Source organism: Malaclemys terrapin, chromosome 12, assembly GCF_027887155.1.
Source record: "Malaclemys terrapin pileata isolate rMalTer1 chromosome 12, rMalTer1.hap1, whole genome shotgun sequence".
Lineage (NCBI taxonomy): Eukaryota > Metazoa > Chordata > Testudines > Emydidae > Malaclemys > Malaclemys terrapin.
The window spans coordinates 12,675,953-12,748,041 of record NC_071516.1 but is presented as its reverse complement, the minus strand read 5'-3'; the positions used below and the strand labels follow the sequence as shown (position 1 = coordinate 12,748,041).

Genomic DNA, 72,089 nt, shown 5'->3' with positions numbered 1-72,089 from the left:
TTTAACAGTTTATTTTTAATACATATTAAAACTACTCTAATTGGCAACACATTCTGAGCTGCCAACTTTTTGTGCAGTGTGGGGTTAGAGAGCTAAAGAGGTGTAATGTGCATTTTTGACTCTGATCCTGTCTCTAAAAAAATCTCTTTCTATATATAATGATTTCTATAAAAGTCTGTGAACTGATGTGGAAGGAGATTGAAGCTGAGAATTCATTTGACTTGCCAAAGCTCTGGCCACAAAAATCCCCTCCAGAATTACACAAACAATTACACTTTGGGACCAATTCTCCATGGTTTAAGGAACGTTCCAGCTCCCTGTCTGATTGAGGAAGGGGGTTTGCCACATTGCAAGTGCCTGCATCAAGCAATCTCCTAGAGTTTCAGCAGCAGAAAACCATTAACAACCAGGCTTATGCTGGAGGCTTTTAAAATAAAGTTAAGGGGCCAGATCTACCACTGATGTAAATTGGCATATTTCCTTTCAAGTAAATGAGTTGCACTGATTTATACCAGCTGAGGATCTAACCTAAGGTATCTACTTATCAAAATACAGAAGCAGACTATCTTACTATTAGAGTAATATCTTACAAAGTGTGTGCCTTTTAGGGGATGCTGCAATCATAAATGCAGAAAAATAATCACATACAGTCATGAGATCAAAGCTATAGTTACTGGTGGGGATTTTCCTGCAGATTTTTTCGTAGGAAACATTTGTGATAGCTAAATGGTGTTCAGCATGCACTCGGTTTGCACTGTAAATTATCTCTTTTCAGCAGTCATCCAGAATCTCTTTTACAATTGTCTGAACCCCATAGGCAAATATATATTGTTAGACAATTAAGATAATTTTTCAGTTAAGATGTCAAACTGCAAGGAGAACAATGGAAACAAACCCCCTTTTGTTCTGACTAAACGGTTCCTAATGATTCCCTCTATAAACAGTGGCACCAGCGGAGGTTTCAACAAGGCACCTCATTGAGACCCCTTTCAAAAGGACAAGCAGAGCAGAACATGGGGCTGAAACTCTCAGAGAGTCAGTGCACTTCACTCTGCTTTGGTGGTTTGACCACAAGAGAGAATCTGTTGTTTTTGTTTATTGTTTAAGGTACCCCAAAAACATATAAAAGCATGAATTTCCTCAAACAGTATCCTGTAAAGAGTTCTAAATGTTTGGTATGTCAAGATGTTTGTTTGTTTATCTAGTTTAAACGGATGGACTGTAAAATAGATTCTGTATAAATTCTAAATAAGCAACGGGGGAGGTGTATGCAGCCCACCTGCCATGTTGATGCAAGTGTTAGGGCCAAGGGAGCGAAGATTTTGGAGACTCAGAAAGATCCTCACTTTTCCTTTTGGAATAAAAATCTCCCTTGGGGCATAATGTTCACAGTCCAATGAGCTGGGGGAAATTTTGCAACAGAGCTCCCAGGTTTCTGCTATTTAACAACTGAAGAAATTCAAGACCTGATGATGAACGTAACCACAAAAGGCCAAACACATATTCTTGTAGGATGTTCCATATGGATGTCAATTCCATAATCAGTGTGCTTTCACACAAGGGTTATGGAGGTTATAAATCACTTTGTGACGGGTCACTTCTCTATTTCGAAGTCCTGCATATGTCTGAACAATAGAACAGAAGATCTGCCGTTGAAACAAAAACCTATTTACAGAGCTTCTCGGGTTGTATGTAATTAGGAGGCGATGATAGGTCAGACAGTACAAGCCCATAATTTGGATGATTTTGGACTGACACTGATTAAATTTGCCAGTAGAGCTGCCAAGCTTTTCTGAAAGAGTCTGGAGTTTTGTGTACTCTATCATCTGATTTACTAGGGTAACTGCTAACTTATATAAATAAAACATGGGTATGTACATACATTAAGTATTCCTGGAAACAGCTAGTAAGAGACCATGAAAGAGGAAACAGCAATAGGCCTGGCCATTATATATATATATATATCTGAGACAGGAACTAAATAATTTCAACTCCAGGAGCTAATCCCTCCCACAAGATGTGGACCACCTTCAATTCCCACTGTGGTTAGTGAGAGCTGAGCGTGCTCAGAAGCTGGTAGGAAGTCCTTGGAAGCTCACAGGATTGGGTTGTCAGAGGATTGACAGTGCAATGATTGAGTAGTCATGGATCCACTGGCCACACCTCCTCTTATATAATGTTAGAATGGAAGGTTTGTGTGTGTATGTTTTGTGGAAGAGATGAGTCTTTAGGAGGGATTTGAATGAGGGGAGGATGAAGGCCTGGTATACTGGGTTTGGGAGTTTTTTCCACTTGGAGGGGGCAATGTGGAAGAAGACATAAAGACACTAGTGGTGAAAGGATGTAAAAGTGGCTGTAAATCTGGTATTGTTAGCAAAGCTAAGGGGATCAATGTGGACACAATATGAAATGAGCTCTGATATGTGGTTTGGGCTGAGTTGTGCAGGCCCTTGAAGGCAAAATCAAGAAATTGAACTTGATATGGTGAGCAAGGGAGAGCCACTGCAGGGATTTAAAGCAGTTAATGCTGTAGTAGAACTGACAGGCAATGGAAAATATTATTACGTGCTATATTTTGGAATATTATAGGGGAGTAGTATGGGAATCAGGAAAGCCAATTGGTTGCAAAGTCCTGTTTGCACCTAACTATTGTAAACTGCATTTTTGGACCATGACTGAAGAATACTAGAGTACTTTCATGTAAGGGATCATTTTGAAATAGAACATCATCGAACTGATTGGGCCTTTGATGCAAACTGCTGTTTTTCACTATTGTGATATATGCTAAATACTGTTGTGTTCCATTAATTTCATGTTTTACATGTGTGTGTGTGTGTGCGTGCACGCGCGCACAGTCTATATGGCTCCTGAGGGGTCTGGGTTTCAGGATGAAATATGCTAATTATGCATTGTATTAATACTACTGTATACTATTAAATTATGTCACGTTGTCTCTGTTTCTTCAAAAGTCTAAACTCAAAGTGTACTGTTTGCAGTGAAGTTTTCTGATAAATGGTTGACAACAACTGCCTGCAATTTGCTGGCTACAACTTCAAAGAGTTTCTGCTTGGGAATTCCAGACAGATAAATTGCTAAAACACCTTACTCTCTGAACCCACCTACAGCAGCTTGGGGGAATTAATTTATCCAGAACACAATGAACAGATGCTTTTGTAACTGTATTTAATGTCAGCTAAAATATATTTAATTTAATTATTTGATCATGTTTAGAGGCCACATGAAAATATAACTGACTATACTGTTTGGTTTTTTCAACATCTTTTCTTTTATCAAATACTTTCTAAATGTGTCATTTTTCTAGTTTTCCTGTGTATATTTTGTGTGGTGCAAGCCATGTATTAATTTTAATCCCTTAAACTAGGGAGTTCTTAAACAGACACACTATACAGCAGGGATGGGCAAACTTTTTGGCCCTAGGGCCACATCTGGGTATGGAAATTGTATGGCGGGCCATGAATGCTCACAAAATTGGGGGGAGGGAGGGCTCTGGCTGGTGGTGCAGGCTCTGAGGTGGGGCTGGGGGTGCAGGAGGGTACTCCTCTCGGGGATCAAGGGGTTCAGAGGGTGGGAGGGGGATCAGGGCTGGAGCAGGGCATTGGGGCATGGGAGGGGGTCAGGGGGTCAGGCTCTGGGCAGCGCTTACCTCAACCAGCTCCCAGAAACAGCGGCATGTCCCCCCTCTAGCTCCTACACAGAGGTGCGGCCAGGCGGTTCTGCGTGCTGCCCTGTCCGCAGGCGCCGCCCCTGCAGCTCCCATTGATGCTGAATGTGATACTGAGTTCCATGCCAAGTGTATTTACAGTGATCTAGGATGTTTTCACTTGTAAGTCACTCTTTAACTAATAGCGTTAGGAGGTGTTGTGCCCTTTGTGGTTCTGTATTTTAGATGAAATATAAAACCAAGGTTCTGATCACCCATGGCCATTAAATATCCCATAATGCTTTTCTTGTAAGTATACATATCATAGCTCTGGAATCCTGGGCAAATTTCAACTTAAATTCTAATATTTTGCATCCTTAAACTCCCACTATCAATTCAGCTGACTAGATGGTATTCTTCCTCACTGTTATGCCCTGAGACTCTGTGCTGTTATTTGACCTGAAAAGACTGTTTCTGATACCTTTATTTTATGTGTGTTTAATAAAGTTGTGGCCTTCTTAACCATAATTCATGACTGTCATTCTCTTTCTTCAATGGTGGAACCAGCAATCTGACATTCCGATGACACCAGTTCAAAGAGTAGGCTGCAAGACGCAAACAGATTCCTAAGCATTTTAAATTTTATTATACCTTTCCTTCAATGTTTCTCTGTTGGAAAGATAAGCGCTTTTGCTGAAAAAATGAAAAGTACAAAGCATCCATAGACCTTGTTATGTAAAATGTAAAAAGCGATGATCTTATCTACAGAAAGTGGGTGTTAGATTATATCAGCACACATTTAGCATAAAACATTTCCTATGGTAATGCCTCTCACTTTCCCAGACTTTTACAGGCACCAAGTGGCACACAGGCCGCAGACCTCTTTGTAATGTTAATGAATCATCTTAATGGACTGTTTTAGCAGAAACATTCATCACCTTTTGTACCATAATGATTTTTTTTTTGTTATACTTAAATAGTTAAGTAGGCAATAAATGCCTATCAGACCAACCACTATAGGCTAGTAATCCATCTAACTATAAATCATTGGTGGATTATTATTGTCCTGTTTAATTAACACTCTAAGGGATTCTGTCATTAGACAGACTTTAACCTTCCACTAAGGAGGCTTTGACATTTCAAATAAGAAAAAGTGTGTTTATGTGAAAAGTTAATTTGCGTGACCTGGAACTGGCAATGGTGTCAGGGGTGAGAGGGTGGGGGTGTCATGATGACTGCTCAGTCAGTTTTTCACAGGAAACTAAAAATCAGAAAGGACTAAGGGCCCAATCCATCTCCCATTGAAGTCACAGGGAATCTTTCTACTCATTTAAATGGCAGTGCAATCAAGCCCTAAATGAACTTGATATAGTTGCATATAGCAGTTTTGAAGTTTCTGGCCCCTAAATTGATAAGATGGCAGCTTAGTGAACTTTGTGTGTGTGTGTGTGTGTGTGTGTGTCTATGCTTGTCTGTTTTGTGTTTCAACCTGAAGTGTTCTAAGCAGAGCTTGTCATGGGCAAACCCTTTTATTTTCCCTCAACAAAGCGGGGGAAGGGAAGGCTAATCCCGTTGCCTCTCTGTGAACTCTTTTCACACTTCAAGAATCAGCCAAGCACCAAGAGCTTCTGGGAAAGGCCGGGAGTTCATAGGCTCATACAGTATAATTCTTCTGTAGAACCAGTTCTGTAGTCCTATTAAACAAAATTTCCGTAACTGAACTTATGTCTGGTGTAAGATGAGGTTTGACATTGTACAAAGGTGAAACATTTGTGTATTTGATGTACCTGGAAGTTGCTTTTTCGACCCATGGCAAAGTGGCAAGATGGTAGCTTCTTTTTTCTTTAGTAATGTTTATTTTATTTAATAATTGTTGCTCCCCGTTTCTTCAACCGGTAAATGCTACTTGTGAGAAAAATGGCTCACGTGAATACATTTATTTCCATCTATGAAATCAGATCTTTTTTTCTGGACCAACAATTTATTGTCTGGTTGAATAGTTGGTTGGTTTTTGGCGCAGTAGTATTGATAATACTAGCAGTGCACTTATAATCTTCTATATGTTTTGCAAATATTCAGTAATTAAAGCTCAGAACAGCCCTCCCAGATAAAGATTAATAAAAGTATTAATATCTCCATTTTATAGATGTAGAGGTTTGAACACAGAGACTAAGGCTATGTCTACACCAGTGGTTCTCAAACTAGGGCCGCCGCTTGTTCAGGGAAAGCCCCTGGCAGGCCAGGCCGGTTTGTTTACTTGCCATGTCTGCAGGTTCGGCCGATCATGGCTCCCACTGGCCATGGTTCGCCGCTCCAGGCCAATGGGGGCTGCAGGAAGGGCGGCCAGCACATCCCTCAGCCCGCGCCACTTCCTGCAAGCCCCCATTGGTCTGGAGCAGCGAACCGTGGCCAGTGGCAGCCGTGATCGGCCGAACCTGTGGACGCGGCAGGTAAACAAACTGGCCCGGCCTGCCAGCGGCCTTCCCTGAACAAGCGGTGACCCTAGTTTGAGAACCACTGGTCTACACTTCACACCTTTTAGCAACACAGCTGTGCTGCTACAGCCGGGCTGCTAAAAGGCAGGAAGTGTAGCCGCTGTTCGTCTGTGGGAGAGAGCTCTCTGAGCCATAGGTATACCTCAAGAGTGTTTGTTTTCTAGTTCTGTGCACAAACTTCTAGAATGCACTTTCCTCTCCTTTTTGTATTTGTATGTGGGGATCTTTTGCATTATTTTCCTAGTATGTGCCCAAGTCATCTTCTTATTTACTCTTGTAAAAAAAAAAGAACAAATAAAAAATTTACCTGGGAAAAAAATCCCCAATCTTCCCACTTAAAAGCTCTTGTGCAAGGGCAGCTCTTTTATTTTTTCATTAAGATTTTAAGATCTTATTGATTTAAAATTCTTTTGCCAGGTAAATGTCTGAAGATGTATCATCTCATTTTCTGACCCAGGACAAAAACAGCATTAGCATTTTAAATAACCATTTCAATTACAATTACACATTCATCTGCCAGTTTCTATCCTGTAATGATTCATAACCAAAAAATGTGGAAATACGTTTGCTTGAGTGAAACAGTACAAGACACCAAAACAAATATAATAAGATAAGAAATAAAAGTACAGTACTTCCGCAGAAATTATTGCCTGCATGAGTGAGTTTTTGCTGCAACAGTTTCTAAGAGAAGAGGTTTCTGCATTCCCTAGAGACCCATCCCATAAATTAAATTTGTCGTTGCCTGGCACAAAGCCCCAGGCTTCAAGCTTTTTTACAGCAAGCACTGTGCCAACCAACATTTTATCTTATACAAGATGGACAGCCAAACTTCATGTCTGTGAACATAGTAGGATTCCTAGGCAGGATTTCCCACAGATTTTCCCCATCCCAATCCGATATATTTTGGAGATTGGTTCCAATTTAATATTCAAGGTTTGAAATAAATAGATAACATTTCAATGGCCATTTCAGATTATTTTCTTGTGTACCAATGCTATATCCTTCATGAAGTGGAGGACTAAATTCTAATAAAGTCACTGCATCTCTCCTCCATGTAGCTGCCCATGAGACATTCCAGAAGAATGGGTTCTGAATGGCTTCTACAATCCAGCCAAGTTTTATCAGAGCAGGTCACCAACCAGTAGGCTGTGCAAATCTGTTCCATTGCTTCCCCTGTGATTAAATATCCAGAGAAATTTACATATAGCTCAAATTCTCTATGATCTGTTTCATCTTAATCATAATCATACCCAAGCTATTTTTTAAGCTGGGGCAAAAAGGTTCCAAAAAGTTTAAGTGAAATGATGAGACATCTACTTATTTATTTCTCTACTTTGTTTGAACATCCTAGGGGCCAAATTCTCACCTCAGATCCCATGCACTGAAGTTAATGGCATTGCACAGGAAGTAAATTAAGGTAAAATTTGGCCATATCTGTCCATATTTTAATGAATTTAAGAATCTGATTTCCAGTCTTGGTACAGAGGCAGAGCTGAACTGTGTGTGGATGGGGGAAAGACTTAGTTCCCTCCGCACAGCAACCTCTTCTTTTCCTCATATGGACTTCATTCTCAGCCCTCTATCCACTCTTATACTATAAAATTATGTCAACCTAAGTTATGTCGACATACAGCCATCCCAGTTATAAAATTGCTTGTGTGCACGCACACTTGGCTCCTTGTGTTGGCAGTGTGCAACCTCACCAGGAGCGATTGTATTGTTAGTGTGCGGCATTGTGGGACAGCTCCTGAAAGCCAGTCACAGTCGATGTAAGCAATGCTGTGTCTACGCTGACACGGCATCAATCTAATTACATCAGTTGTGACTCTACATTGCTCAGGAAGGTGGTGTTACCAAACCGGAGGAGAGAGGCATTTATGTCAGTGGGAGCCAGATTTAAGTGAAGAAACTTCCACAGCTAGGTCAACTCAAGGCAGCTTACATTGACATAACCCTGTGGTGTAGACCAGGCCTTACCCTCTACCTCAAAGAATAATCTTCCATGGATCCCAGGCAACAGATCCTCTTCTCCCTTGCCCTAGGCCCTTAAGCGGTCGTGCCCCTGCTCCTGTCTATCTCTCTGTGTGCCTCCTTTCTTGCTCACTGTTCTGGGATAGCAGTTGGCATGGAGAGCAATAAGAGGGGGGAAAAGGAAAACAAAAGACTACGAAGCCCCAGGTGGCCAGAGGGCAAACTGTAGGGATAAAAGTTATATTTTTTCTCTTATTCCTCTGTCTCAACAGAAACGTGTTTCTGAGTCCCATTGCCTTGCTGCCCTGAACAGTTAATACATAAACTCCTCTCTTCTAAGAAAGGCCACAGGAAACTCATCTCATTAAACCTTGTGCTTTAGGACCTACTATTAGAGTTCAGGGTGAGACTTAATGTGTGGGTGGGGGGGAGGGGTAGATTATCCCATGACTGCCCATTGCAGAGCTCTTATTCTTTACTCTGAAACATCTAGTACTGGCCAGCGTTGGAGACAGGACATTGGATTACATGGACCTCAGTTCTGACCCAATAGGGCTATACCTATGTTCTGATGTTCCTAACTCAGCTGGGGGACTGGCCCAGGTACAAAAAATAAGAGACAGAAAGGATGGTTTTGCAGGGCTCGACCCATACAGAGTGCCATTTTCCAGTGCATTTAATTTTTTGGAGGAATCCAGCCTCCTTTGTTGTTCCTGAATCTAATAGCAATGGAATAAGTACATTGGTCCAGATTCACAAACCAAGAGTCATCATTCTCTCCCTGGTCTGCCTGGGACAGTGCAGGTACATGCCTCCCCTTTTACACACCAGACTGTATTTACAATCTAGCCCTAAATTAGAAATGATACCAAAGAACACAAAGAAATGAGAGGTAGGCAAACACAGCAAATGTGTTGTTAAATTCTATATCATCTCTGTCTAGGGAATGTAGATACTTTATGCACTACCATGATGGCATATCAGTTTAGTTAACTGGCCTTTTGGGGTTTGATTAAAATTTTCAATCATGCCATCAGATTGTGAAATGTTATATTAGTCCTTTTAATGTTCCAACAAAGTACAGAGGTATTTCATTAGGTCAGACTGAAACTGATTACTTTAGTATCTGGAGATGAACTCCCAGGAATGCCATACCAGGAAAATAAATGTTCAAACATTAGGATGACGTCATAAAACATAGATCAATATACATATATCACGAAACAGTCCTTTTACGATGACTATCACATACTGCATGTAGAAGACAGCATGTCTAATGATTAGAGCAGAGCAAGACGAGCTCTGTCCTTCCTAGTCCAAATCTGTGAATCTGTGTCCAATTTTCATTGTGATTTTAGGCAATTTTATTTCCAGCCAATTATCCTCAATCTGGCTTTAAGGGTTTGGGGCCTGATTGAAAGCAATGGGTGTTTTGGTCCAAATAATGTTTGCAGGGTTGGATTCTATATTCATTACCAGAAAAGTTAAATAATATTTGATGCAATATTATTGTTAGATTTGGTTTTTTTTAAAATATTTTAAAGCCTTTGGGTAAATGAGAAATGAATGCAAATATATTTTCCTTCTGATGAGTTTAGCATATTTATTTTACCGGTGGCTAACATGCATGACATCAATGTATTGCTGAATATATTTATTACAAAGATATCAGATATCACATTTAAACAAACACCTATTTTCAAAGAACTCAAAGATTCCCCTTTGTTTAAATATTGATTTCAACATGACACTCCATGAGCTGCAAAGTAGGGGGAAAAAATAGAATTTTGTATTTAATTTCCCTGTCAGATGAATAGGAAAGGAAGGAGAATCAGAACATATGTTCTGCAAGTTCCTCTTTTACTGAGACAAGCACTACTTAATTTATGAAATGTGAAGTTTTCTTTCACATGGCAATAAAGGCTCAACTCTCCTGCCAATTTCATCCCCCCCATAAATATTGACTTTGGGCATCATTCAAATACTTGATTTTTTTTTTCAAATTACACAAAATCAGTGACCGAAACCATCTTATGGTCTCCGTTCTCTGGCCAACACTGGTAGGAACAGTATTAATTCCCTCCACCCCATGGAATTAAGTGAAGTGCAGATGTGGCAAGGGTCTCCCAAGAAAGACATGTTCCTAGAATAAAAGGAGGACTTGGAAAGCAATTTGAAAGCCCTGGAATCTTTGAGACATGGACTCCACTGATTTTCTTTCTTGCTTGCTCGCGTTCTTTCTTTCCAAAAATAAGACAAGAACAGAAAAAAGTAAAAAATGGGAAAGGAGGAGAAGAAAGGCATAGAGGGGAAAGGAGAGTGACATTTTTAAGGTTGTGTCCTCAGCCTAAAGTGGCTAGTTTAAAACACACATACACAAAGGCACATCACCATTTCCCCCCATACTCTGTCCAGCATAGGACACTCATTGCTCATTGTCCCTCCCACTCATTTCAACACTTCCCTTATTTCAGGCTTCCTGTCTTCTCTGTCTGCCAATCTCTAGACTTTGTCCTGCTACTTTGGTTTTTCTCCTGCTTCATTTTTTCACCTTCCCCTTTGCTCCTCACCCTCTTCTGATTCCCTCCAGCCTAGCAGTGACATGAAAGGACTTAGGCACTAATCCTGTAAGTGACTGTGCGTATGTGAAGCCCCATTTCTCCTCTCTCAGTACTCCTTGCCCCACCATTTCTCCCACAGAGTTTCTCTCCGTGAGGAGATCCCCAGAGTTTTCCTCTCCCTTAGCCCCTGCGACCATTAGTTTTATCCATGGGAGGGGGCAATCTGGCCCCATGATTCTATAAGCTCTAATGCCCGCAGACTAGTTCTTTACTGCCTTTTTGAAGAAACAGTTGTGTAGTGTTACTGGAGCGGAATTACTTTCACATTTCATGCCAGAGATGGCCGCATTTCAGTGGTGCATGAGTGATTCAAGTTTATAAAACACTTCAGAAACCTTCCAGATAAAAGATGTGGTATAATTTTCTTACTACTCAGAATTATTCTAATTATCATTTTATTTTATTATGTGTATGTGTAAATCTAACATTTACTTTTTTATAGTAACTACTAACATTGCTTTCAGTGTTTCAAAATGCTTTTAAAAACCATGTAAAATGCTCTTTCTCCCTCTCTCTCTTAGTTGCTCATTTATTTTCATTTATATGTATATTTTTCTTTTTATTTCACTGTTTAGCACCCAAAATCCTCTGAGCACATCACAATGTGCAGGTCTTTATGTAGTGTAGTTGTAGCCATGTTGTTCCCAGGATATTAGAGAGACAAGGTGGATGAGGTAATGAAGTTGCTAATAAAATATATTACCTCACCCACCTTGTCTTTCTGCAAGTCTTTATAACATTCTTAGCCATGCTTGCTTTGGGGGGGGGTGGGGTGGGGTATGATTAATCTATCTTCCAGCTTTCCTGTACATACCTGTAACTCAATACTGATGCTTTTGGGAGGTCTTCCTAACCAAGTCTAATCCTTCCTTCAGGTGTTCTGGAGAGGGATGGGTATTGGATCTTGACAGAAGGATACTCATTAAGTTCCGAAGTTGGGTGCAAACAAATTATGTAAAGACAAAGAAGTTGGTGTGCTGAACATATTGCCATTTTGATCCATGGCAGGAGATCAGAGAAGAGCATGGATAATGATTTGTGTCAACATGCAGGACACAGCCTTCTTACAAAGTTCACCAAATACAGTGTATATATATATATAGACGAGCACTGCAGTTTGGGAAGGCAGGCATATTTGTTTCAGAGAGGGAGCCTACACCAAAGAGGTTTTTTAAAAGAAATGCAGGCAGTTTTGAAAGACAGGGGATATACTGGAATATTATCCCTGCCTGGAAGGAAGAAATAAACTTTGTGCATATGCAGCAATTTCATATGTATGAAACTGTAAAAAAACAAGAATATGGGAATGTGTCGATTTCAAGAAAATTTTCACAGGAAAAGTTTCTAAATTATTCAAAATCAGTGTTTCAGTGTTTCCAAATACAAATATTTTGGAATTTCCATTCCATGAAATATTTCAAGATTTTGATTTTTCATCCTGATTTGGGACAAAAACAACTTTCAAAATGTCATAATTTTTCCCAGAATGGAAATTCCAGTTTCTGAGCAGCTCTATTAAAAATGTTCTTACCTTGGTTGCTAATCATGTAGACATTTAGGCATGGCCTGCACATAGTTTTGGTACCAGTATAACTATGTTGGTTAGGAGTGTGATTTTTTTTACACTATTTTTTAAACTATTTTTTTGAAATAGTTATAGTGTTATCACCCTAATGTAGAGATGGTTATGCCAGTTTAAAGGTGTTAATACCAGTATAGAATTTTCCCATAAAGTTATACCAGTATTAGACACCTTTATAGTGGTATAACTGCATCCACATTGACCCATTAAAGTCAATGGGGCTATTCACAGTAATAAAGTTAACCATGTACAAGTGTTTGCAGCCTTAATGTGGAAACTGGTGCTAATGTGTTGTAGAACATCAGGGGTTTCAACTTCAGAAAGGCACACAGAGATACTGCAGCAAGCCACTGTGAGCTGGATTCCAATTTAGGCCCTTCATCATACTTTTTTTAGTAAGAATTATGGAAAGCATCAAGATCTAGTGGACAGAGCACTGAACAAGGGAGTTGAGAGCTGGATTCTATTCTAGCTCTGAAATTGGCTCACTGAGTGACTTTGGAAAAGTTGTTATGAGAGTTGTTTTTATGTACTTCAAATGGCTTCCTGTGTGCAGCTCTTAGCACAAGTCACTTAGCTTCTCTGTGCCTCACTGTTACAGCGTGCTTAAAGATATTCAGATAAAAATACTATACAAATAGTATTTACATACATTTTGAATATAAATAAATTATATAAATTATTACACCATTATTAAACCATCATTCAAAATTCACCAATCTTCTAGAGCACTCTGCTTTAAATTTGTAACGTGTTGGAATCAGAAGTGCCTACTGAACACTTTCAGCAATGAGCTGTAGAATCATAATTTGTTTCCTACCTATATTGTTTAATGAGAATGAAGACCCATTAACTCAATTATGGAGAAGCATTTAGAAACCTAGTTTGAAGAACAACAAACTAATAACAAGTTTCAGAGTAACAGCCGTGTTAGTCTGTATCCGCAAAAAGAAGAACAGGAGTACTTGTGGCACCTTAGAGACTAACAAATTTATTAGAGCATAAGCTTTCGTGGACTACAGCCCACTTCTTCGGATGCATATAGAATGGAACATATAATGAGGAGATATATATACACACATACAGAGAGCATAAACAGGTGGGAGTTGTCTTACTAACTCTGAGAGGCCAATTAATTAAGAGAAAAAAAAAAAAAAAAAAAAACTTTTGAAGTGATAATCAAGCTAGCCGAGTACAGACGAGTACTCGGCTAGCTTGATTATCACTTCAAAAGTTTTTTTTTTTTTTTTTTTTTTTTTTTCTCTTAATTAATTGGCCTCTCAGAGTTAGTAAGACAACTCCCACCTGTTTATGCTCTCTGTATGTGTGTATATATATCTCCTCATTATATGTTCCATTCTATATGCATCCGAAGAAGTGGGCTGTAGTCCACGAAAGCTTATGCTCTAATAAATTTGTTAGTCTCTAAGGTGCCACAAGTACTCCTGTTCTTCTTTTAACAAACTAATAGTATGACTGCAACAGAAATCTAGAAAATCAACTGTATTTAAATTTAAATGAACTATTCCTTCCTGTTCCAATCTCATAAAACGGAACAACTTATGTAGTGTAATAATGACTGGTAGGCAACGGCTATTATTTGTTTTTGTTACATCACTAACATGAGGCAACCTGAAGTTAAAATGAGAGGGTTAGGAATTCGCTTCCCTGCTTCACTTCTGAGAGTTCTATAATTTTGCTGAGACCATGATCTCATCTCATCCAGCTCTCCACAGAGGGGAATCTGGATTGGCTGATGGGGATGTTTGTTATCCTTTTGGTGGGACATCAAACTTTATTAAGTGACTTGAAGAAAAGCTGCAGTCTGATTAGTTGGAGAGGGTGCTGAATATATGATTATCTAAGAACTAATGCACATAGTGGCATTATATAGCATTTTCACCAACCCCATCACTGCCCCAATTATTTCTGACTTCTCTTTGCTATGCCAGGGTCCCAGTCTGGCATTCCAAGCACACTCAGAACTTTCAGTGAAGGAATGATCCAGATTTGGAAACATTCCAGCACAAACAAATGAGGGAAGCTTTAAAGATACACAGAAGAATGTCTGCAGAAAACAAAGGGAATGACTTATAATAAATTAATGTGTGCTATCAGATTCTTAAGAAAGCATTCATGATGTGGGCACTAGAACCACCTACTGCTTATTGACTTTGCCTATGGCACAAATGAATATTCTTATACTGGAAGAGGTATTTTTGATGGCATATATCAATTTATTATAACACATTTTTGTTGCCAGCTTCTGGTTCATTTTCTGTAAGGCTACAAAGAACTGACTGACTCTGCCTGATTTTCCAAGCATCTGTCTGTTTACAAACTGTTAACTGTTGATAGTTATTCCAAAATAACTATAGACTGTATACAACACAGTACTACTTAGACCATGTGGTTTGTCTTAACATAGGTTACACCATATTCAGTTAAATCTTGTGTCTCTTTTAAACAACCAAACACAGAAGAAGTTAGGCTTTTGCAGCAACATGGCATTAACGTGTATTTATTTGACACCATATTCCTAACAGCTTGTGTGAGGTAATCCTGAAACTGGCTGCTGAGATGTGAGATCCTTCAGTCAGAGGCTGCATTACAAATCTTATTCTCTTTACTGGATTGTCAACACACAGCTTTTGCACTGATTTAACTAAATCATTAGAAAAAATATTTAGTAAAATTGGTGTAATCTCCTAATGTGAATACAGCTATACTGGTATAAAGGTGTTCACACCAGTATAAAGGTCTTTACACCAATATAATTGCTTTCAGTACATTATACTGTTATAGCTTGTTTTAGTAAATTCAATAAAGGGCCTTGACCAGCTACACAGCAAGGTAAGACTACTACCTCCCTGCCTACTCTAGGATTTTATAATGTATTAGCTATCATCTGTTAGTTATTTCATTGTAAAAACAAATATTTTTCCTAGTGTAGACATGGCCCCTATGCACTTGTCTACATGGGAAACTGAATACCTATTAGAATAAGCTATTTCACAACAGCTATTCCAGAACAGCTCCCCATATGGACACTCTGTTATGGAATAATAGTTACTTTATTCTGGAACAATTAATGCGCTTTGTGCGTAAACAGATTATTCCAGAATAAAATTATTTTTATTCCAGACTAGAGTGTTTACAGGGAGACACATAGAGAATTATTGTGGAATACCTTATTCCACAATAGCTATTCCCATCAATTTCCCTGTGTAGACAAGTACTTAGTCCACAGTCTTCCAAACTTGGACCAAAGCGCTTTGTCCTTAGAGAGAATAGTAAGTACATTTTATTCAAACCTTTGAAGCCCTAACATGGGGCTGAGCTCTCTTCTGGATGACTGATGGTACCTGAGGTCAGCTAAAGAGAGTTCTATATACTAGTAATTTGCCTTTATCTGCCCTGGTACTGTAATTTAATTTACAGAATATTTATTTAACACCTTCCCATAGCTATGAGCTGTATGCTCTTTTTGGCTGCAGGGTGCCCTCTGGGCTTCTCTGGCTTGATACCTTTCAGAGCCCAGTCCAGATCCAGGAGCCAAAAAGTTGTTTGGAAACAGATCCACGGAGCCACGAATCAAGTTAATTAACAGTCCACATTGCCAAATGAAAAGTAAAAGTTATATCTTCCTCCATGCTCAAATATGGAAGATGGCTCACAACAGTACATCCATCTGACTCATCTGGGTTTGTTCTGAGCCCACAAAGAAGAGTGACCTACACACACACAAGAGGTCTATGAAAAAGTTTCAAGGAACTTAGAATTCATCATTGCAGGGAAATGTAGAAAACCCATCAGAGATTAATTTTAAAAGCTTGTTAATGTTAACCAACTCACTAGAACCAGAACATTTACAAAACAAATTGGTTAACCATGCTTTGGGATGAATTCCTTCTTAAATGTGAATGAAGTTGTTTTCTCTCCTCCCCTAACCCACACCCACACACTCTCTCTCTCCTAATATTTTATTTTACATCACTTTTATTTCAGCCCTAGGACTCTTTAAGCAAAGCTTGCCATTTGTCCAAAAGCAGTTTTGTAGTGTGGTTTTGTAGTGTGGACTAATTGACATTAGAAACTAGGCTAAAATTGCCAAATGCATTTTAAATGGTGAATAAAAGTGATTTGAGTCTAGATTTCCAGGGATGAAAGGCTAGTCTATTAATCAACTGCCCCACCTAGCTCATTATTTGTAAGACTCATAGTGCCCAATGTCAGTGTAGGCTGCTACATCATCCTTTTACTTCACTTCCCCTAGGCATTATTAGGTGACTAATAACCAGGATCTAAATTCCATCCTGAGTTATACCTGTTACTGTCAATTGGGTCACACCCATGACTTCAGTGGGGTGGCATGAGCATAATTGAGAGCAGATTTTGGCCCAAAGAATCTATAATACACAGCACCTGGCACTGTGGGTTCAAAGAGAAAAATCACACTTGAGCTGGCATGTTTTTTAGGATTTGGCCAACATAAGGAATAGCAAAGGAGCAAAATATTTTAGACGTTTTGAAGTCAGACTAAAATGATGCAGCTGTTGTTGGGGATAGGCTCAATCACTGATCATTAGATTCAAGTTGTGACATGAACAAGGTATAAAAGACATTCTGAATATTTTTACAGCATTTAATGCCTGATTCAAAGGCTATTGAAAAACTTCCACTGTTGATTTAAAGGGGTTTGGATCCAGCCTTTACTGTGCAGACAACTGTAGAAGCCATTTGGTGAGGAGGGGGGGAGATTGCTTGCCTATAATTCATCCATAATCCCTTTGATGCCAGAGCCCATTTTATTATTTATTAAACTAATATACAGGTATTTATTGAACAGCACCTGCGAGAATGAACATTAGCCACATCATTTGGATTATCCAAGTGTTATATGCTTTTTAACGCTTATCAATGCAACCAGCATACAGGTAGGAGAAGACACAATTTAGTGTCTTGTCCAGAGGATATCTGGATCATTTTTCATATTTACATGTCAGACTGGGATGAGAAGTCCGTGGAGTGGAAATGGGACTGATAGTTGAGGAGAAAGTGACCAAGATGAGCAGGGCTGGCTTTAACTTTTTGCTGCCCCAAGCAAAAAAAAAAAAAAGGGGGCGCCGCCCCACCGTAACAAACCCCCCCTCCCGACCGCCGCCACGCCGAACCCAAAAAACCCCAACCCCAAGTGCCGCCCTGCCCCCCCCCCAAAAAAACCCCGAACGCCGTCCTGCGAAACAAAACAAACAAAAACCCCCTGAGCGCCGCCCCGCCACCCCAAGATTGGCTGCCCCTTACAAGATGCCACCCCAAGCATGTGTTTGGTCGGCTGGTGCCTGGAGCTGGCCCTGAAGATGAGGAGCAAAGAAGGGAGAGGGATGGGACAGGAATAGGTTAGGGGGGACAGGATAACATGGGGAAATGGGCAAAAGAATCTGTGCCCACTAGGAAACACTCCCATCTAGAGCCTGCAATGGAACATCTCCAGACCCTGAGTCTCACCTTCCTCTGCTGTCAGCAAATATCTGTGAAATCCACTGGCAAAGTGTTCCATCCCCCTCTAGAGCTGGTCCACTTAGAGGATGACAGCCTACTATTGCCGGCAGTTTCTCCATTAGCTCAAGAAGCAGATACCTGTGTGGTGGATGTAAAGGTTCCACCCTTGTTGTGACCCATGTGGGTGTCAATATGATGTGACATGATGGAATTTTTTTTTTTTTCCAGTTTGCTTTTTGGTGGTGGTGGCGGTAGTGGTGGAAGGCGGGTGTTTGTTGGTGTGAATGACTGCATCATAATGCATATGCACCAAGGGACAAATTAAAGTTTCTGAGACAGGAAATACCAGAATTAAGGCTATCTTTTGAATGCTTGACTGTGCAACCTTAATAATGTTCTTTTAACATATTTTAACATATCAATACACCCATGTTGAAATAATGCCACTACAGTCTGAATACTAAATAGATCAAATACAATTTTCTGCCTTAAAACTGTGACACATGTAAGTATGTGACACGATGAGTGGGCCTGAAGAAAGAGTCAGGTTTCAGGAGTACCCTATTTTGCTGTGACACCTGGAGCTCAGGAATGGGAATTGGTGGCAAGGGTGATACTGGGCGAGCACTGATTTCTCAGCATATAATATGTGCTTCTATGCATGCTCAATAAAGATCTTTTCCCTACTTCTCTGCCTGCCTGCTGCTCACTTATTGTGAACAAAACGAAGTGTACACAACATTCATACTGTAAGAGATAAGGAACATTTTGTTGATACTACTTTGTCAGTCTTGCTTTTTCTCCATTACCCTTCTTGCCCTCCCTCCCCTCACCCCCTAAAAACAGTATTAACATCTCTAAAGGCATTAGGAAATGTTAGTTCTGAAAATCACTGTGACAGAGATTAGATGCAAGCTTCCCTTCCACAAAAGACAAGACCTGTCAGAATTTATATATAGCTAAATGATTCAAGACAAAGAAAAGGGTCAGAAACTAAAATCCTCCTATTATAGACTTGGCTAACTGGATACTAAATGACTTGCAGGTGTTTCTCACTCAGATGTTAGGTAAGATAAAAACATGTATTAGATTTTCTTTTTTATCAAATCATGTCAAATAGAAAGGGATATACCATTTGTAAACTGTTAGCGGTGCGTGACTTTTCATCTCCTATTTCCCTGGGCTTTGTTCATGTAAATGGTAGGTGAGGGATTTGGCTCCCCTCCTCCATTAACTTGTTCACAGTAAAATCTGCTAGTTCACGCAGAAGGTCTATGTTCCAAGTTTTGTCCAAATCATAATTTTAGGAAGCTGAAAAGAGAAGGAAACTTACTAGCTGCACTCCCAGGAAGCTCTTACATGACTTCTGTGGAAATTTTCTGGTTTTGTTGTTGTTGTTTTTTAAAGTATCACTAAGCAGAAACAACTGGTATGCCAGCTTCCACCAACCTACTAAGCATTCCTAACTGGCCCACATATTTATCATTGTACCTGGTTTCATGCTGTCACAGACGAAAAGAGTTCTCCCTTCTATGAGATCAAGGGCAATATGTTTCCCAATGTGATAAGTGTACATGGGAATATAAGGATGGCAGAACTAAGCCAAGCAGTTTTGCTTGTACGCTGCTGCATGACATTTTATAGACCTCTCCCTCTGTCTAGGATTGATTACTTAGAATTGATTTTCACACACAGTTTGAAAATAACTGACTTGATTTCTCAATGCCACTACTATGGCTACTGGTCCATTAAAGTAATTAATTATGGCCTCGTTAGTGAGTGAGGAGTATCATCACAATCATGGAAAAATCACTGTAGGAAAGAGACTGATCATACCAAAAAAAAAAAAAAAAATCGTCTTCAGATAAAATATGCCATGAACAGAAAAAAAGCAAGTAAAGCCCACATACTTTGATATATTAGTCTATGGAGTACTTTGCTTGATACAGCTGTTAATATAGGAATAACTTGTAGGTCTGGGGTCAGTTAAAAATGTGGCATTCAGCTAAATATGCACTTTAATTTAATGTAATACTTTTTACTTTTGACTGGACCCACAAATCCAACCAGAAAAGTCTCTTCAGTCATTTACAGAAATGATTTTAAAATTTGATAGACCATGTTACGGTATAATGACCTTTAAAAATATCCTTAAATAAAGCATACATTTGTAAAAACAGACAAAACTTAATGTTTGGAACTTTTTGGCACAAGGATATTTTTTTAATTGTGCTGACAAATACAAATGTATCTCATTATCTACCTTGTGCGGTTTTGTCAAGGACTAGTGCAGCTATAGGTTAAAACCTGAAGCAATTAGTTTTTCTTATGTCTGCCATCTGTGGTGTCCTCTACTGCTCATGTGCTTACAGACACACAGCGAATGTTAAGGCAATGGCGTCACGTATGCCTCTTTTGCTCCCTCTTTCTCTTTCCATTTCAGCAGCTAATATAATGGATCGTTATTTGTTCTTTCAGTCATTTTTTCATCTCATATACGTGGAAAACATTGAGTCAATACTTGGGGCTCTAACTCATTTTTTATTGAGATCTAGCAGAGTTTGCCAAGTAAAAAATGAATTAAGACCTCAGGAAATAGCCCAGTGTTTGTAGATTAACTGATAGTTTTCTGGATGCTAGTTTTATGTGGGCTTTTTGTTTGTTTTGAAGAAAGATTGAGACATAGAGGGTTTTTATTATTTATCATTATTATTTTATTATTGTTGTTTATTGCTCTCAATTCCTGCTTACACTTAGCTAACACTGGACGAGGCATTCAGTATTTGGGTCATGCTTTTTTAAATTGAGGTTTACTGCTTTGCTGGAAGAAATAAGTCATTAAAATACCTCCCTGCAAGTTCACATATGCAGTTTTATTTGAAATCTGTTGCTAAGGGCATTGTATAATTTTGTCAGTTCTATATCAAACAAAACTCTGCGACTCTGTTGATTTTGACATGGAGTTACTGAAAAGAGCTACGGGGGTTTTGCATAAATATTTCCTGAGTGATCTGAAGATACCTAAAGGCCAAAGAGTCAAGATTAAAGATCTGAGAATTTCAAGGATTTATTAATTCCCTCTTCTTTTGTATGCCTCTGATAATTGCAGCACTTTGTTTTCATGTTATCATAGCCTGAGGTTTTCCTTGAATGAATACGTTTGTGGATTTGTTACTACCAACCCAGGCTGGATTTGGGCTGCTTACTCCAACAAGTATAGGGAGCAAGGGTTCATTGATGGTAGCAACACTGGGAACGCCACTGAAGACCAGCTTCTAGTGGTTACCAACTTTTTAAGCACCATGACATCAAGTCCTCCTAGGACAAGTCTAAACAACACTGTTAGATGTTAGGCAGCCCACAACATTGCTAACTACAGTGCAGCAAAACTGGTGTTAGTAACAGTAGAAATTTTTTCTAAAAATGTAGACATCTTCAACGTGCATATTCCCCAACTTACCCCCTAACCAAGTGTCTAAACCACCACTTTCAGCCTGACAATTATTATGATGCTGTTATGAGTTGACAATACAAAAATCTTTGGTATATCAAAAACTGTAAAGGTGAAGACAGCGTAAAATAAATTCTCCAACTTTGCTTTTTCTTTTGCAGTTGGCTCCTCCCCAAAAGAAAGGAATAATCTTGCCACAACAACCACTATTAACGAAACAGAGGACAGATTGCTACTAACATACTCATGCAACACCAATAGGGCTCAATGGGAACTGTGATCAGATTGCACTAGTGTGAAAGCAGAAATTGGCACTTGCAGTGTTGCAGACCCTAGGTTTTCAGAAGTTCTTCTTAAGCTAGGACATCTCTTTTTAAAGGTGGCATGAAAAGAAAGTCTGTTTGTTTTTTAAAGAGAGAGAGAACTAAAAGTCTTACTAACAGGAAGAAACAGTGTATGGAACACTTGAATATAATAAAAACTTAAATCTATTGTATTTATTCCTGCAAGTGCACAGAGTTTCCCACTTCCAGCACCCTGGCATCCCACTTGGAGTGACACTGCAAGATGCTCTCTGGCTAAGGATATCCCACATCAACTCCCATGATTTTATCATGCAATAATTAGTGTGGTTTTTTTTTCAAAAAGCCCAAGCTTTCCAGTGGAATCCAGTGATCCAGAACCTCAGTTTTCAGTTTTTTAAAAAGTAAGTTTCTAGCCCTCCTGTTTGTAGAGAGAAACTTGAAAACATGACTCAGGTTTACACTGAAGTCTCAAACAGAAGACAAATAAAAAGACAAAACATTTATTATTTTTCAAAATCCAATCATTTTAAGTGGTGGGGGGGAGGGACTCATGATTTTTTGAATACTTGGGGTTGGTAAAATATTGCACTGCAGTTTTCAGCATCCTCTCTTTGTCCCCCGTACTTTGCACTTCCCCTTTTCTCTTCTCTAATAACCCAGCCATCTGAAGACCTCTCCTAGCCCCTTCCCTTCTCCTGCTTGTTGTACTCTGTCTGGGAAACAGGGTATGGATACTCTTCATTGCCTTGTACTTCTAATACCTCTGGGTAGCTTTTGTTGGTCAGACACAGACTTAGGCTGCCTGGCACAGACCTGGGTACCTGCCCCTAAACTTTCCTCTCGGCTTCTCAACACCTTTGCCAGCCTTGCGCCCCTGCAGCCCCTCACTCTTTTCCTCGGCCTAGAACACCTTTCACTCCCACTCCTTGCTTGCAGGCGCACACCTGGGCCACTATACAACCCTTTGTCCCTGCCTAGGAGCCACTTATTCCCTCCACATGTGGTGCTCTTCCTACATGGCAGTTATTATCATGCTGTTTAAAAAGTCCACCTCGCCTCTTGTTAGCCACCTGACTGCGCTAGTAGGGATCGAGATTGAGCAATCAAGGCTCAGTCAGTGCATGCTTTCGGGAAAGTCATTAGTCATTAAGGGTGTGTGAAAAGCCATTGGTCTGTCAGAAAGGGTGGGGAAAGTGGTGTCAGTCTGAAAGGGCGGGAAAAGCCATTGGTCAGCCAGAAAGGGCGGGAACAGAGGTGTCAGTCAGAGAGGGTGGGAAAAGTCATTGGTCAGCCAGAAAGGGCGGGAAAAGCCATTGGTCAGCCAGAAAGGGCGGGAAAAGAGGTGCCAGTCAGTAAGGGCAGGAAAAGTCATTGGTCAGTCAGAAAGGGCGGGAAAAGCCGTTGGTCAGCCAGAAAGGGCGGGAACAGAGGTGTCAGTCAGAAAGGGTAGGAAAAGTCATTGGTCAGCCAGAAAGGGCGGGAAAAGCCGTTGGTCAGTCAGAAAGGGCGGGAAAAAAGGTGTCAGTCAAAAAGGGTGGCAAAAGCCATTGGTCTCACACTGCTGCTTCTTCAGGAGTCTCCTACTCCTCCTCACTGACTGCCCTTTGCTGCCCCTATTATTGGGTTGGGGAGGGTAGGAAGTTGATGTTTGATGCTCATAATAGCCCATTTTAATCCCTTTGCTGAGGGTTTCACCTCTTCTACAGAATGTCTTTGTCCCTCCCTGGGGAGACAGACTGGTCTGCATTCACCTTATTGGATCACCACAGGATTTCCCTGCTGCGTTCCATCAAGGAGGCAGCCAGAGAAGAGACCAGAATTGTGGAAACTGGCCCCTCCAATAACATTTGCCAAATCACTAGGTAAATCTTGACAGGGTGAAGTCTCAAAGGGTGCTCACACAATCTTCCACTGGTGTGGGTGTAGCAGGTCCCTGCACCATTGCACACACAAACAGCGTCTCAGTTCTTCCATGTCAAGGCAAGACACAAGTTCCCCTATAAAAATATGCTATTGACACAGACAAAAAGGATAGCTGTGACACTGCACATACATGGTGCTATAATTCACTCATGCCAGCGTGGAAAATAACAATCCTCCCCAAAGCCTATTAGCATAGGCAAAAACAGGTCCCTGCACCATTGCACACAGTGCCCTGATCACTCATGCTAATGTGAAAGGCTGATGCCCCCCAAAATACCCCATTGGCTTCAGCAAAATAGGTATCTGTGCCACTATACAGATATAGTGTACTGATGGAACCATACCAGCCCCGTATGGAGGATGTGACCTAAAGTCCCCCATTGTCAGAAATGTCACAGCACACACACAGCATCAGGTTTCACCTATGCAACCACATACCTACTCTAAATAATAGAGTTTAATATCAATTTTTTCAAAACCATAATTTGTAATCTATTGCTTAAATTGAGAATGAAGATAAATAAAATTAAATATTTTTATTTATCTTCATTCCCAGTTTAAACTACAAACTCAGATTAAAATTTAGTTATAAAATTATTAGTTTCATAAACTGCAGATTTGCATTTGGAATAGTTTTCCTCTTGTCTACATATCATTGTTTGCTAAAAGTACTATAAGATTAATTCTTTAACAGTTTTTTCTTTTATGACATAATTATTTAAGTGCATTCCATGTACTATGCCAAACTACTAAATGTTCATGTGTGACCTGTTAGAAATGAGCTAACAGGCTGTATCCTGATGTAAGATCTATAGTGCCTAGCACGGCTTAGCCCAGATTTCATTATTATTAACCCAAAGTGCATTTTAAATAGGCATAGTCGGCCAGCACTGTGTGCTTACTAAAACTGAGTTCATCTCTTGAAAAGGAGATGGAACAGAGTAAAGAATATATGTAAGTTGGTAGAACTTTGCAGCCCTCCCAGCTTCTGATGGCCCAGAAAGCAAGAAATCAGGATAGGAAATGAAGCTTGGACCTTCCATTTGACAGTGTAGAGCAGACCATGCATTTTATTACAGAAATGGGAAGATACCTGGCAAAACAGTCTTAGTTGTGCAGATCTGAGGCAAACTTCAAGATGCATGTGAAACATAAAAGATAACTATGGTATCTAAAGAAATAGAGTCAGAAGAGCCTAATGATAAAAGTAAATATAAGAGACATGTCAATGCCAAAATTTGGATGATCTATCTATCTATCTACCATTCTATCCTAAGTATTTATATGTCCCGCATCACCATAGTATTTGAGTATACATCTTACTTGCATAATAGCCCTATTCAGCTTTGCTTTTCTATTTTACTCTACCCCTTCTCTACACTTTACAGTGTTTCACCTTTTGCCCATTTTCTCTGCACTCATTAGAATCTTTTTTAGAAGTCATTAAGTTTTATGAAGTAGAGTATATGTCTGAAGGTTAAGAGATAGGGGACTCAATTATGCAGCTGCTTCATAATGGCAAGTGAACTTATGCAGGGGCTATATGATCAAGCCTTTTTATTTTTATTGACTTTGCAACTATGTTGCTACTTGACCTTAGTCAGCAACAAAATTGGGTTGCAGGTAGAACATTGGGCTAAAATATATTTAATACATTTTCTAGTTCTTACCAAGCTTTATACTGGCACACTGTGCACTTGTAACTTTAAGGACAGTTCAGAGGTTGGAATCAGATTGCTTATGAAAATAAAAGGCATCTGTCACAACACTTGGACCAACCTCTTATTTTGCTATAAGGGATTTGCTGCATGGTTAGTTTGTCTGCTTAGGTGAAAAACATAGATTTTGTCCTTTTCACTGTGCATCTTTTGAGCCAAATCCTTCATATAATTAAAACCTCAACAGTTCGTTCAGGGCAGCAGATCAAAAGGTTAATGTGATATGATACAACAGGAATTATTTGTACTCTTGAATATTTTTGCAATTTACAGCATTTAAAAACAAGTTAACCCAAATCACAGCCAAAACCAATATTACATCATTTAAACTAAAACATTAATCATCTGTCTCAAACCAACCAGTTGGTCTGAAAGTTCAGCTGGTTGAAAATCTGATGGTATGAGGAGTGGCTGGAAATGTATTTTTAACTTGTGCAACTCAGTCATGCATGTGGAATGGCAAATCAAGGATTCTAGGGAAACTAAGCAAGACAAAGTTCAGGAAAGTAGTAGTGGGAGAATGTAGTGTTATCCATCTTTAAAATCAATACATAAATTGTAACAATTAAGATTTTAAATATTTGTTGTAGATTTTAGGGGAGGGAATCAATGGTAAGAATTGACAGTGAATTATGGTTAATCATACACAACTTTAATTAATATTTGTTGTTTCAGTTCTGAGATCCTTGGAGGAATAGAAAATGTTATACAAGATATAGTTACAAGTCTAGCCAGAAACAAAGCACCTGTTCTCACCTTGGTTAACAGATCAGATTGGGGAAATATACAGTAGGTATTACTAGTATGTGTGTTTGATTATTATAAATACCACAAATGGATGTTATTTGTCTTCATTAAATATTTTCAAATGAGTCCACCTTATGAAATCCCATGTACAACAGAATCAATAAATGACTTCATGCTTCATGGCTTCAGCCAATCAACTCTAGGAGTCAGGAATGACATTTTTTCCTCAATGTATTCTGGGTTTTGGGGTGTGGGTTTGTCTTCTTCCTCTGAAGCACCAGCAATTGCCACAGCTGGAGTTGGGACACTGCTTAATGTAGACCAATGCTGTGAGGTGGTTCTGAAATTCACAGGTGCTTGGCTCTTGGTCTTGCCCACATCTCAAGATCTTATTGATCACCACCCATATGTGGGGCCAGGGAAGAATTTTCACTCAGGTCAGATTGACAGTGACCTTTGGGAGATGGAGTTCACTTTCCTCTGCAGCATGGAACATGGGTGGCTTGCTGAGTGCTAGGGCCTGTGATGTTCAGGAGGTCCCTTCTGATCTTAAACCCTATGACTATAACTTTATTTGTTAAAAAACAAAAAGCAACCAACCTTAGAAGCTATTTTTTTAAAAAAGTGATCTTTAATAATCATTATGCACAAAGAGTCATTAGAGGCCACAACAGAGGAACACAATGTGGAGGGGAGAGTGACACCACTGTAAAAGGAGAAGAAAGTGGAGAAGGTCATACAGAGGATATTAGACTATCCTTTTCTGGTGGGAAGAGAAAACAGATAATGGGTTGCATATGATTGAGAAACCTGGTTCAGGCTGGATCTATTTCTCCAATTTATTCTCTCTGTTTTCTCAATTTCTTCTCTCTGTTCTCCCTCATGTTATCTCCTCATCTCAAGCTCTGCTTCTTTCATCTACTTTGTGATGTTTAGGCTTCTACCCTTTTTGCTATTTTCTCTCCTTTCTGTCCCCTTATTTTAGTGTCTTTCCTCCCCTGCATACTGTTTCTTTGTTGCTCTATTCTGAGTGCACTTGCGGGGAAAATTATTATATAAGGAATTCTTATATAATGAGAATAAGAAACTTCTCTCAAAAGATATTCAGTTAACCAAAGGGCTTTGTATGGTCCAGTGGATTTAATGGTTTATGTCCTGATAGTTTCAAAAAATGTTTTTCTTATATGGCAATAAAATTAAAATAGTATAACAATCTTTGGCAATGTTAAGGGCGCTGACATTCCAGGCTAAGAGAACAAATATGAGATATTGTATGCCATCAGATCACATAGGAAGAAAAAAAAGTGTTCAAATAAAAAAAAGTGAATACCATAGTGTTAAAATAAGGTGTTAGCAATTAAATAAAAATAATTACATCCTTATTTATGATGGGCCAAATTCCAATCTCAGAGATGTTGTTCCTAAGTAAGGCACCTATATTCCACTTTGCCCTGAAACCTAGAAGAGAGCAAATAAAAATAAGTAGGAGCAGAATGCTTCAAAGGCACTATGTGTGGGGTGGCAGTAAAGTCAGTGGGGCATATTCCCCTTTTCCCTCGGAGCCTTTCCATTTCAAACCTGCAGGGCTGGAGCTCTGCAGAGCAGGAAGGGGTAGAACTAGGGAACAGCTCCATACATAGTATGTGCCTTATAAACACCGGTAGGTATCCAGTTGGATATCTGTCTGAAAATAAGTAATACTGGTCCCTATGTTAGTACCATTAGTTTCCACTATCCAATTATACCTCCTTCAAAAAGGAAAGTATTGCAAAATCACGGAGAGGAGAATCAATAGGGAATTCTTTTGCTAGAGCAGGTAGCACTGCTTGAGCTCTCACATAATGCAAGGTTGGAGCTTCCTTTACCCCAAGTGTCTCTGAGAACCACAGTGTTAGTCTCTAAGGTGCCACAAGTACTCCTGTTCTTTTTGCGGATACACGGCTGCTACTCTGAAGCCTGTGTTTACAGCTTATTCTCAGTATTTCCCTGCAGAGCTCAGCATACTGCTCCCTAAAGGGAACACTTCTCACATACAGCATGAAGTCAGCCTAACAGAGTGGCTTGGGCCCTCTGTTCCCTTTTCATGAATTTTACAATGGGTAGGTACACTATAGGGTGCATCCAACTGAAAAGCAGGAACACCTCTCTGCAGTGTTGCAGTCCAAGAGCAAAAAGTCATTCCAAAATAAAAAGCCAAATAAAATGGATTTGAGAGAAGATTTTAATTGCTGTTCGTTTTTCTCATACATATTGTCTATAAAGCACCATATACAGTTATGGTGCTATTATACTCAATAAAATAATTATTACTACCATCACCCTAAGTCTGATAGTTTTGAAAAGTGTCATCATTCTATGTTGCATCAGATTTGAATATGATGCTTGTAACATTTGTCAAAATACTCCAATTTAGCTTTGATATTACAAAATAACAATGAACAAAAACCTTGTTGCTCTAATATCTCTTCAGATATGCAGTTTTTCTCTTATTTATTTAGGTGTGCTTGTCCATTGTGACACCCTGCACATTCTCATGCTGTGTGGTGTGTTCTGCCACCTAAAGGATGCATGAGGCAATACATGTGACAAGTAAAGAAATAGAGAAGTGTTATGTTAGTGTATTAAAAACTATTATTGTAATTTTAATATTGATACTTTTAAAAAAGATCAGTTATTAAAAAACAGGATAAATACATGCAGAACTCTTGTGGGAACATTGTGCTTTAGAACAAAAATTATCTATAACAACAATAATAATTATAGAAATCATTCTTACCTAATAAGAAATGGCACTAGGAAAAATTTTGTTCTGGTTGTACCTTTCAATAATCTTGTGACTGTTAATCCTGCAACTGTGAAATTGACGAAAAGAAATTTTGATGAATCCATTTTTGAGGCAATAGGGAACATAAGATGTTTGATCCACAAAGTGTTAGAGATGGAGTTGAGGCACTTTGCTAAAATTGTCAAGGGCATCTAAAATAAATATTGTTAGTATTTTGGTAATATGGAGTACTTGGATGGAAATATAAACACCTTATTGTTCCAGGAGGTGGTATAGTATAGAAACAGCATAGTGGATCCCCAGGTAGCTAGTAACACTGGCTTTCCAGATGGGTTCAGCCACCCCACTGATGTTAATGGGGTTCTGCCTGGGTCTTGGAAACTGCACTAGCAGTTCTCACTGCAGGAATACAGGCTTAGTGTGAACTACCTGGCACAGAATAACTAATTGTACTTTCCCTTCATCAGCTTTTTTATTTTATTTGTTCACAAAATGTCAGGTTTAAAGATTCTGTAGGTCTACAGATGATCTCTCATTATACCACAAGAAAAATAAAAAGTGACTGTCCCAAATCAGCACCAAAATTTGGTAAGCTAAAAATATAGCAACAGAGTTCTCTATTAGTTTTGTCTTTTGTTTTAGGTTTGTTTATCATACTGCAGTATTCGGTAGAAGAAATAAAACATACTTTGTGTCATTAGAAGTATATAAATAAAACAAAACTCAGATCTATCTTCTAAGCCCCAGTCCTAAACCAGTCTTTCCCATCTCTGTTAAATTATAATGTTAATTGCCATGGAAATAGTTAATAATTAATATAGAACCTTTCTGATTGATACAGTAGAAATTAGTTTCTGTGGCTGCTGACCTATGTATACAACCGCACCACGAAGCAAAACACCTGTCTCCCACTCTCTCTCTCTCCCCCCACTGGGATCTGGCATCCAAACCCCTGCTTAACAAGGTCAGTTCAGGGTGACCAGTGCTTAATTTGCAATGAAAAAGATTCCGGGGCTCAAGTAAGTTTTTTATATTCATTGCTGATGTGACAAGCCAACAGGTACCGGGGCTATTAACTGCCAAGCCTAGAGGTGCCAGGGCTCAGCCTGGGCAAGCCCTGGCACAAATTAAGCACTGAGGGTGACCCCCTCATCAGGACAAGCTAAAGCACAGTTCTGCTACCCTTTCCTCACACAATAACAATATTTAATTATCCCCGCATTCAATACTAAAGTGATTAGTAACCCAACACCAGCCAAAATGGATCACTTGGACAACACAGCTGTATCTGCTGGATACCTAGGCAGAGTAGGTGTGTGCATGTAAATACAGTCTGGTCCTGAACAGTGTTCCCTCTAATTTTTTCCCACCCATGTATGGAATGAATTTTGTTATGTGCACCAATATGGAGGTGATGTGGGCCGAGGGGTTTGGAGTGTGGGAGGGGGCTCAGGGCTGGGGCAGAGGGTTGGGATGTGGAGGGGTGAGGGCTCTGGCTGGGGGTGGGCTCTGGGGTGGGGTTAGGGATGAGGGGTTTGGGGTGCAGTGGGGCTCCCCAGGGCTACAGTGGGGAGAGAGGGCTCGCCCCCAGCTCTCTTTCCTTGCAGCAGCACCTAGGCTGGAGGAGAGCTCATTCAGACCTTGCTTACAAATCATAATTTGAAATTATAAGGTTGGCCAACATCACCAAAACGGAAAAAACAACAACAATCATGTGAGGAAGCTAGTCTTTGTTCATACTTTTCAAACCTATTATGCTTTTTCAGGTACAAGTATTTTATTATATACTGTATATGCTTTTAAAGCATGCATTTTTGTTTCGATTTCAATTCAAATTTCCAACCAATGACTATATTTGCAACACTGCATGTAACTAGTTGACCACTGGGGGATTGTGTGTTGGGGAAATCCAGGAGGGATGTACACACACTTCCGGGGCGGGGGGGGGAGGGGGACGGGGGAGGGTGTAGGGAAATCCCTGTTGCACACACATTTCTGCAAACACAGTTTTGAAAATGTGGGATAGAACTGTTAAATTGTTAAAAATAAACGGGTTACTTTGCAAAAAATAACTAAGCTCCTATGCCATTGTTTTCATGTATAATATAATTTAGTTTATTTATTCGATAGCTTTATACTGGCTAAGTTTAAAATATGATTTTATTTTCCAGCTCTAATTCTTAAAATATTATCTGTGATCTACAAGATGGTGCAAAACAATACATATGCAACCAAAAGGTAATAGACTGCATTTCTCTAACTGCAAATCGAAAATATATTTTAAGAATTTTATATAGATAAAGAAAGAACCTAGCTATTAAGCTTGTCAAATATCATAACACATTTTTATACGTAAAATGTTTGAAACTGATTTAATTATTCATGCTGTCATTAAAATGTTCTTTTACAATCTCAGAATCCTATGATTCAATCAGTATTGTATTAAAATTAGTTTATTTTTACAAATACAATATTTTATCTTGATAGAGATATATATTACAGTGATACACTACTATTTGGTAGCCAGAGTGTTGTGGACAATATAGTCAATGACATTTCCTGCATGCTTAAGATACCTAGGAGAAGTCTACATATAGTAAGTAGTTGCTTATGGTTATTATTATTATTATTTATTAAATCATATATATTGCATTATATGAACAACTGAAAAAGTAAGAAAATGATTGGTAGGAAGTATGTATGTAGCAAAAATTAAAAATTGTAATTTTGTTAAATAAAATACACTCTTTATTTATTATTTTTATAACGCTCACAGATGTACTAGAGCTTGAGGTAAAATACTGGCTCTTTTGAAGCTGATGGGAGTTTTACCATTGACTTCAATTAAACCAGGATTTCAGCCTTAGAATCTAAGGCCTTGATTCAGTAATTTGTGCTTGAGTGGTTTGCTGATTTGGGGTCTAAATGAGGGTTTAACATAACAGAGGAACATGGCATCCTTTCAGACTTTATATTTGTTTCATGCCTTGACATTTGTAACATTTTTTTCTCTGTAAACACAATTAATAGCATATGTTAAGTTATGTAGGATGAATAAACTAAAAAAAAATCTGTACTTCATGATGATAATAATGATCAGTAACAGCTTATTTCTGGTCAGGAGTCTTTTGTAGCTGACTCAACTTTTCCTATCCAATGTACAAAATTTACTATACAAAACTTGAGTTACTGCTATTTTTCCCCCCAGCTGTCTACAACTAAAGGTTGCATTGCTGGTAACTTAAGTTATACTGAGGAAGATGGTACGAAAGTGAATTGTACATGCAGTGCAACAGTATGTATTACTAATATTAACATTTTTATGTCCAAGTTTGTGTGATTTCCTATATTGTGTGATTTCCTATATTTGTTGTGACCTAATTTATTAATGTATGTACATTTGTGCCTGTGGCAAACTTAGACATTACTTAAACTCTCACTACTAATGCCCACTTCCTACAAATGTTATACATTCAAAATTCTTAAGGAATGCAGCAAAAGTTTTGCATGACAAAGGACTGTAAGATCAGAGCCTCCATATACTTTTGAATGTAATCTCTGTGCGCTTTATATATTGTAAATTTGGGGGTCAGCTATAGAATCAACAGAAGCACTTACCTCTTGGGAAGAGCAAACTATGTTTACATTATCTTCAGGGTCGGCACTAGGTTTTTTGCCACCCCAAGCAAAAAATTTGCCGCCCCAAATTCCAAGAACTGTCCAGGCAAAAAAAAAAAAAAAAAGAAAAATGGCCGGAATGCCATCCCTGGAATTGCCACGTGCTTGCTTTGCTGGTGCCTAGAGCCAGTCTTGATTACCTTCCATATTGGAAGTTCTGCAGAGGAAGACATTTAATTTGTGGTTGAGGCTCTCTACGACATTGATCTGTCTATGTTGTGCTCTGAATTTGAGTGTCCTGGGCACATGAACACACACAATTTTTGGCCATGTGCATTTCTGGCAGAGTTGGAGAACAATCCCTTTGCAGTACTCTGACCCTGTCCTCTGGGTGCATCTTTCACTGCAATGGGCATGCCACTAGGATCTGTGTTAGTAAAAGTACATACAGTGAATAAAGCCATATATTCAGAGCCAGGAATTTATTTATGGACCTGATTCTCTTCTCACTTACACAAGTTTTACACCAATAAAAGCCCATTGAGTTCAGTGGAGGCACTCGTGACTTCCATCAGTGTAAGTAAAAGTCTTCAACTCATTCGTATCCAAGTATTGCGCCACATTATGGCTTATAACAATAGGGTCTCACATATTAGAAAGAGCTATTTATAATCATACCACTTACAGACATCAGAAAGAGTTCTGTCATCAATCTCATACAGATGAGAAAAATGAGGTAAAGAGAAGTTAAGAGTCAGATTTTCAAATGCTCAACACCAATAGTTGGGCTGAGATTTTGAAAATCCATGCACTACCTTAAATGGGAGCTGAGTTCTTTTGAAAGTCTAAGTCTAACAGATTTGCCCAACGTCATGCTGCTAGTGAGTAGAAAGCAGGAAATAAAACTGACTTTCTGACTTCCGCTATCATTCCCTGGACAATGTTTCTATTCTAAGCACAAGTGAATGATTTAAAAATGGAAAGAAAACCTTTACTTTGTTTTTCATCTAAATCAGAACTGTAAAGATCTCCATTATCCATGCTCCTCTACAGGGCCTCACATTTCTATTTATGGAGTTGGTCCACATTGGCACCTGAGATGATACAGCAGTAAGAAATTAAAACAGACCACACATGTCAATATATACAGACTATTTTGCCAAGATCTTCTTCCATTTCCTGCTATTTCATCCATATGTTTGCCAGACTGAGCCAAATCCTAATCTGAGATGTGAAGTAAGCATTACCATCTCAAATTATCTGTTACAAAACAGTTAGAAATATAAAACAAACTCCAAATAGAGGTTATCAAAAGCTGGAGTTTAAAGGTCTTTTGTAAAGATCTTTAACAAGCATCCAATTACGTTTTTAAACTTGCTTTAAACTTGCAGTCTCACACCCAGTGGTTTTTTCCTGGCTAAAACACAAAGGAAAATGGGGAGCTGCATCACCATGTAGTGATCATATGATGGGTGATCCTGCGTGCAAGTAGCATCATATATTTTTGAAAGATGCCTTATGGTAGTAGTAGGATCCCTATACATCCTTGCTTCACAGCAGGCTGTATAGGATAGAATATGCCTATAAAGCAGTGACGGTGTCAAGAGCAATGCTGTATATAAAAAGATGAATGGTCGTTTCAGGATGTAATTTTGACCTTCATTACCTAATGTCGTTGTTTTAAAATACATCATTTTCTCTATTTAAAATTATTAATTTCATTTTTGTTGTTTTAGGCAGTTGTGCCATCTAATGTTCAAGGAATTAGAAGTATCCTTTAAGGAAGAAGTCTAATTGTAGACTAAAAAAAAAAAAAAATATAAACAAAGAATAGTCCAAGTTAAACAATGTTTTTTATGATTTTTTTCTCTACTTCTTGGCTCTGAAACTGAGTTATGAGCACTGCCTTTGGCTTGAAAACAAGTATATTAGAGCATTCATTTTGTAGTTGATTAATATAATACAATGCCACAGATTTCATTTTATATGTAGCTAGCCTTAATATCAAAGATGTGATCACAGATGCAAAATTTATACTGATTGTAGAAAAAGATGCAACTTTTCAGAGGCTCCTGGATGATGACTTCTGCAATAAATTGTCTCCATGCATAATGATTACGGTATGCATCTGACATTTCACATTCCACCTCTAGAACTAATGACAGGTTTCAGAGTAGCAGCCGTGTTAGTCTGTATCCGCAAAAAGAACAGGAGTACTTGTTAGTCTCTAAGGTGCCACAAGTACTCCTGTTCTTTTTTCTCTAGAACTAAGAGTTTTAATAATATAGTAACAGTGTGGTGATTTCCAAAAATAGCTTCAAATATATTAAAATTAAAATAAGAAATGTTTAACTCCAACATTTTCCTCCATTTTTATTAAAATAATACCATAAAAATGGAGAAAAACTGAATTATATTTAAGGCAGAAAGGTATTTTCTGTTCTTATACATATTTACAAATACAAATTTTATAATCTTCTTTTCCAAAAATGTTTCAAATAAGGTTGTAATTAGTACTCTTAATTCTGTCATATAACAGAATGAAATGTGGAATATGTAACTTAGTATTTTTTAAAAAATATGTAAACAACATATGACATGATATACTGTGTTTAAAAACGGTATTACAATTGGTTAAATTAATAATCCATGGATTAAGGCGTTTTTTGAGATTGCACAAATCAAGTAAAGAGAATAGCTCCTGAAATCAAATTATTGTGAAGATTTCCTAAATGTAGAGGAGCACGAATGGAACAGATCGTAGTGGTTGTTGTTGAGGGTTTTTTTTGTTTGTTTCTTTTGATTTGTAATGAAAGAACAAAGGGGAAAATTCTGGCTACTGTAAGGAAAGTAGCTTACCTCACCCCATCCCTCAGAAACACACACAATACTACTTTTGAAGTATATATATATATGTGTGCCCAAATCCAGGTGAAATCCACCCATATTTACAGCCACCTTACATATTCTTTTTGTGCCATTAATATGAAAAAAAGCACAGGTTTTTTTTATAGTGAGCATGGCTTGATACAGACATCTGATTTATGCCTGTGTGCATACCTGTTACGCCATTCTTCCCGCTCCCATACCCATGGTGCCTATCATACAGGACATCTGCCATGCTGCTTTGTAACTTTTCTTGGAGCTACAATAGGGGCAACCATCTTCTCCCTACACAATAACTGCAGGACAAATGTTCCTGCTGTTTTTTTATGACATACCTAAGCACGTGTCTAGTCAGACTTTGTTTTAGTTAATTCCAAAACTTATGATTTTATTTTATTTTCCCTTAGGGAAAAGGAGTACCAGATCTGAACACAAGACTTCTAGTCAGAAAGTTGTGGGATACATGTCATATTCCTATTTTCACCCTTATGGATGCAGATCCACATGGTAATTGCATGCTAACAGCAGAATAGAACCTTATTTATTTGACTTTTAAGACCCGAGCTCATGTTATGGGTATGTGAATGGAGGTTCCCATCAAAGCAGAAATTTCTAAACTCAACCAGAATGCCTGCAGGAGTACTGAGGAGTACTGTGACATCTATGCTGGCCTTCCTCCACTGTTTAATACAGAACTGGGGCATTCCTCACCCTCTGGGGTGACGAACACAGCTGTTGGCTCTAGGCAATCCTGGACCTTGTGCCTAAGGAGTGAAAGGACTTTCCATAGAATTTGTGAGTCTCTTAGGATCAGATTTTTAAAGGTACTTGTGCACCTAAAGATGCAAATAGGCACCTCATGGGATTTTCAAGAGTGCCTAGGCGCCTAACTCATTTACATCAAAGGAACTTAAGTGCCTTGGGGCTATTGAAAAGCCTATTAGGTGCCTATCTGCGTCTTTAAGCACCTAAGTACCTTTGAAAATCTGGCCGTTAGGCATTTTTGAATAGTCCACCCTTAGACTATAGCTGCTCCTTGGCAGGTGTATGGGAGGATGGAATAGGGCTTTTTGCATCCTTTTCCCAATTTGGGACTAGAGGAAAGCTAGCCACATACTCTCAGCAGAACTTTATATATACTGTGATGCATACACTTCTCAGCCAAGGCCCAAATGTGAGGCAAATGCAAAATAACAGACATGAAAAAAATAGTACAAGATGATTTCAACGTGATTTTTTTTTAATTTGATTTAGGATAACCAACGTTCTTTATAGCTCCACCCTCATAATCCAACACTTGTAATGTCAGTAAATTACCATTCTGAAAGCTAAATACTACAAACTTGATGTTGGTTAGAGCCAATTTTAGTCTAAAATGAGTGGCGTGCCTTTTAATGCAGGATCACTTAGAGCTACCAGTATGATGACCCATCTCATAATGGTGCTTTGGATATTGTTCCATTGGAAAAAGCAAAAACAGGAAATATTTTAAAATGTCACAGTTTTGTTTTCTTCTAATAGACAAACAGTTATGTACTGCAGGTGCAATCCTCCAGTCGCAACTCATGCAAAATTCCCATTGACTCTAATGGGAGTTTTGTCAAATTAAGGCGTACTGGATTTAGCCCTAAGAAAGTAGTATGATGTGTTTTAAGTAAAATAAAAATGTATCTTACTGTGTTCTACAGCTAAAATTTGAATCCTGAATATAGATTTATTCACAAGTTTATAACTTTTTCCTGGTGAAAGTGTATGGTTTTTGTTGTTTCTCTTTTAAATTTTCACTATACTTTGATAGAGACATCATGGACAATGACATTTTGCCTCTTCAGTTTTGCAAAGAATATTGGGGATGGAGCATGAGGAATTATTCCAGTTGCCATCATAGGCGCTACAATCTTTCTCCCACCATTATGTGGGAGGCAGGAGAGTCAGACCTAATGGATGACAGAATCTTTGCTGTCTCCATATTTCTGTGACAATGATGTGGGGGAAAGCAATGAAGCTGAGAGCTGGTGGAAGGTAACTCATTGCTGGAGTGGGAAGCAAGCTTTAAGAAGCTGATGATTCAACTACAGAACATGCTTCTTGATGTGTAATTTTGTAATTACTCTTTGAAATATGACTTTTTCTAAACTAATGTATAGCTTTGTTTAACGAATTTATGACTAAGGATAGTCAGAATGCTGATCGTTAAAACTTAAAATGAGGTACAATGGAAAGACGGGTAAAAACTGAGACATTGAAGAAGAGTTTGACACCCTCCATGTTGACTGGGCTTTTGCTCAGAACTAGGTGTGGTCATGGAATCCCATTTTTAAAAATCTATAAATTAGTAGCTGTTAATATGCATTTTAATTAAGTAGTAGTCTCCATTACCAATTAATAATACAATATAATTAACTGGAATTTGAACCAAAAACAAGATGGAATGTAAATTAAGGTCAATTTTCTCTCAGCGGTGCTTTCAGTGAAAAAGACATTTGATTAAAACATGACATTAAAATGTTTAGTAATATTGAATAATTTAAATAATATTTTGCCAGTGTTTAATGTCATATATTAATGTTATGATTAGCAGAGCAACTCAGTTTATGATGAAAAACAAAAAATGCTGAACTCTAAACAACCCAGTTTAGCTTCAAACCTGATTTACTGAATCAGAAAGGAAATCAGATAGGCAGAATTTCATTTCACTAAAAATGTTCTGACTGCCACTAGTTGAATAACAGAAAATAAACACTAGAACAGTAGTGTTTTATTCTGTAGTGAAGGAAATTCAGTAAATATTCCTTAGGACAATAAAGAACCAAATTTATTAAGCATGCTTGAGACTGACAGTTGACTGTTTAGAGAATGATCTAAATTTAAAATATGATTTAGTAAGAAAAAGTTTTTCTTAGCCATCTATATATCGTATTTTAACATAGCCTGACTGCATAGCTGTATAATTCTGTTTTGGAAGAACATAGAACAGTTTTCATGTATTCCCACAGACAATGGGTGAAATCTTTGCCCTGCTGAACTCAGTGGCATATTTGCAATTGACTTTAATGGCATCAGGATTTCATCCATTGACTGTAAAATAGGAGATGCTCATTTGAACTGTTATATCTTTCTTTTTGAGAGCTGGTTGGTTCTTACTATTGTCTGAGGAAGACAAGGTGGGTGAAGTAGTACTGTATCTTTTATTGGACTAAGTTCTATTGGTGGAAAAGATAAGCTTGTGAGCTTCACAGAACTCTTCCTAAAGTCTGGAAATCATAACCAGAGTCTCACAAATAAATATATGGTGGAACAGATTGCCAAGCCTAAGGGCTTGTCTACACTTACATTTTATAGCGCTCTAACTTGCTGGCACAGGGGTGTGAAAAATCACCCCCCTGAGCACAGCAAGTCTGAGCACTTTAAAGCGCTAGTGTAGACAGGCTCCAAGCGCTGGGAGCCACGCTCCCAGCACTCGGAGCTAAACCCCTCATGGAGGTGGATTACCAGGAGCGCTGGGAGAGACCACATTCGCACTTCAAAGCGCTGCCACGGGAGCATTCCCACGGCAGCGCTTTGAAGTTTCCAGTGTAGACATATCCTAAGAGTTAACACACGTAAGAAATCTATTAACACCTCTACAGTTATAGGACAAAGGCAGATTAGTAGTTACAAATAGTTGTAATGAGCCGGAAAACCATTCTCCGTTGAGACCATGATTTTTAGTGTCTAGCAGAGTTACAAATTTAAGTTCCCATGCTTGCCTTTGGAAGGTGTTATGCAGGTTGCCTTTGAGGATGAGGAATGATAGGTAAGCTATGGAGTGATTGCTTTGTGAAAAGTATTTGCCCATGGGTGATGGGTTTGTTTTTGTTTTTGTTTTGGTCTTTTATCATTTTTCATTCAAGAGCATAGTGAGTGTCTAGTTTCACACATATCATGGTTTTCTGAGCATTTGATGCACTGGATGAGGTACACCACAAGTTGTGATAGGCATGTGTAAAACCCATAGATCTTGAAAGATGTATTGTGGCAGGTATTGATCATTATAGTGGTGGAGATACGTCTGCAGGTTTTGCATCTTTTGTTCTGGAGGGTGTGGTGCCAATTTGAGTTGTTGTCTCCTGGTCTGTGGGGAGTTTACTTCTGATGATGAGCTTGGCAAGGTTGGGGGGTTGTTTGAAGGATAGAAGTTGGGGTCCAGGAAAGATTTCTTTCAGGATGGGGTCCCCATCAAGTATGGGTTGTTTCACGATACCCTGTTTGGGTTCCAGTGTGGGATGGAAGTGACAGCAAGGGGTGTGTGGTTGGTGCAGGTTCTTTTCCTGTATTGAAGCAGGTTCTCTGAAGGTATTTGGGTGGCCCATTCAATGATGTGATCTACTTCTCTGATGGAGTGTCCTTGTTTGATGAAGATGGTCTTAAGTGTGTTAAGGTGTATATCCCACATGTTCTTCCCAGAGCATATTCTGTGGTATTTGAGTGCCTGGCTGTAGATAATGGATTTCTTCGTGTCTGGGATAGTATTGGATCTGTGGTGATCCCTGTAACTCATAGACTCATAGACTTTAAGGTCAGAAGGGACCATTATGATCATCTGGTCTGACCCCCTGCATGCTGCAGGCCATAAAACCGTCCCTACCCCTTCCCTGGACTCTGCTGTTGAAGTCCCCAATCCTGTTTTTAGTGACTTCAATCGGCAGAGACCCTCCTGCTAGAGATCCCTGCCCCATGCTGCGGAGGAAGGCGAAAAACCTCCAGAGGCTCAGCCAATCTGCCCTGGAGGAAAATTCCTTCCCGACCCCAAATGTGGCGATCAGTAAGACCCCGAGCATATAGGCAAGAGTCTCCAGCCCGACCCCGTTAGCCATTATACTATTTACCCACCATTGCTTGGCTTTCCTTGACTACTATGTTTTACCATTAAACCATTCCCTCCATAAACTTATCTAACTTTATCTTAAAACCAGACAGGTCCGTCGCCCCCACCGTTTCCCTCGGTAGGCCGTTTATATTTCACCCCTCTGACGGTCAGAAACCTTCGTCTAATTTCAACTCTGAACTTCCCCACGGCCAGTTTGTATCCATTCGTTCTGGTATCCACGTTAGTACTAAGCTGGAATAATTCTTCTCCCTCCCTTGTATTAATCCCTCTAATATATTTAAAGATAGCAATCATATCCCCTCTCAGCCTTCGCTTTGTCAGACTAAACAACCCAAGCTCCTCTAGTCTCCTTTCGTACGACAGGTTTTCCATTCCTCTGATCATCCTAGTGGCCCTTCTCTGCACCCGTTCCAGTTTGAGTTCATCTTTTTTAAACATGGGAGACCAGAACTGCACACAGTACTCCAAATGAGGTCTCACCAGCGCCTTGTACAACGCCTTGTAACCTACTAACCCTCTTTTGTCCTATGATCGTAGAGGTGTTAATTGCCCACTTCACTCTAAGGGTACATCTACACTACCCACCGGATCGGGTAGCAATCGATCTATCGGGGATCGATTTATCGCGTGTACTGTAGACGCGATAAATTGATCCCCGATGGCTCTCCCGTCGACTGCTGAACTCCAGCTCGGCGAGAGGCAGAAGCAAAGTCGACGGGGGAGCCGCAGCGCGCCGCGAGGACGCAAAGTAAGTAATTTTATTTTGATCTAAGATAGGCTATTCTCGTAGCTGAAGTTGCGTATCTTAGATCGATCCCCCCAGTGTAGACCAGGCCTAAATGGCTTCTTGCAATATGTGTTAACACCTTATGGTTAACAACCTGTCCCACCTTGTATTGAGCTATGAGACTCTGGCTATGTATTCCAGACCTAAAGAAGAGCTTAAAAGCTTGTCCCTTCCACCAACAGAAATTGATCCAATAAAAGATATTATTTCACCCACCTTGTCTCTCTCAGATTCTGGGTCCAATATGGATACAACATTGCAAACAACAATGGAAGATATTATCTGAGAGGCAGTTATCAAAATGTTGTTTCTTAAGGGGACAGTAAGGGCAGGTCTACTCTTAAAATGCTGCATCAGCACAGCTGCATCGCTGTGCTGCTGTAGTGCTTTAATGAAGACGCTCTACACTGATGCGGTAGCTACGTCGATGGGAGAAGCTCTTCTGCCGGCATAGCACTGTCTACACCAGGGGTTTAGATTGGGATAACTGTGTCGCTCAAGGGTGTGGATTTTTCACACTCCTGAGCGACATAGTTATACTGATAGAGGCCGATAGCATAGACCAGACCTAAGAGGTAAAACTGTAGACCTGAAAACACTGATAATGTTCCTTTATCAGACCGTGAAAGAAAAAATGCTAATAAATTATCTGAACAATTAGCACATAAAATAATTAAAATATTAAGACTGTCAAATGAAAAATATGAAAATTTAGAATAATTGATTAAACCATCAATGTTGAATTCTTTTAAGTTGCCGTAGGACAAAGTAAGAGATGCTGTTTTTTTGTGACAGACATGGTACAATATGTAAAAAAACAAGATTCAGGTGTCCATTACTTTTGTATGATGCCTATGCATACCAGGTATGAAATATTAAATATATTGAGGTAAGTGTCACATTATCAAAAATGTTGATTGTATATGACAATATGCTGTAAAGCTAATTGTAAAACATAAAGGGCCTGTTTCATCAGTCCAGTTTTACACCAATGTAACTCAAATGGGCTTACATAAGCATGAAACTAACACAATAGTGAATCACGCCCAAAATGTAGACAAATAGATATGTGACATTTGGTATTCTGTAAATTAGGTATAGAAATAATGTGCATCTACAAGTATGGATCTGTGGTGAGTATAGTTGTTTTCCACTTCAGGTTTACTTAATTATTTTACCATCCAGCCTTGGAGCTGGAATGTGAAAACTGTTAAAGTGTAGTTCAGATGGGTGTTTTCTTTTGTTTTAACACTAAGAAACAACTTTGGGACCGAGAGTGCTTTTTTTTTTTTCAGTCGCAAAAAGTTGGCTTTTGCCATAACAAAAATAAATTGTGTGAAAATGGCAGATTTTTCATTTTTTTTAAATCTAACAAAATGTGAAGTTTTGCCTGCTATACAAAATTGTCCATATTATTATTATGTATTATTTGTGGTACAGTAGTGGTCAGGGGGCCCCAAGTGAGATCTGTGCTGTACTGTTCTAGGCAATGTAGTCCATATAGTAAGTCACAGTCCTTGCCCTAAAGAAAGCTTACAGTCTATATAGACAAGACCGATATAGAATGAAGGGAGGAGATATAACATAAGCAGAGTGAACAATGTGATAGTTTGCAAACAGCATGTTATGTTCCTAGATTTTTGATTGTTTATTATTATTAATATTTACTATTATTTATTAATTTTTAGAGGTTTTGTTGGGAAGGGGTTACCTAACACAGAGAGAAAAGAAAGGAGAGGGCACATTATACTGCAAGGAGTGGGGGTAAGAAGGAAAGAGAGAGAGGAAAAGTATGGAGGGCAAGTGGAATTAGGCAAAGACACGCTGACGGAGGAGGGGGAAGTGAATTGGACAGAAAATCAGCAGAGGGGAGAAAATGTCCACAGTAAAAACTATCAGGTCACCTGTCCAAATATATGCTATAGCTGCTTGTCTCTGCTCCAGCTGACTTGAGTTTCTGACTGGCTCTACTCGAGCTCTCATGGCTAAGGGGGGCAGACTGTCCTCTGCACAGTTCTCTGGGAGTGCGTGCAGGCCCCCCGGGGCCCCAGCTGGATTTTAATTTCCCCCCTTTCACTCCCTGTGTTTTGGTTTACCTACTTCAGCCACTTGTCCCAATTTCTACAAGCCTGAGTTTCATAAAGAGTTCTGCTTGTGAAAAGAGTTAGCTTCATTTTTACAAAACTTGACCCCGTCCTAAAAAAAGCATAAATATTTTCTCAAAGACAAACATAAATAATTCAAATTAAAGGGACACTGAACATAATATATGACATTTCACATTGTAGTCAATGTCTTTTGAAGCCCATCATCTCACAGTTCCAGCTATAAGATGGCTTGGTCTCCTTCCATCTGATATTGAAAGGTTAGTTATTTTCTAGAAGAAATCTAATTATCCCTCTATTCTATCACAAAAAGTATATGTAACATTAAGTCTGATTTAAATCCACAAAAGAAAAGACAATTAACTGTTGATTCTGCCCTCAATAAACTTATAGTTTTTTTTATAGAGCATTTTGATGATTGGAAATAGTAATTTAAGTTGGAAATGATATGTAGTTTAAAAAAATATTAATTAGGCTAAAACTTTTATCCATTTTTTCAGATTAAATATACGCAAAGATGCATTGATTCCACTTACTAAACAAGATCAAAATAAACTCGCCAGTATGCAGAAGAGACCTTATGTGGCTTGCCAACCAATGTGGAAAAAAGAAGTATGAAGAAATTATATTGTTTTCTGTTTCTTAATCCCTAAAGAACAAATCCTATCTACCCCAATGCCATCCCTCCTGGCTATGGTGAGCTCTGAACATAGCAGAACCAATAAGGTTTTGCTGCACTCCACCTGGAGTGGTCAGGATTGAGAGCCATGCAGGCTGTCTCTGTACCAATGTGCCTCATAGTTCCATCCCCAACAAAGAACTAGCAGCATGATAGGCTTTGCTCCCATTGGCCATCTGATGATCATATGTTTTAGAGGGGGTTTACTACAGTTCTAAATATCACAGAATAAATTACATCTCTTGAAGAGAGGGAACATACCATGTGGAACAATTACTTAACCTCCACCTCTGGCTTGGTCTGCATAATTCAGAATACAAAGCACAGTTCATGCAGATATAATATATAGTGGTTACATAGTGGGAAAACATATTGTTTGCTTTCCCCATCTGTTTACACTGCCCTGTTTTATGAATTGCTATGATTTTGCTATGTGCTGCACAATAGAGAGCACATCTCTTTATGATAAATATTAATCAAATCTAATGTAATTTAAACATTTAATTACATCACCCTATGGGTCAGGCCATTCTCAACAGTACATTAATTTGCAATTTTTTCTTTTTCAGATGGAAATTATGGCAGCATCTAAAATGAAGGCTGAAATTCAAGCTTTGACTTCTCTTTCATCAGATTACCTTTCCAGGGTATATCTACCAAGCAAATTGCAATTTGGTGGATGGATCTGAATATTTGTTTGTAGATCAACTGTTTCCTGATGTGGATTTGTTTTGGAGCTATTATAATATAAGCCACTATTTACAAAAATTGCATAACATTGCATTATTTCTGGCAATTGTTCTACATATTCAGTGAAGAGATGTAGAGGTTTGCCTCAACTCCTTATTACATTTTTTTAAATTATGTCAATAGTTTAATTTCTTTACAATTTTGATTGTTTTTCCCTAGTGTACCTTAAGGACCATTTTTTCTTTCCATTTTGTGGCTATTGTACATAACTGTAGCAATAATTCCAACTGTAAAAGTATTCTCCTTAAAAAGATATTGAAATGTATTTGAGGGGAGAAATTAAAAAGTTATATTTGTTTAAATTTGTGTCAGTTAATTCACAGTCTACTTTAAAGCACAATCAAACTAAATCTGTGTCTTCTGATATGTTTTACTTTTGAAGACAGGGAAGTAATTTAAATTACTGTAATATTTTTAAGGTACAATCCTCTGAAAAGTTACTATAAACATGGCATTTCATGTTCCTCATAAATGAATCCATAACAAATGTGCTTAGCTTGCAGATAAAAGAGATGAATATTCTAACTGCTAACTCCATAAACCCAAGCTGAGATCAGAAAGTCAAGATGGGTTCTTTCATTCTTGCGCAACAGTAATAAGGTTCTGCAGGTCAAATTATGCCTCAGTTACTACACCCCCATTGCAATCCACAAGTGAGCAAGCATTTTTTTACTGATTAGAATTTAGTAAACAATTCTGTTAATGATGTATAGGACAATAGAATCCATAGACCACTTACCGTATATACTCGCTCATAAGCCGAATTTTTTTAGCAAAAAAGGGAAGCACCAGAGAAGGTGGTCGGCTTCTGAATGGGTATACAGAGGGAGAGGTGGGACACAGACAGCCCCTCCCCGCAACAGAGGGAGCAAGGATTGGCAGCACAACCAGCAGAACCAGAAGGGAAGAGGCGGGGCCGAGTCTCTCCACTTCTGGCCACGCTGCTCTTCCCCCAGCCCCTGAAGCAGCTGCAGCTCCGGGGCTGGCTGGCTGCAGACGTGCCGCTTGGCCCCGCCCCCCAGACCAGGCTGTGACAGCGCCACCAGAGCACGCTGCGGCCGTGCTGCCCGGCCCAGCCCGCTGGAACTTGCTGCGGCTGCACCACCCGGTCTGGACCACTGGAGCAGGCTGCGGCTGTGCTGCCCAGCCTGCTGGAATAGCTCCAGCCAGGCCAGAGACATCCTCCCCTGGCCCTCCCCAGATAAGATGGGAAGGGATGGGATAGGGAGAGTGTGGAGGTCCCAGGCTAGAGGTGGGGTCATGTGGGGGGTGGTCACAGGGGTTACTCCCCTGACTCCCAGCTTCTCCCCCCCAAAAAATTTCCCCACCAGTTGCTGTCCTGGCCCGTCAGGGTAAGCAGCTGATGCACCGGGACACTTTGTTTACTTAGGTTTACCTCCGTGCCTGCAGACGTGCGAGGTAAACAAACCACCTTGGCCCAGCGGCTTATCCTGATGGCCCGGGAGCCAAAGTTTACTGACCCCTGAATTATAGTCGGTTTATGAACGGGTTATAAATTTTTTCCTATTTACTTATCCATCTTGGGGGGGTCAGCTTATAAACGAACCGGCTTATGATCAAGTATATACGGTAGTTTTGTTGGTGCTAAAATGCTGACAGGAATAAAAAGTGACAAAAAATAAGTTAAGTAATTATATACAACTGAATGCAGAGAGAGTGTCTCTACTGGATGCTTTTCTAAAAGATATGATCTAGGAATTTTTAGGTGGAAGTTCTATGGTCCATGTTATACAGGCGGTCAGGTTAAAGGATCACAGTGGTCCCTTCTGGCCTTGGAATCCATGAATTTATGAATAAGAATGTGCTGTTTCTACAGTTACTTTTCATAGAACTGCAATTTAAGGTACAGTACATCAAATTAGTACCTGACAAGGAAAAAAGTCTGTAGACTATATCACTTGTTCTTCTTCGAGTGCTTGCTCATATCCATTCCATTAGGTGTGTGCGCGCCGCGTGCACGATCGTCGGAAGATTTTCTACCCTAGCAACACCGGCGGGTCGGCTGTGGAGCCCCCTAGAGTGGCGCCTTCATGGCGCTGAATATATACCCCAGCCGACCCGGCGCCCCCTCAGTTCCTTCTTACCGCCCCTGACGGTCGTTGGAACTGTGGAGCGCTGCTTAGCTGTTCTCCACTCTCCCTAGCTTTGTTGGTTATTAGCAGTTATAGTTATAGTGTTTATAGTTAAATAGTTAAATAGTTTTAAAAAAGTTGTTATAGTTGTTCTAAGTAGCTCAGGGGATTAAGGGGGTCGTCTCCCCCTTTCTTCCCCGGCCGCGGGGCCGGGCTCATGCCCAACGCTCCCGGCTTCAAGCAGTGCGCCTCCTGCGCGAAGCCTATGCCCACGAGCGACCCGCACGACTCCTGTCTGAAGTGCCTGGGAGAGTCCCACCAAACAGATAAGTGCAAGATCTGTAAGGCCTTCAGACCAAGGACCAAGAAGGAGCGGGACTTTCGGCTCAGGCAACTCCTGATGGAGGCGGCACTTAGCCCGGACACTCCCTCTACGGGCCAGACCCCGGCGCCTAGCACCTCGGTGCGCAGTGCACCGGCAGCACCGGCTTTGACGACCACGCGAGTGGCGTCAGACAAGCCTCCCCGGCACCGGACCTCGTCGGCACCGCAAGCAGTGCCTCGGCGCCGATCATTATCCCCGGGGCATAAAAAAGCCCATAAAACGGGGACGTCCGTGCCGAAGACGCCAGCTCCCCCAGTGCCGGGGGTAGAGCCGCGTCCGCCGGTGGAGCAAAGGAAACAGGTGCCTCCAGCACCGTCGACTCCGGCACCGAAGCCGTTGAGTCCGGTGCAGATAGCGTCTCCACCGAGGCCGGCGGTGATACAGTGCCTACCGTCGACTCCAGAGACCTTCGCGGCGGCGAGAGACTTAATAGCTCTCACGGAGCCGGCACCGCCTCAACCACCGGCACCGACTGCACCGCTGACTCGCCCGGTCCAGTCGAGGGGGAAACCGGCCTTGATGCGCCCTCCACAAGGACTGGAACCTCGGCACCGCTCCAGGTCCCGAAGCAGGTCCCCACGCCGCTCGCAGTCCCGGCACCGAATATCATCTCGGCACCGGTCGTACTCGCGGCCAAGATCTTCTTCGCGGCACCGCTCTACGTCTCGGCACCGATATGATCGTCGGCACCGATCAACGTCGAGACGTAGCTCTCGGCACCGCTACGGTCGACGCTCGACGTCGAGAGGCCGCTCCCGGCACCGGGCATACTCCAGGTCCTCGTCGAGGTCCAGATCCGACTCCCGGCACCGACGAGGTCATCGGCACCGGTCGCGGTCCCGGCACCGATCGCCGGCACCGCGTGGAGATAGAACATCCCCGGACCGGCACCGTGCGGCACCGCATCCCACGGGATTCGTCTCGACGCACTCGGCACCGCCATGGCCATCGAGATCGGTGTCCCGCTCCTCTGAGGAAGTATCGAGATCGGCATACCCCCCTCAGGGTCAAGCCGAGGAGCAGGACATAGGCCATTGGCAGGAGGTAGCAGAGGACCCTGCTCATGGCCCATCTCACTGGTCGTTCTGGACCCCGTGGGCGTACCATCAGGCGCAAGGGGCTCCAATTGCGTCGACCTCTCGCTCCGGTCACTCCGTCAGAGGGGCCCCGGAGTCCACCATCTCTCGGCCTCCGCCAGGGGGCATGGAGGCCTCTGGGTCCGCACCACCTGACACCCTGGACCCAGGCACAGGTGATGCTCCAGCCCAGGAACAGGGAGACCAGGACCAGCCCTTGGATCCTGTTCCACCGCAGGCATCTTCCTCTTCTTCTCCCGATGAGGCAGTGGCGGGCACATCGTGCACAGGCCCGCCTCCAATAGATCTTCGGGCTCACCAGGATCTTCTGCGCAGGATGGCCCGTAATATGGACCTGCAGGCGGAGGAGATAGTGGAGGTTCACGACCCGATCGTGAATATCCTTGGAGCAGATGCCCCATCGAGGGTAGCGTTACCCCTGATCCGCACGATTCAAATGAATGCGGATACGATATGGCAGACTCCTGCCTCTATCCCACCCACAGCGAGAGGGGTGGAAAGGAAATACTTTGTCCCGTCTAAGGACTATGGGTACTTGTATACCCACCCCCAACCGTGTTCACTGGTGGTGGAATCAGTGAACGCACGAGAGCGCCACGGCCAGCAGGCTGCAGCGCCTAAATCAAAAGAGGCTAAGCGGCTCGATTTGTTTGGCCGTAAGGTTTACTCAGCCGGAGGGCTACAACTTAGAGCAGCGAACCAGCAGGCGCTGCTGAGCCGCTACAGTTTCAACTCCTGGAACTCTATGGGTAAGTTTAAGGAGCTGATTCCCCAAGAGTCCAGGGAAGAGTTTGGAGCCATGGTAGAGGAGGGCAAGAAGGTGGCTCGGACCTCCTTGCAGGCCTCCTTGGACATAGCAGACTCAGCTGCGAGGACCCTGGCTTCGGGTATCGCTATGCGTAGGATCTCCTGGCTTCAGGTCTCGGGTTTGCCTCCGGAGCTGCAGCAAACCCTACAGGATCTCCCCTTTGAGGGACACGGATTGTTCTCAGACAAAACGGACTCTCGCCTGCAGAGCCTAAAGGACTCGAGAACAATCATGCGCTCCCTGGGGATGCATGTTGTGGGCCCTCAGCGCAGGCCATTTAGGCCGCAGCCTCAGCGCTTCTACCCCCCCCCACCTCGTCAGAGACAGGACTCGGCCAGGAGGCGAGGGCGAGGTGGTAGAAGAAGGTGGACCGGCCCTCAACCCGGCCAAAACCAGGGGCCACCTAGACCACCTTCAGGCCCCAGGCAGAACTTTTGAAGGTGCGGTCGAGGACGGCGCCCCAGTCATCCCCCAGGATCCAACCCCCTCCTTTCGGGATCGCCTCTCCCACTTCCACCGTGCTTGGTCCCTTATAACTTCGGACCGTTGGGTCCTCCGCACGGTGGAGAGGGGATACGCTATCCAATTTTCTTCTATCCCCCCCTCCCACCCCCCTTCCCCGTCCCTCTTCAGGGACCCTTCTCACGAGCAACTTCTTATTCAGGAGGTTTCTACGCTCCTGGCCATGGGGGCCATAGAGGAGGTTCCAGTAGAGTTAAGGGGCAGGGGATTTTATTCCCGTTACTTCCTGATCCCCAAGTCCAAAGGAGGTCTGCGGCCCATCTTGGACTTGCGCGGACTCAACAAATTCGTAGTAAAGTTGAAGTTCCGCATGGTCTCTTTGGGGGCCATTATCCCTTCCCTCGATCCTGGAGACTGGTTCGCCGCCCTCGACATGAAAGACGCATACTTTCACATCTCAATTTACCCACCTCACAGACGCTTCCTGCGATTCGTGGTAAACATGGTGCACTACCAATTTGCAGTCCTTCCCTTCGGCCTATCCTCGGCCCCAAGAGTGTTCACGAAATGTATGGCTGTCGTGGCAGCGTACCTTCGTCGGCAAGGGATACAGGTGTTCCCGTACCTAGACGACTGGCTGGTACGCGGTCGCACCAAGGAGCAAGTTCAAGCTCACGTCCACATAATAGTGCACACATTCAACGAGTTGGGCATCCTACTCAACAAGGACAAATCCACTCTAGAACCTACCCAGAGAATAGAATTCATAGGCGCAGTTCTAGACTCCAGACGTGCACAAGCCATCCTGCCAGACAACCGATTTGGCACCATCATGAGCCTCATTCAAGGGCTCCAGGCGTTCCCAACTACCACGGTGAGGTCGTGCCTTACCCTGCTGGGCCACATGGCTTCCTGCACGTACGTAACCAGGTATGCCAGACTTCGGCTTCGCCCACTTCAAACCTGGGTGTCTTCAATATACCGTCCACATCGGGACAGCCTGAACATGGTGGTCACGGTCCCGATCTCGGTCCTGACCTCCCTCACCTGGTGGCTAGATCACAATGTGGTCTGCGAGGGGATGCCATTTCACGCCCCACAACCCTCTCTGCACCTGGTCACAGACGCTTCATCTCTGGGTTGGGGCGCCCATCTCAACGAACACCATACCCAGGGCCTGTGGACTGCATCCCAGCTAGCCCTGCACATCAATGTTCGGGAACTGATGGCGGTGCGCCTGGCGTGCCAGGCATTTCTCAACCTCCTACGTGGCCGATGTGTGTTAGTTCTCATCGACAACACCACGGCCATGTTTTACATCAACAAGCAAGGAGGAGCACGTTCGTCAATCCTATGCCAAGAGGCCATTCGCCTGTGGGACTTCTGCATCGCCCACTCAATCCACCTCACGGCATCGTTCCTCCCTGGAGTCCAGAACACTCTAGCGGACCGACTCAGCAGGTCCTTCCAGACGCACGAGTGGTCTATCCGTCCGGACATCATACATTCCATCTTCCAGAGGTGGGGGTTTCCCCAGGTAGACCTGTTTGCATCCCGAGACAACAGGAAGTGCCACGTGTTCTGCTCCCTACAAGGTCGAGCTCCGGGCTCCCTCTCGGATGCGTTTCTCCTTCCCTGGAAAGACCACCTGTTTTACGCCTTCCCTCCGTTTCCTCTGGTCCACAAGGTACTGCTCAAATTGCGCAGAGACCAGGCACAGGTAATTCTGGTCGCTCCAGCGTGGCCGAGACAACATTGGTACACCACACTGTTGGAACTCTCGGTTCAGACACCGATCCCGCTTCCGTTGTATCCGGATCTCATCACGCAGGACCACGGCCGGCTGCGTCACCCCGACCTGCAATCACTCCACCTCACGGCGTGGCTGCTCCATGGTTCACCCAGGCAGAGCAGCAATGCTCGCACTCTGTCCAACAGATTCTGCTGAGCAGTAGGAAGCCCTCAACACGCACCACGTACCTGGCCAAGTGGAAGCGGTTCTCCTGTTGGTGCGAACAACGAGCCACGTCCCCGTTGCAGGCACCCATTCCTCTCATTTTGGAGTATCTCCTCTCCCTAAAACATCAGGGGTTGGCGATATCTTCAATTAGGGTTCACCTGGCCGCTATATCGGCCTTTCACCCAGGGGAACTCGCGTCCTCGGTATTCTCTAACCCGATGGTCGTTAGATTCCTCAAGGGCTTAGACCGGATGTACCCACAACAACGTCAGCCCGTCCCGACGTGGGACCTCAACCTGGTTCTCTCCAAGCTCACAGGTCCTCCATTTGAGCCACTGGCCACCTGTTCACTTCTGTACCTATCCTGGAAGACAGCCTTCCTCGTAGCCATCACCTCAGCAAGGCGCGTTTCTGAACTCAGGGCGCTGACATCCGAGCCCCCTTATACAGTTTTCCATAAGGATAAAGTGCAGCTTCGTCCACATCCTGCCTTTCTCCCTAAGGTGGTTTCTCCTTTTCACATCAACCAGGACATCTTTCTCCCGGTCTTTCATCCCAAACCACATGCCACTCGCCAGGATCAACGCTTGCATTCCCTGGACGTACGAAGGGCCCTGGCCTTCTATATTGACCGCACAAAGCACTTTAGAAAGACGACGCAGCTCTTCGTTGCAGTGGCCGACCGAATGAAAGGCTCACCGGTCTCCTCACAGCGCCTATCCTCCTGGATTACGTCTTGCATCCGGACTTGCTATGACCTGGCAGGTGTCTCAGCACCGCACCTCACCGCTCACTCCACGAGGGCCCAAGCCTCCTCGACTGCTTTCCTGGCACATGTTCCGATACAGGACATTTGTAGAGCGGCGGTTTGGTCATCAGTCCACACGTTTACAGCTCACTATGCACTAGTGCAGCAGTCCAGGGACGATGCTGCCTTCGGATCAGCGGTTTTGCACACGGCAATGTCTCACTCCGACCCCACCACCTAAGTTGGGCTTGGGAGTCACCTAATGGAATGGATATGAGCAAGCACTCGAAGAAGAAAAGACGGTTACTCACCGTTGTAACTGTTGTTCTTCGAGATGTGTTGCTCATATCCATTCCAAACCCGCCCCCCGTCCCCACTGTCGGAGTAGCCGGCAAGAAGGAACTGAGGGGGCGCCGGGTCGGCTGGGGTATATATTCAGCGCCATGAAGGCGCCACTCTAGGGGGCTCCACAGCCGACCCGCCGGTGTTGCTAGGGTAGAAAATCTTCCGACGATCGTGCACGCGGCGCGCACACACCTAATGGAATGGATATGAGCAACACATCTCGAAGAACAACAGTTACAACGGTGAGTAACCGTCTTTTCTTTTATTTAAAAGAGAATCACTTTTTTTTTCTACCTACTGTACAGTACCCTAGTTCTGCTGCATTGTGGCACTCTGTCATTTGCATCACTTCAAGTGTCTAGCTACAAAAATAGTCTAGACTGGAAAATTAATGCACTGGTGTCTTGTTTAATCAGTAGCTGTAATAAATTCTTACGATAATTAAATTTCCACTTTTCTCGGCTGGTAGGGTTACCATATTTCAACAAGCAAAAAAGAGGACGGGAGGAGCCCCGCCCTAGCCCCGCCCCTGCCCCTCCCACTTCCCGCCCCCCCAGAACCCCCAACCGTCCCCCCGTTCCTTGTCCCCTGACTGCCCCCTCCTGGGACCCCTGCCCCTAACTGCCCCCCGGGACTCCACTCCCTATCTAAGCCTCCTTGCCTCTTGTCCCCTGACTGCCCCAACCCTTATCCACACCCCCACCCCCAGACAGACCCCTGGGACTCCCACGCCCCATCCAACCACTCCCCACCCCCTGACAGCCCCCCCAGAACTCCCAACCCATCTAAACCCCTCTGCTCCCTGTCCCCTGACTGCTCCGATCCCTCTCCCCACTCCTGCCCCCTGACAGCTCCCCCCCAGAACTCCCAGCCCCCTACCCCCCCCGCTCCTTGTCCCCTGACTGCCCCCTCCTGGGACCCCTGCTCCTAACTGCCCTCCAGAACCCCACCCCCTACCTAAGACTCCCTGTTCCTTGTCCCCTAACTGCCCCCTCCTAAGACCCCCCCCCAACTGCCCCCCAGGACCCTACCCCCTACCTGTACCCTGACTGCCCAAAACTTTCTCCACTCCCCTCCAAAAGCCCCCCCCGTTTCTTGACTGCCCCCTCCAGAACCTCCCTGTCCCTTCTCCTGCCCCCCCTTACCCTGCTGCTCAGAACAGGGTGTTGGGCTCTGTGCCAGCCGGACACATGGCTGAGCTCCCCTGCACAACACAAAACCCGGTCCCTGGCCCTGCACAGGGCTGCCGGAGCGGGCTGCAGGAGGAGGAGCTGCCGGCCGGCTCAGAATGCAGGGGGGGCGGGTGGGAGGAGGAAGCTGCTCCGAACTCCAGCCCGGGACTTTCCTGCAGCCCTCCCAGCCGCTCGCTCTGCTCTGCCGGGGGAGGGGGAAATCCCGGACATTGTGAGTGCTTTACAAATTCCCCCCGGACGCTATTTTTAGCACACAAAAGGAGGACATGTCCAGGTAAATCCGGACGAATGGTAACCCTAGCCGTCGGCTGGTAACTGATGTGGGACATTTCCTGTCCTATATTGCTTGATATAACCATCACAACTCAGTTGGTCCTAAACAAGAAGACTTTTTATCAATACATTAGAAGCAAGAGGAAGACCAAAGACAGGGTAGGCCCACTGCTTAGTGAAGAGGGAGAAACAGTAACAGGAAACTTGGAAATGGCAGAGATGCTTAATGACTTCTTTGTTTCGGTCTTCACCGAGAAGTCTGAAGGAATGCCTAACATAGTGAATGCTAATGGGAAGGGGGTAGGTTTAGCGGATAAAATAAAAAAAGAACAAGTTAAAAATCACTTAGAAAAGTTAGATGCCTGCAAGTCACCCGGGCCTGATGAAATGCATCCTAGAATACTCAAGGAGCTAATAGAGGAGGTATCTGAGCCTCTAGCTATTATCTTTGGAAAGTCATGGGAGACGGGAGAGATTCCAGAAGACTGGAAAAGGGCAAATATAGTGCCCATCTATAAAAAGGGAACTAAAAACAACCCAGGTAACTACAGACCAGTTAGTTTAACTTCTGTGCCAGGGAAGATAATGGAGCAAGTAATTAAGGAAATCATCTGCCAACACTTGGAAGGTGGTAAGGTGATAGGGAATAGCCAGCATGGATTTGTGAAGAACAAATCATGTCAAACCAATCTGATAGCTTTCTTTGATAGGATAACGAGCCTTGTGGATAAGGGTGAAGCGGTGGATGTGGTATACCTAGACTTTAGTAAGGCATTTGATACGGTCTCGCATGATATTCTTATCGATAAACTAGGCAAATACAAATTAGATGGGGCTACTATAAGGTGGGTGCATAACTGGCTGGATAATCGTACTCAGAGAGTTGTTATTAATGGTTCCCAATCCTGCTGGAAAGGCGTAACGAGTGGGGTACCGCAGGGGTCTGTTTTGGGACCGGCTCTGTTCAATATCTTCATCAACGACTTAGATATTGGCATAGAAAGTACGCTTATTAAGTTTGCGGATGATACCAAACTGGGAGGGATTGCAACTACTTTGGAGGACAGGGTCATAATTCAAAATGATCTGGACAAATTGGAGAAATGGTCTGAGTTAAACAGGATGAAGTTTAACAAAGACAAATGCAAAGTGCTCCACTTAGGAAGGAAAAATCAATTTCACACATACAGAATGGGAAAAGACTGTCTAGGAAGGAGTACGGCAGAAAGGGATCTAGGGGTTATAGTGGACCACAAGCTAAATATGAGTCAACAGTGTGATGCTGTTGCAAACAAAGCAAACATGATTCTGGGATGCATTAACAGGTGTGTTGTGAGCAAGACACGAGAAGTCATTCTTCCGCTCTACTCTGCTCTGGTTAGGCCTCAGCTGGAGTATTGTGTCCAGTTCTGGGCGCCGCATTTTAAAAAAGATGTGGAGAAACTGGAAAGGGTCCAAAGAAGAGCAACAAGAATGATTAAAGGTCTTGAGAACATGACCTATGAAGGAAGGCTGAAAGAATTGGGTTTGTTTAGTTTGGAAAAGAGAAGACTGAGAGGGGACATGATAGCAGTTTTCAGGTATATAAAAGGGTGTCATAAGGAGGAGGGAGAGAACTTGTTCACCTTAGCCTCTAAGGATAGAACCAGAAACAATGGGTTTAAACTGCAGCAAGGGAGGTCTAGATTGGACATTAGGAAAAAGTTCCTAACTGTCAGGGTGGTTAAACACTGGAACAAATTGCCTAGGGAGGTTGTGGAATCTCCGTCTCTGGAGATATTTAAGGGTAGGTTAGATAAATGTCTACTAGGGATGGTCTAGGCAGTATTTGGTCCTGCCATGCAGGCAGGGGACTGGACTCGATGACCTCTCGAGGTCCCTTCCAGTCCTAGAATCTATGAATCTATGAATCTATGAATCTATGAATTCCACCATCCCAACATAGTATAAGGTTACATGTCTATTCTTCTTAAGAAGGTGTTAATTATGTAAGTACGTTCTCATTAAGTATGTTTCCATGTAATCTTTAAAGGTTTGTTTAGCCTTTTGGCAAAAGAATTTAAGTGATCAGATGCACCTTTTTCTCTGGTGCCACCCTATTGTCTTTGGGCCTCCTGCCTCAAGTTGTTATGAATAATTAACTACAGGATAACAGTTTTCCTTCTTGATGGGGAAAAACTGCAGAGTTGCCCACGGGCTCTAAACAATATACAGCCTGGGCCTCGCTAACACAGCTCTGCCACCCGCAACACCATAGGCCGGCGCGTGCACAAGTGTGCAATGCCCTGGTCACATGACCCCGTTCCTGCCCCATTATCCCCCGTCCGGCAGCACTCCCGCGCTCCGAGTCAGCCCCGCCCCTTTTCCCTCTGTGAGCTCAGCTCCTGGTAGCGCATGCGCAGTGGAAAGCGGCCTGTTCCGGCTCGGCCGTGTGTGAGCCGGTGGTGCTGTCCCGCCCTCCTCGCCTCACGCTCCCTCAGCAGCAGGCTCGCAGCCCGGCTCTCGGGTAAGTGCGGAGTGTCCCTCACCGGGGCAGGCCGAGTCTAGTGTCTGCGCCCAACATCTCCCCGGAGACTCCCGCTCCCGTGTCCTCTCAGCGCCTCCCTCCCTGGCAGTAGCACCCCTTCCTTCCCTCCGGTCCGCCTCTGGCCCGCTCTCCGCTGGAGAGCTCCCGATGGGCACCCGGCGCCGCGCCCCGTCTCCCTGCTGCCCCCCCCCGCAACTCGCCCAGGTGTCTCCTGTCCCCCCCCCCCCCCGCAACTGGCCCAGGTGTCTCCTGTCCCCCCCCCCCCCCCGCAACTGGCCCAGGTGTCTCCTGTCCCCCCCCCCCCCCGCAACTGGCCCAGGTGTCTCCTGTCCCCCCCCCCCCCCGCAACTGGCCCAGGTGTCTCCTGTCCCCCCCCCCCCCCGCAACTGGCCCAGGTGTCTCCTGTCCCCCCCCCCCCCCCAACTGGCCCAGGTGTCTCCTGTCCCCCCCCCCCCCCCGCAACTGGCCCAGGTGTCTCCTGTCCCCCCCCCCCCCCCGCAACTGGCCCAGGTGTCTCCTGTCCCCCCCCCCCCCCCGCAACTGGCCCAGGTGTCTCCTGTCCCCCCCCCCCCCGCAACTGGCCCAGGTGTCTCCTGTCCCCCCCCCCCCCCGCAACTGGCCCAGGTGTCTCCTGTCCCCCCCCCCCCCCCGCAACTGGCCCAGGTGTCTCCTGTCCCCCCCCCCCCCCCGCAACTGGCCCAGGTGTCTCCTGTCCCCCCCCCCCCCCGCAACTGGCCCAGGTGTCTCCTGTCCCCCCCCCCCCCGCAACTGGCCCAGGTGTCTCCTGTCCCCCCCCCCCCCCGCAACTGGCCCAGGTGTCTCCTGTCCCCCCCCCCCCCGCAACTGGCCCAGGTGTCTCCTGTTCCCCCCCCCCCGCAACCGCCCCAGGTGTTTCCTGGCCCCCTGCCTCCAACGCAACTGGCCCAGCTCTGTCCTGTCAGCCAGCCGCTGCCTCCATCCTCCAGCAACTGGCCCAGGTGTCTCCTGTCCCCCAGCAACTGGCCCAGCTCTCTCCTGTCACCCGCCCCCCTTCCATCCCCCAGCAACTGGCCCCATCTCCCAGCAACTGCCCCAGGTGTTTTCTGTCCCCCAGCAATGGGCCCTGTCCCCTAGCAACTGCCCCAGCTCTCTCCTGTCCCCTAGCAACTGCCCCAGCTCTCTCCTGTCAGTCAGCAACTGCTCCTTCCTCCCCACCCTACAGCCCCTATTTCCCCTCCTAATGCTCCCTGCTTCAGTGTAAACTGCTCCCCAGACATGTAAACTCATTGAAACAATTAATTTTACACCCCTCATCCGCTGACCTGTCAATGTTTATTATACAGTTTCTCTCCCCCCTCCCCCCCCATGGTCCTATCTGATTAGAAAGTATCCTTTTCCCTCTCTCTGTGTACCCTTCCCCAGTGTAATAGCTTTTAATATTAATTTTTTTATTTATGAAGTTTCTTCTCTGTTTCCAAAGGGTGTTTGGAGGGTTGCATAGCACAACTACTGTTGAGCAAAAATACTGTTATTAAATAATAAGAAAGACAAAGGCAGCAATGTTTTCCAAAGCTCTCGGGGCTTGTGCAGAGACATAGCCAATGAGATTAAGGTGAACTGTGGTTATTGCTCATTGAAGGAATTGTTGACCCTCCAAAATCAGATTTTCTGGGGAAAATGAGGCTGAGGCCAAGGCCAACACTTGAGTTGAATAAACATTGCAGAAACTTGCGCGCGCACAAACACACACACAAAGTTAAATCTCTGACAGGGGTAAGAAGAAACATATTTTGTGAGCAGGTTATTTTATAATTGTCCACTATGTTGTTTATTCTCCCCCCACCTTCCTCTAGACCATCTGGTACTGGCTGTTAGAGAAAGGATACTGAACTAGATGGACCACTCTGATCTAGTACAACACTTCCTATGTCCCCAAGTAAAGGTCTGTTGCTTTTAATGGGCATTCTTGTCATTTGCAGGGCCAAGATGAGTTTGTTTGGATCAACCTCAGGGTTTGGAGCTGGTGGTACCAGCATGTTTGGAAATACAGCAACAGATAATCACAACCCCATGAAGGTACTTGTATTAACCTATATGTAAACAGTGGGTATCAGGCGATCTCCTTTCCAGGAATCAGGAGTGAACATGAGCATGTATTTATTTACTTTCTCTCTCTTTCCCCAAATTCATTCTTCCTAAGTATTGAGAAGTTTCAGGGTTTGTTACCAAATGCAGTTATGAATATCCCTCTTCTTACTTCCCAAGGAAGAAGATTTAGGCCCGAACCACACTGTGGTTTGTAACTGTTTGAGACGGTTGTCAAACATGGTTACAACCTAACATGGTTTGCAATTGAATTTGACCCAGAAACGGTGCTATGGACTATATGAGGCAGGGGCATAGTCTGTATAACAGTCTTGGCTAACACGCCTTACAATGAAGAATGGTGATAATACCCTGTACGCTGTCAGGAAACTGTGCTATCAATGGCAGTATTGAAAAATAGTTCACAAGCACACTTCTAGCATGGATCAAGCAATGGTTTTGCCATTGCATTTCTGTGTTCGTTAGACTGGTTAGAGGATTCTAGCAATCTAATAGAACAGCATGTTATTTCAATGAACTTAGTGGGCCTGATTTTCAAACAAGTTTGGTACAGTTTTGTGTACAGTTACCTTGATTGTGTGTGTAATTCTGATGATTATAGGTGTTATAAAGGTACAGTCTTCTGGAAACTTGCCAAACTTAGATCCACCGGACCTTGAAGTTAAAGGCAAAGAATAATGGTGAACTACAAAAGAAATAAATTGTACTATAACAGTCTCGCTATTCTATATGCAAATGATTTCTTCCCTACTTATTATATCAGCAGTAAACTTATTAGTTTATTATAAATTATAATTTAAACTACATTTGTCAAAATAAATAAAGTACCACTTGTGATTCATTATTGTTGCCTTTTTAATATTTTTTTCACGTACTATCTATTTTGCAAAACTCAGAACTTTGTTAATTTACTCTATGACTAGAAGACACATTATTAAGTTCTATGACTTATGAATATTTGTAATTTTTTTGGTCTTTACAGGATATTGAAGTTACATCTCCACCTGATGACAGCATTGGTTGTTTAGCTTTCAGTCCACTAGCATTGCCGGGTAACTTCCTTATTGCAGGATCCTGGGCAAATGATGTAAGTATTTCATGAGCATGCTCTGTAAAAAGGACAGTTTAAATCTCTTTAGCTTGATACATACTTACCTACTCTTGTTACAAGTTATGCCTAAGATTGCTGTAGTTTAAAGATTGGAGGAAAAGAGCCACTTTTCCCCCTTTCCTTACTTTATTTAATTGACAGAAGTTTGCCTAAAACAAGTTTTGTTGTTTCATCTGAAAAGTCAGTTTTTTTCCCTTATTTTCTTTGTGTCTTTGTATAGCTCTAGGGCACAGAAAATAACTTTTAAAAACCAGAAATATGGTTCTGTAAACATAAAAATCAGCAAGCGGCAGACATAGTACCCAAAATTACTTTTAATAAATTTGTTGAAATTGACGGCATTTCAAGCTGACAATATCATTTAAATTTCAGCTCAAGGAAATGACTTTTACTACTTGATTCTGTGCTTTATAACAGCTAGTCCAATTTGTATATCTGTAGAGAGGACTAACACATGTATTTGTTACATTTGTTACATTTGTCTGCTACTTTCACTATACAGAAGAAAAAGAATCCCCTCCTCTCCATATCCGTTCCTCATACAGTTGTTGTATGATATGCAGATATAGGTTATGATTCAGAGTATTGTTGTAAGAGATTGGAATTTCAGCAGATGCACAGTTCCCCAAACTGTGGTATGTGGACAGCCAATGGTCCACAGTGAGTTAGTCTCAGTGCTGGCTCTCAGCCTAAATACTTCCCTAATATTCATTTTCAAAGTGAAAAGTTGGTGTAGTTTATGTATGGGTGCTATTTGATTTCCAGTAGGAGGTGAGGTGGTCTGTGCAATTATGAATGGGAGGCCACATGGTCTACAAGTCAATCTCCCTGTTAAGATGTAGTTCACACTATTAAAAGATTGGGGTCTCCTGGACTAGACAAAGTTCAGTCCAGTATCAAAGATCTTGCAGTTCCCAGGTTAATTTAGATTAAACAACAAGTATTGAGCGAAGGGAATTAATGATTTTCCAGAACATTGTCAGTAATTAAAAAAAATCATGAATCTCTATAGCATTTGAATTCTTAATAGGTGCTCCTATTTATCCTTCCTTTCTCATAATACAAAAGCAATGGGATATTCAGTGAAATTGTAAAGGTAAAAGAAACTGATAGGAAACATTCCTTTACAAAGGGCTTAATCTGGGAAACTCGTTGCCACAAGACATCGTTTAAGCCAAAAGCTTGGTAGAATTTGAAAAAGGATTATCCACTTATGTGGATAATAAGATATCCATAGTTAAATGTACACCCCTAAATATAGGGAATGCTCCGTGTTGCTGACATCAAAGGCAAAGGGTTATGAGTGGCAATTGTATGATTGTAACTATTGTCTTTCCTCTTCCCCTCCATCTAAATTCAGTGTGTTAAGTAAGGATAAGTTCTTCAAGGCAGAGGCAGTGCCTTGTTTCTGAGAGACACCTAGCACATTCCTGGGAATTCAAACAATAGTAGTATATTACTAAATTGATATGTGCATCTTTTCTCATAGGTTCGGTGTTGGGAAGTTCAAGATAATGGACAAACTATTCCGAAAGCTCAGCAGATGCACACAGGGCCTGTGCTAGATGTGTGTTGGAGTGATGTATGTTCCTTTGTTTCAAAAAGTATTTTCAAGGAAATCGATTTTTATCCAGAAAACAAATATCCTTATTTCTAGTTTCAAAACACACACAGACTTAAAATGTAGATACATCCTATGATTGTAGCATAGACTTTTGTCATCTAAATCCATGGTTGGTTTGTTTTAATAAACTAGACTACTACTTGGGTGTGCAGATGCAATGGCGGGAGGTTGTTTTAAGCTGTTAATAGCTAGTCAGTTTTCATTAATTTGTGATAGTACAAAAAGCCTTGCATAAGTCTTGTGTACTGGAGTGAATTTTACCCTAGAATATTACAATTTTAAGCATAATTGCAGAATTTGTTTTGTTTCATTATCATTCATAGTTTAAATTTTGTACTATTTTAATTTAAAATTACTTTTAGGGTTTTGTTTAAATTAATATGTGAGACTTCCTTAGACAAGAGTAGACTATTGTGGCAGTTTGAAACTACATGGTTATGATTTGACCAATCAAAACACTTGTCATAAGTTAGTAAATACCAGTATCAGTACATTCCTCTGTACAATATTTTGTAAATATTGGAAAAAGGAAAACAGTGGAATATTGGCATATTGTTCGCTATCATCTTTTTTATAAAAAAATGCCATTCTTTTGAGATCTAAGATGCTTCTCAGTTTTTTGGGACATCTTCTCTTGTGTGTGCACTGTTTGATTAGAAGAAGCATTGCATATTTATAAGACTGTAGAAAACAATTAGGAGAAAGGTTTGAAGTAGAATTTTGGACTGCAGTTAAACAATAGAACAGGGCAATACATGTTCTACTCAGCTGGATAGCAGTCTCAACGTGTTTGTTAGTTCAGATAAATGTAGTAGTACATAACAGTTGAGATAGTGATTCAGATAATTAACATTAGGCAAAATGCTGTTTTGTATGATTGTTTTGTGGGCAATTGGCCTGATTCTCCATTACACTTACTCCTGAGGGCATTCCGCGCCAAAAAATTCAAAATTCTGCACACAATATTTTAAAATTCTGCAGTATTCTGCAAGTTTTATTTGTCAATAAATAAATGCAGAGTCTCCAGCATTGCAGTGGGGAGCACAGGCCACAGGCTGCACGAATGTGAGAGATCAACATGCAGCCCCCCCACCTCTGGGACACAGATTCAGTGGTGACGCTGTACCCAACCCTGACACAGCACAAGGCCTGGGCCTGCCCCAGAAATGCCCTGGGGCCCTGTCCCTCTGTGCCAGGTACACCGGGTGTGGGGTAGGCAGGTTTAACCAGGCAGGAGCCAAGTGTGGCCGGGCTCAGCATGGGGGGGATCCAGGTGTGGGGTGAGAGAATTCTGTGTGGGACAATCTGGGTGCAGGCAGCTCAGTAGGGGGTCTTGGTGTGGGGGGGATCTGGATTCACAGAGGCTCATTGAGGGGTGGGGTTGTAGGTGCAGGGGCAATGGGATTCTGCAGGGCCTTCCAGGTAAAAGTGGTTGGGGCTCAGCGGAGAGGTCTGGGTGTGGGAGTCTCAGCAGGGGGGTCTGGGTTCTGGGGGAGTGGGGCATGGTGGGGTGGGGGTCTGGGTGCAGCTAGTTCGGGATCAATGGTGTGGGTGCTCAGGGTGGTGCAGGAGGGTGGGTCTCGATGTGGGGCCTCAGGGTGGTGCAGAGGGGTGGGGCTCACCAGGGTGGGAGTTTGAGTGTAGGGAGTTCAGTGAGGGGTGGTCTGGGTGCAGGGGGCTCCAGATGCAGGGGTTGAGGTTCAATGGGGAACTGTTCAGTTATGGAGAGCTAAGAGGGTTCTGGGTGTACAGGGTGAGACTTGGGGGTGTCTGGGTATGGGAGGTCCGGATGCATGGGTTTTGGGCAGATGGGGAGCAGCTCCCTGTATGGTCACCGCTCCCCCCACAGCTGAGGAGCGATGGGGGCAGGAAGCAGGGGAGGATGCTGAGCTTCCTGCAGCTGGGGAGGTTTCTGGGGGTGGGTCTGACACGGCCCCAGCCACTCCATTCAGGGAAAGAGGAAGTCCTGTCCTCTCCTGCCTCCAGCCCAACCGGGACTAGCAGCTGATCCTAACTCGGAGTAGGAGCCACTGGCTGGGGTGTCCCGAGCCCTGCAGTGATTTACCTCTCCCACTGGCTGTTCCAGGAGCCTGAAACAATGTATCTGTGCAGCTAGGGAGTGGTGCATGACTGCTCTTGCTTCTTCCCTTTGCTTCCATGTCAGAAAGTCATTTTTTCTGCAGGGGACATGAATTCCCCCAGGAGTAGGTTACATTGCACCAAATATAGTCACTTACTCCTATGCAAACACTCTCAGAATAGTATTATTTTACATACCTATTTTATTAAATGACTGCACAAGTACTAGGCAGTGAAGAATCAGGCCCAGAAATTTTTTAATGGGTACTGGATATTACAGACATAAAATTACATGTACTGTGGTGCAGTTAATATTTCATCTTTAAAAATTATGAAACTAAATGGTTTTTCTCTCATTTTTAGGACGGGAGTAAAGTATTTACTGCCTCTTGTGATAAAACTGCCAAAATGTGGGATCTCAACAGTAACCAGGCCATACAAATTGCACAGGTAAGTAACTCCCAAGTTCTTTCCCTCAAGAAAAAAAAGGAATCTTTACTAGCCAATTTAAAATAACACTCAACATTTTCCAATTAGATGCTGTTATATGAAGAATAGTGTGAAGAAAGTGCCTGTCAAATTGCTAGCTAAATTTTAAGGTGGAGGTATCTGATGATTACTGGAACTTAGATAATGCAAATCTTAGGCAAAAGCCCTGAGTGCCCCCCCCCCCAAGAGATTTCCCTTCCCTTATGGCCTTACTGTAGCACCCAGCTGCAGACTGATTCCTCCTTCCATTACCCAGTGTTGCTTCTCCACCGCATTTTAGCTCCACTTTGCTTTCTTTGTTTCGGTTACCCAGTCTTTTGTGCTGCTTTCTTGCTCTGTTTCACTAATAGTTTGTTCCGCTCTCCAATCTTTTTTACATAGATTTTTGGATGAGTACTAAGATTGTAGGAAAACAGAGTTTACATGTAATTGTTGAGTTCTTTTTCGTGAGGGTATTGACTTCATAAGTGGACTATTAATAGACTCTACAGTCAACTTCAATGCACATTTTTACTCTAATATGAAACACTTATTTCTGTTGCTTAATGTAAAGTTTCTACGATATGTGAAATTAAATATGTGAAAATGTTCACTCTTTTCTTATAGTTTAGTTGTGGTGAAGCATACAAATTTTGGTTGTAGTGATGATTTCATAAACATTTATATCCTGCCTTTGTACCATTCTTTTGCTATACACAACCAAAAAGTGATACAGGCTGTTATTTAAAAAAAGTATATGCATTGTTCTTGATTGTTTTCCTTCAGCATGAAGCCCCTGTTAAGACTGTCCATTGGATTAAAGCACCAAACTATAGCTGTGTGATGACAGGAAGTTGGGATAAAACTTTGAAGGTATGAAAATTGTACCTGATAAATGGGTTTATACTATGCTAATATATGTAAAACTGGAAATGTTTGCTATAAATTTTGCTGAAATATACTAATTTAAAATCCAGAGGTCATTTTTTTTGGTGATCATTTCTAGCCTTAAGAAAGTGAGTGTTTTATCCCAGGGGTTAAACAACTTGAAATGAAAATGTGGCCAGGCTCATTTGTGCTAAAGTAATCAGTTGCAATATTTCCTAGTACTTATATTTGATGGCAAAAGAAATTCTTCAAGTCTTTTAAATCCATTGATTTTTCTTTTTTTCGTTAGTTCTGGGATACACGATCACCAACTCCTATGATGACATTACAACTGCCTGAAAGATGCTACTGTGCTGATGTGGTAAGCCAATAAACTCCTGTTTCATAAAAATGAAATTTGTGGGATTAGATGACTCAGAGGATTAATGGATTCACAGCCCATGATACCTAGGTCATCTGAAACCAGCCCAGGTTACTATTAAATGAAAGTTACTCTTCGATGGCTGTTTGGTCTCAGTCTACTTCCTGGTGGATAGACCTTCCCTTCCTATGAAGCACTATTAGTAGCCTTGTTGGCATTAAGAGGAGAGGGGCCAAAAATAGAATTGACACTGAACTGCCCTCGCTTCCTTGCCCATATCAGAATTTATGCTTCATGTTGGAAGAAGCCTGTGCTACTATTGCCCTTGCTGTACCTATTCTGCAGATTAATTTTTCAGTCTATGGGTCACCTTCTACCAGAACGAACACACTTGCTCCTTTGAGTTGACTTTTTGAGGGGCTTTGGTGAAATAAGTAACTTGAAGGAGTTAGAATTCTCTGTTGTGAAATTAACATAGCCTAGTCTCTTCCAACCTGTCCCTCTCATCCTCATTCAGGTGCATCCCATGGCAGTTGTCGCCACTGCAGAAAGGGGTTTGATAGTATACCAGTTAGAGAATCAGCCTTCTGAATTTAGAAGAATAGACTCTCCACTGAAACACCAGGTAAATAATTAATTATTATTTATTACAAGTTTATTAATGCAGCACATAAAATGGTAGTTCAGATTCTTTATCAAAAAAATATTTTAAAACTACATTCTCTTCACTCGGTATAGTTTCTGCCCCTGAGTACACTTAGACTTTCAATGTGGTGCATATTCTGCAACTCTGTTGTACATATCTCCTTCCAAGTGGATGACTTCAGTTGAAAAAGATTTCTTGAAAACACGTGGTATTAAGAAATGTATTAAGATTTACTTCACATGAAGTAATTTGGCTGGCTTTCTTTATAGGAGTAAGGAACAGTGAAAGACTATGCATTACAATATTTTAATGAAATATATCTGAATATTTACAACTATTTTAGTTACATACTAAAAACTTTACAGTTTAGCTTAATGGGACAGATCCTGCATGCACATTTTGGCACCTATGGAGAGGACGACTTGCAGGAGTAGGCTCACAGTTCAATTTTTTTATTGTTTTTAATTTTGGTCCAAAATGTCAGTCTCCCTTCTTCCTGTTTGTTCTTAACAAGACTGCAATACAGTGCTGTATTGTATAATGGGTAATTCTTCCAGAGAAGCAGGATTGATGGTATTTTGCTAGAATCTAGTAATTTTTCCTCACTATATTAATGTACAGTTTGGGTCACGGAATTTTGAGAAATCTTTCAAATTCAGTCATGTCACCTAATATGCAAAAGATTTTTGAATGTTTAATTCCTTGGTGAAGGAAGAAAACTGTTGTGTTCATTTTGAGGAAATGTCTGCTGCTGATTCCCAAGTGAATTCAGAAATGTAGATATTCAGGTCCAAATTTTCACAGGGGCTTTGACCCATTTTCTAATGCTGTACGTACTTTTCTCTGTGCAGTGTTAGTACATGCAGTGAGTTGTGCCCCCATAGAGAGGCAATGTTTAGAAAATCTGGCCCTTAAGCTGCTGTCTAAAATGCTCTATATCTTTCTCAAATTTAGCATCGCTGTGTTGCTATTTTTAAAGACAAAGTGAACAAACCTACTGGATTTGCCCTTGGAAGTATTGAAGGAAGGGTAGCAATTCACTATATCAACCCACCAAATCCGTAAGTGTGATTTTAAAACACTCTGCATTATCTTATTCATTTTGAAATTAAGAAAATGTGAAGGAATATCTTTTTTTTTTTTTTTTTTTTTTCCAGAGCCAAAGATAACTTCACTTTTAAATGTCATCGCTCCAATGGAACGAACACATCAGCACCTCAGGATATCTATGCTGTAAGTATTCAGCACATACCATTACATCATTTTTGTAGTGCAATTAGAAGCTACATACACATAATATAAAATTTTGTATGAAATCTACCAGTAATTCTCTGTTCTCTGACCTTTTCTTATGCCTAAAGAGTTCTTTTGCTTATGCTTAGAGGAAAAATTATCATATGCAAATATTAAAATAGGAGCATGCAAAGTATTCTGCTCTTCATTATAAACAACCAAAAGACGCACAACTTGGCTGACTTTCTATTAAGACTTATTAGGACAATTCTATACCCATGTTTTTGTTTATGGAAAAACATACTGCTCATTAAGCCTCTGCTTAAGAATCTGTTCAACACCGAGGGAATTACTGTGTTCTCTAATGGGAACTTGTATTTAAATTATAGCTGGTCAGGAAGAACAAATGATTTTTGGCAAAAAATTCTTTGTCAAGACTAAAATGCAACTAGTCTTAATTTAAATTAGGTAAATCTGCACATAATATATTTACACTCACTGAGTACAGTGTATGCATTGTGAAACTCCATCTTGTCTATATTGTTGGTTGTTTTATGTGATGGTTTGTATAACTGCAGGTAAATGGGATAGCATTTCATCCTGCCCATGGCACCCTTGCGACTGTAGGATCTGATGGTAGATTCAGCTTTTGGGATAAAGATGCAAGAACAAAGCTAAAAACATCAGAACAGCTTGACCAGCCAATATCTGCCTGTTGTTTTAACCACAATGGGAATATTTTTGCATATGCTTCCAGTTACGACTGGTCCAAGGTAAGAAGGATTAACATTTAAATTTCGTATCAATGGTTGTGAATTAAGATGACAATATTTCAGTAGTCCTTTTCATCTGAGAGTCTCAAAGTTCTTTACAGGTATTAATAAAGTCTTCCAAATACACCTGGGAGATTGGGAAAAGGTTGAATAGGGATCACGTTAGCCACCTTTCAGATGAAACATAGCGCAGAATAAGTACATAATTGTTTAGGCCAAGAAACAGAGAATATCTTACCCAACTGAATATAGGCTGAACATAGTTATCTGATTTTTGAAAATCGTTCCAAATGTGAATGCTAAACACACCTACTCCTGGGAAGAGTACCCTGGGATCATACCATAAGTAAAATTGATGTTGCATCTCTTCCAAAGAGCACACCTAGAGCACTGCTAAAAAGCTTGCTGGGACATGGTTACTTTTATTAAACAAGTAGGTGAGTGCCATGTATTTAATTTCCAATACCACTTTCTGAAGCTCCTTTGTGATGGTTTAAGGTCTTTCTTCCCAGTGTGCACTCAGGGCTAAGATATTGAGACCTGATAGAATCGCAGCATGAGATAATACAATTAGTAGTTTGAAAAAGGAAGGTTGAAATCTAACCAATCTAGGTTGTTTACAGTAGCATTATTCTTTCTATTATATCTTTAAATTTGATGAAGTATCTTTCATTTCCTGTTGTAAACTGTTGGAGATTTGCTGTTCATTCTTGAACAGTGGCATGTCACATCTCGGGAGTTCATTTGTAGATAAAGTGATCTCTATATGTAGTTAAATTTACTAATGTGCTTTATGGTCCTGCTGGATGGGAAACACTATAATTTTACTTTTATTGTTACAGTCCAAGATATAAGCCTTTTACTTTCATGAATGGGACATGTTGGCTTATATGAACTAACTGGTCTTTCAGATCTGTAGATTATGAACCGATATTTAGTAGTGAAACTTGAGTTGGTAGGCAATAAGTCTCCTTTCTAGATTCCATTTTTCTATCAAGTGAATGGAAGTCCATAACTTAACTATTACAACCCAATGCATAATTTTAATGACAGTGTCTGAATAAAGAAAACCAAGGAAATTCAGATGCCAAAAAAGAGAACTAGATTTTCAAAGAGACCTAAGGTCTTATGTGCCTTTTAACACATGAATTATTCATGATGTTATTGCAATGGGTGTGCACACTTGGCACTTGTATATGCAAATAAGTATTGACAGTTATTCATTTTCACACGCAGAATACTAGATTTATATTCACAATTGATGAACAAAAATAACTGTATAATTGTGTGTGGACCCTGCACTTCACTATATGAAAATTTGTCCTTCTTTCGTTTGGCTCAAAAGACAGAATGTACAATAAGGCTGTAATACCTTTATAACAGGAGTGGCCAACATGAGCCTGAGAAGGAGGCAGAATTTACCAATGTACATTGCCAAAGAGCCACAGCCCCCCAGATTAGCTCCCCCCGCTCCCAGCGCTTCCCGCCCACCGGCAGCCCCGCCAATCAGCACCTCCTCCCTCCCCCCCACATCTCCTGATCAACTGTTTTGTGGCATGCAGGAGGCTTTGGGGTGGAAGAGCGAGGGCACAGCAGGCTCAGGGGAAGGGGCGGAGTGGGGGCAGAGCCAGGGGTTGAGCAGTGAGCACCCTCCGGCACATTGGAAAGTTGGCACCTGTGACACCAGCCCCGGAGTCGGTGCCTATACAAGGAGCCGCATGTGGCTCTGGAGCCACAGGTTGGCCACCCCTGCTTTATAACGTCCCCTCTTCATTCTTCTCCCTGTCTAAAACAATCTTTTTACTTCCCTTAACTCTCAAACTACTTGAATTTTGCATGTAAAGCAAAAGTTTAAGGAATGTTCACTCACTCTAAGCTTAAAAAAGACCTGTTTTGAAAGTTGCCTTGCATAGTGAATTGTTTCTAATTATAGGGCACACCCACCAATATTTCCCTTGGGTTGCATAGTAAGTCTGATCTTTAAAAGTCCATATTTTTAAATTGTAAAGTCTCACTAAATGGAATTGACGGAATGTTCAGGTTCTTGTATTTCAAGATTAGGTTGATACTTTGAATGAGATAAATATAGCTAACTTTTTCTCTTTTTCAGGGTCATGAATTTTATAATCCACAAAAGAAAAACTACATTTTTCTGCGTAATGCAGCAGAAGAGTTAAAGCCCAGGAATAAGAAGTAGTGAGTATAATTCTGACTGGTGTTACAGCAGTACTTTTCTGCCACTGGACTCCCTTGCAGTTGTCAATTTTGGATCGCTAACATTTAGCAGGAAACCCTATAAATAATACCAAAGTGTATTCTGACTTGCTGGAGAACATCATTCAAATTATGTATTCTGATGTGTACTTGAGTGTCTGATATTTGCAGGATGACTTACCATACACCTATTCCTCTGCAGTAACTGCTGTAAAATCTCTAAATTCAAGACTGGTATTACTTTACTGTTTAGAAATGCAAATATGTCTCTGCCAATATTTTACCATTACTACAATAAAATATGTGCATTTACAATAGTTGTGGAAAAATTGTACAGATACTGTTTCTTTTAACTATTTGGGGAATTATGAATAACTTGTCTCAAAGGGAGCTGGTCATTCTGATTTTAATATAGAAGCGTTAGCGACTATAGCAGAAAGAAAGCTTTGCAAATTTGGTTTTCCTCAGGGTTTGGATTAATTTGGCATTTATGTATGTGACGAAGACCCAACGTAGAACAGAGAGGCCTTGTGCAAACTCCCCTTTTCTCTTTCCATGTACTCCAACAGTGCACTTCAGTCCTAACTTGCAGTGCCTTTCCTTATCCCAGTCCTAAGTAGAGACCACCAGTTGCATCAAGTGGTATAGTTCAGTAGCATTGACAGACAGCTAATGGTTAAGATGTGACCACCAAACTGATTTTCACTTGTGGCCTAAACTGTTTGATCACCCAGATGTCTCCAGAATTGAAAGGCTGTTCTTTTAACTCAGTGTGCCACCAATTTCCCCAGTACATTTTTGTCAGGCTGAAATAAGTTTGATCACTTTAATACTGGATAGTTTATAGTGCAGGTGGGTTTCATCCCTGACTAAACAGTGCTGTGAAGTTAAGCAAAAATTATGTGAGTTTTTTCTGACTCAAATCTGCTACCGTTTATTTTTATTAACTAAATGTTGTACACATGCCAAAGTTTTCTTTCTTGTGCTGACTGCTTATTCCTTTTGATTATTATTTGTGGAAAAAAATGGGGCCCGCATGTAAACAAAGATGTGTCTTATTGTAAAAATCTCTGTAAAAATATAATTGTAATACTTGTGATTACTGATTCATAGCTACATTTAAAATAAAATTTTTACTAAATGCTTTTGAGTATTCAGTAGTTCTAAAGCTCCTTTAATAATATGGACAGAACGCATCAGGCCAGCATGTTTGTGCTACATTTCCAAATGTGGCTTCTTGGCCTTTCATTGCAATTTCAGGTTTTTCTTCTAAAACTAACGCAACAGCTAAATGCAGTTGCACAAAAAATGTCCTGAGTTGGAAATCTACTTCATTTGCCACTTGCCATTTCATTATAAATCATTCCTGTGGTTTTTGTCTCAACGCTATTCCTCTTAGTTCATTAAATATAAAGGTCTTTTGTTTAATGGAATTAATCAAGTTCCTTGATATCTCAACAGCCAGCCACCTGACAGCATGATTCATTTGTACCAAAAACAAGCTATCATCAAAATCTCTTGCTCTATGGTGCTCCTCTGTTTGTAGTGTTGATTTAACAGCTGTTAGTTACATGTTTGAGGAATAATCATGCAATATGCCACTATTTCTCAGAGGTGCTCTTTATTATGTTTAATTACCCAAGATAGGTTTCTACACCGTACTGCTATGTTTGTCTGGTTTTAGTTTTCAAATGCAGAGAATGGAGTAGTTTCCCATTCTTTTTGTAATAGAGATGAGAATTTCCAACTGTTTTAGCAGTGACTGGTTGTTTGCTTGAGCAGTTTTTATTATTTTGCTGAATGTCATTTTTGAAATTTGCATATGTTTTCTGAAAGAAAAACAATATTGCAATCTTTTGTGCTAAGCATATTTCCAGTTTCTACAGTTGAATTAATATTATGAATGCCAACAAGCACTGAGCAGGCTAAAGGTCAACTTAATCCAATGTTGAGAAAAAAATTGCATTAACTGTGTTGTGGGGGGCTTTGTCCCCCAAATGCATTCAGAAACTAACAACAACTCTTTATTATTTTAGGCAACCAAAAAAAAAAAAGTTAGCTAGCAAATTGAAAGAACTAGCAGGAGTCTTATTAAGTGTAAGCCTATATGCAGTTTTCAAATATCAGCATCAATGTGGAGTGGTCAGCACATACAAATTCATTCCCCACATTGTTTGTGGCTCTTCTAGTCAGCTGACCTTGGACAAATATGGCAGTGTCCATTGTCGAGTTTTCTAGATGCTCCCATGGTAGCTGTTTT

At 41.7% G+C, this 72,089-nt stretch overlaps 2 protein-coding genes across 2 annotated transcripts; both read left to right on the top strand.

The window, feature by feature from the left end:
* Positions 1 to 23,294: 23,294 nt before the first annotated feature.
* SPO11 (SPO11 initiator of meiotic double stranded breaks) lies at positions 23,295 to 44,788 on the top strand. The gene is made up of 13 exons (XM_054044928.1): positions 23,295 to 23,450; positions 25,905 to 26,018; positions 29,261 to 29,349; positions 30,933 to 30,999; positions 31,249 to 31,357; positions 31,970 to 32,056; positions 34,116 to 34,149; positions 34,402 to 34,499; positions 35,673 to 35,772; positions 42,018 to 42,055; positions 43,211 to 43,287; positions 43,528 to 43,639; positions 44,276 to 44,788. The coding sequence occupies exons 1-13, from the start codon at positions 23,296 to 23,298 to the stop codon at positions 44,393 to 44,395; spliced, it is 1,200 nt and encodes a 399-aa protein (XP_053900903.1). The 5' UTR covers position 23,295; the 3' UTR covers positions 44,396 to 44,788.
* An 11,449-nt stretch (positions 44,789 to 56,237) lies between these two features.
* RAE1 (ribonucleic acid export 1) lies at positions 56,238 to 70,979 on the top strand. The gene is made up of 12 exons (XM_054046163.1): positions 56,238 to 56,326; positions 58,306 to 58,402; positions 59,415 to 59,519; positions 61,033 to 61,125; positions 63,610 to 63,696; positions 64,501 to 64,587; positions 64,892 to 64,963; positions 65,481 to 65,588; positions 66,564 to 66,670; positions 66,767 to 66,842; positions 67,421 to 67,615; positions 69,726 to 70,979. The coding sequence occupies exons 2-12, from the start codon at positions 58,313 to 58,315 to the stop codon at positions 69,810 to 69,812; spliced, it is 1,107 nt and encodes a 368-aa protein (XP_053902138.1). The 5' UTR covers positions 56,238 to 56,326; positions 58,306 to 58,312; the 3' UTR covers positions 69,813 to 70,979.
* The last annotated feature ends 1,110 nt before the right edge of the window (positions 70,980 to 72,089 follow it).

Excerpts from the sequence above, each read along its gene's own strand:
- SPO11 (XM_054044928.1), top strand. The coding sequence starts at position 23,296 with ATGTCTTTGTCCCTCCCTGGGGAGACAGACTGGTCTGCATTCACCTTA. Across the intron at positions 34,500-35,672 it reads CTCCATGCATAATGATTACG|GGAAAAGGAGTACCAGATCT; the intron begins GTATGCATCTGA and ends ATTTTCCCTTAG. Across the intron at positions 43,288-43,527 it reads CTTCCATCTGATATTGAAAG|ATTAAATATACGCAAAGATG; the intron begins GTTAGTTATTTT and ends CCATTTTTTCAG.
- RAE1 (XM_054046163.1), top strand. The coding sequence starts at position 58,313 with ATGAGTTTGTTTGGATCAACCTCAGGGTTTGGAGCTGGTGGTACCAGC. Across the intron at positions 61,126-63,609 it reads TAGATGTGTGTTGGAGTGAT|GACGGGAGTAAAGTATTTAC; the intron begins GTATGTTCCTTT and ends TCTCATTTTTAG. Across the intron at positions 63,697-64,500 it reads AGGCCATACAAATTGCACAG|CATGAAGCCCCTGTTAAGAC; the intron begins GTAAGTAACTCC and ends GTTTTCCTTCAG.